This window comes from Sciurus carolinensis, unplaced genomic scaffold (genome assembly GCF_902686445.1).
Source record: "Sciurus carolinensis unplaced genomic scaffold, mSciCar1.2, whole genome shotgun sequence".
Lineage (NCBI taxonomy): Eukaryota > Metazoa > Chordata > Mammalia > Rodentia > Sciuridae > Sciurus > Sciurus carolinensis.
Genome location: NW_025920202.1, coordinates 369,694 through 441,782, shown reverse-complemented (window position 1 = coordinate 441,782; position 72,089 = coordinate 369,694).

Here is a 72,089-nt window from a genome sequence, read left to right as displayed (position 1 = left end):
CACTTGCTTATTTAGGGGTGTTCATCATAGAAAGAAAAATATCATGTACTGGAAATTATGTCTAAGGACAAATTACAAAATGAGGTGTTGATCTTTAATCCTGAATCCCCACTGGCCAGTCAAATAGGGCATATGTCAGCAGTAGACTCCAGAAGTTCTTTCCTGTTTCTGAAGAATATCTTCAAGCACTACCTGAAGTCCTATCTGAGCACATATATGCCAGCATTCCAGCATATTCCCAGATTGTGTGGTGAATTGTGGAGAGGGATGATCATCAGAATCACAACTCCAAGTATTGTTTTGTCATTAGGAGGACTGTGGTCTGTAGTGTTTAAGTGTCTCAGATCTTCTTTCTCCCTGACTTTGTTTTTCATTTTTGGTGGGATGGTGGTACCGTGTGTTAAACCCAGAGATCCTTTACCATTAAGCTATATTTCTGGTACTATATTTTTTATTTGAAACAGTCAGTGAGTCTGGCCTTGAACTTGTACCCAGCCTCATGAGTTGCTAGGAATACTGGTGTGTACCATCCTGGCTGAATCCTCCTGAATGATCTAAATGGAAGCAAAATGTGAAACCCAGAACCCTGTCTCCCAGCCTAAGCCTTTATATATATGTCAGTAAAATCCTAAAAATCCACCTGCCTGTCCATATTCCCAATGACAAATTCTCCTCTGCTCAGTATTATCAATTATTTTTCTCTATTACATTTCAAATGAGCACAGTATTTTATTTTATTTATTTATTTTTTTTACCAAGAACTGGATAGAACTTTATAAATAATTTGTTTTTTGGCTGGGTGTAATAACTCGGGCCTATATTCCCAGAGACTCAGTTGGCTAATGCATGAAGATTACAATTTCAAGGTCAACATCAAGAATTTAACTTGAGCATAGGCAGCTTAGAAAGACCTGTCTCAAAATTTTTAACCACAAAATGGGTATGCAGTTCATGCCCATGTGACAAATCCCCAGTACCATAGAAAAAGTCAAAAGCAAAGACCTTCATTGCTGTTGTTATTTATGAGAATTTCACATGATAGAAATTAGAGAAAATTCACTTGATCTTTGCAAAAATATGTGCTTGTATTCTTTTTTTGTCTCTCCAAGGCCAGACACCTTGTCACATGTTTTATTGTTGAGAAACACCCTGGTGGAATTTATGTCAGAAGGTTCTCCTTCCCCTCTCTGGTATTTTCCTGGTACTGTGTTTCAGCACTGTCTGATATGAGGATCCCACAGCAGGCATACCTAATATGTCTTGAGAGTTTTGTGAATATCAGTACTTGGATCTTATTTTGTAAGAGAGCAGACCAAATTTAGGGACTCTAGCTTTTCAGGGAAGTAGGTAAATGCCCACAAAGCTGGGAGAAATCTTCTGGTTTGCCCTTCATCCTAAGGTCACTTCAGTTGTTCCCTGACCTTGGCTACTGTAAATACTGCTATAATGAAGATGATAATGCAACCATTTATTTAACATACTGATTTCAAATACTTTTGGAATGCACCCATAATTATTATTATTTTGTAAGTTTTTAAAGAACTTTCAACATTCAAGTCTTTTTAAAAAATTTCCCTACTGAAATCATATTCTAGCACAGTTTGCAATGGTTTATTTTATCCATATCCACATAATTGGAGTACAAGTTATTCTTCCATTTTTTGGTAGTAGCCATTCTAACAGCTGCACTCAGGCTGCAGTAGTTCTCCTGAAAGAGGGATGCAGTAAATTTATGCTAAAAGTTAGAATCCATGCTGCCTTATACTCATTTAAAGAATGTGATGTGAATCTATTTTATAAATAAACAGGAGTCTGTACTTTTAACAATTTTCTTCATTCCTGGTGGAGATTGCAGCCCATGAAAATTCTTGCATGCCAATGTGGAGCCATATTTTGGAATACAAAGAGATATGTAAATGTGCATCTGTTAATGCTCCCAAATACTGGAATATTAGGATGTAGTCCATTGATTGAAAAAAGTTGAATTTTGGAAAAATTCCTTAGAGAAAAAATTGGTTAGCTCTGGAGTTATTACTGAGGTGAGCTGAGGAAGAAGGCTCATGTTGTACCTCACTATCACTTTGACTGCCAGTCATAGACTGTATTTCCCTTTTTAACTCTTTGATGTTGCATTGATAGTTCAACTATTAGCAACAACATGTCACAGATTACACTGGCAAATATCTTTTAGGAAAAATTGGGACTTTTGACATTTAACTCCTCTTCTTCTCTGGTCCCATGGAAGGGATCTTTCATTTTCATAGAAAAACACTCTTTTTCTCTGATCTTGGTACTCAGGTATATCTGGTCTCTTTCTCTGTGTGTACCAGTTATGTTAAAATTCAAACTACAAATGATTTATAGTTAAATGTGTTATCTTTATGACCCAAACTGTCTTCCTCTACTCAGGGTGACAGTGGATTTAAGCATCCTGTCCCAGTTATAAGGATTATTGATCAAGGAATGTTAATGTTCTAGTATAACCCAAATTTTCCTACTTATATTATGGTAGGTTTTTGTATGTCTCTAACTAATTTATAAATTTAAGAGGGATTCACAAAAGTATTTATTTGGTATATCCATAAATGAGTCGAGAGTCAGGAGGTTCATATTCTGCTATGTTTTTATAATCATCCCTATTAATATCTGCTTTCTTTTTTAATTTTTTTGTAAACTAATGGGATACATGTTGTTTCTCTATTTGTACATGGAGTCAAGGCATACCATTTGTGTAATCATAAATTTCCATAGGGTAATGTTGTTTGATTCATTCTGTTTTTTTTTCCTTCCTCCCACCACTCCCACCCCTCTTTTCCCTCTATACAGTCCTTCCTTCCTCCATTCTTACCACCCTCCTTATCCCATAGCCAAAATCAAACCCTAACCCTAATGCTAACCCCTCCCAGCCCCATTATATGTCCTCATCCACTTATCAGTGAGATCATTAGTCCTTTAGTTTTTTGAGATTGGCTTATCTCACTTAGCATGATATTCTCCAATTTCATCCATTTGTCTGCAAATGCCATAATTTTATCGTTCTTCATGGCAGAGTAATATTCCATTGTATACATATGCCACAGTTTCTTTATCCATTCATCAACTGAAGGGCATCTAGGTTGGTTCCACAATCTGGCTATGGTGAATTGAGCAGCAATGAACATTGATGTGGCTGTATCTTTGTAGTATGCTGATTTTAAGTCCTTCGGGTATAGGCCAAGGAGTGGGACCGTTGGGTCAAATGGTGGTTCCATTCCAAGCTTTCTGAGGAATCTCCATACTGCTTTCCAGAGTGGCTGTACTAATTTGTAAACCCACTAGCAATGTCTGAGTGTACCTTTTTCTCCACATCCTTGCCAGCATCTATTGTTGCTTGTGTTCTTGATAATTGCCATTCTAATTGGGGTGAGATGGAATCTTAGGGTAGTTTTGATTTCCATTTTTCTTATTACTGGAGATGTTGAACAGTTTTTCATATATCTGTTGATTGCTTGTACATCTTCTGTGAAGTGTCTGTTCATTTTCTTAGCCCATTTGTTGATTGGATTATTTGTATTCTTGGTGTAGAGTTTTTTGAGTTGTTTATAGATTCTGGAAATTAGTGCTCTCTCTGAAGTATGAGTGACAAAGATATTCTCCCACTCTGTATGCTCTCTCTTCACATTACTGATAGTTTCCTTTGCTGAGAGAAAGCTTTTTAGTTTGAATCTATCCTGTTGTTTATTCTTGCTTTTATTTCTTGTGCTATGGGAGTCCTGTTAAGGAAGTCTGATCCTAAGCCAACTAGTTGAAGATTTAGACCTACAATTTCTTCTGTAAGATGCAGGGTCTCTGGTCTGATTCTGAGGTCCTTGATCCATTTTGAGTTGAGTTTTGTGAAGGGTGAGAGATAGGGGTTTAATTTTATTCTATTGCATACGGTTTTCCAGTTTTCCCAGCACCATTTTTTGAAGAGACTATTTTTTCTCCATTGCGTATTTTTGGCCCCTTTGTCTAGTATGAGAAAATTGTATTTATTTGGGTTTATGTCCATGTCCTCTGTTCTGTACCATTGATCTACCTGTCTCTTTTGGTACCAATATCATGCCATTTTTGTTACTATTGCTTTGTAATAGAGTTGAAGATCTGGTATTGCGATACCCCCTGCTTCGCTCTTTCTACTGAGGATTGCTTTAGCTGTTCTGGGTTTTTTATTCTTCCAGATGAATTTCATAATTGCTTGCTCTATTTCTGTAAGGTACATCATTGGGATTTTATTTGGAATTGCATTGAATCTGTATAGCACTTTAGGTAGTATAGCCATTTTGACAATATTAATTCTGCCTATCAAAGAACATGGGAGATCTTTCCATCTTCTAAGGTTGTCTTTAATTTCTTCCTTTAGTTTTCTGTAGTTATCATAGTAGAGGTCTTTCACCTCTTTTGTGAGATTGATTCCCAAGTATTTTATTTTTGTCAATGCTATAGTGAATGGGGTAGTTTTCCTAATTTCTCTTTCTGAAGATTCATCACTTATGTATAAAAATGCATTGGATTTATGAGCATTGATCTTGTAACATGCTACTTTACTGAATTCAATTATGAGTTCTAAAAGTTTTCTGGTGGAATTTCCAGGTTCCTCTAAATATATAATCATGTCATCAGCGAACAGGGATCGTTTGAGTTCTTCTTTTCCAATTCGTATTCCTTTAAATTCTTTGGTTTGTGTAATTGCTCTGTCTAGAGTTTCAAGGATGATGTTGAATAGAAGTGGTGAAAGAGGGCATCCCTGCCTTGTTCCAGCTTTGAGAGGGAATGCTTTCAGTTTTTCACCATTTAGAATGATATTGGCCATGGGCTTAGCAAAGATGGCATTTACAATGTTAAGGAATGTTCCCACTACCCCAATTTTTTCTATTGTTTTGAGCATGAAGGGATACTGTATTTTTTCGGATGTTATTTCTGCATCTATGGAAATAATCATATGATTCTTAACTTTTAGTCTGTTGATATTGTGAATGACTTTTTTTGATTTCTGGATGTTGAACCAACCTTACATCCCTGGGATAAAACCCACTTGATCGTGGTGCACTATCTTTTTAACTTATTTTTGTATGTAATTTGGTAAAATTTTGTTGAGAATTTTTGCGTCGATGTTCATTAAGGATATTGGTCTGAATTTTTCTTTCCTCAACGTATCTCTGTCTGGTTTAGGTATCAGGGTGATATTGGCTACATAGAATGAGTTTGGGAGGGTTCCTTCCTCTTCTATTTCATGGAATACATTAAGGAGTATTGGAATATTGGAATGAACTCTTCTTTAAAGGTTTTGTAGAACTCGGCTGAGAACTCATCTGGTCCCGGACTTTTCTTTGTTGATAGGCTTTTGATGACCTCTTCTATTTCATTGCTTGAAATTGATTTGTTTAAGTTGTGTTTGTCCTTCTCATTCAGTTTAGGTAATTCATATGTCTCTAGAAACTTGTTGATGTCTTCAAAGTTTTCTTTTTTTTTGGAGTGTAGATTTTCAAAATAGCTTCTACTTTATTTTGTATTTCACTCGTGTCTGTTGTGATATTTCCTTGTTCATTCTGAATTTTAGTAATTTGAGTTTTATCCCTCTTTCTCTTTGTTAGTGTGGCTAAGGGTTTATCAATTTTGTTTATTTTTTCAAAGAACCAAGTATTTATTTTTTTAATTTTTTCGATTGTTTCTTTTGTTTCAATTTCGTTGATTTCGGCTCTGATTTTAACTATTTCCTGTCTTCTACTACTTTTGGTGTTGGTCTGCTCTTCTTTTTCTAGCACTTTGAGCTGTAGTGTTAAGTCATTTATTTGTTGATTTCTACTTCTTTTGTTGAATGCGCCCCATGAAATAAATCTTCCTCTAAGTACTGCTTTCATAGTGTCCCAGAGATTTTGATATGATGTGCCTTTGTCCTCGTTTACTTCTAAGAATTTTTTTATTTCCCTCCTGATGTCATCTGTTATCCATTCATCATATAATAATGTATTATTTAATCTCCAGGTATTGGAGAAGTTTCTGTTTTTTATTCTGTCATTTATTTCTAATTTCAATCCATTATGATCTGATAGAGTACAAGGTAGTATCTCTGTCTTCTTGTATTTGCTAACAGTAGCTTTGTGGCATAAAATATAGTCTATTTTAGAGAAGGATATATGTGCTGCTGAAAAGAAATTGTATTCATTCTTTGTTGGATGGTGTATTCTATGTATGTCGGTTAAATCTAAATTGTTGATTGTGTTATTGAAATCTATGGTTTCTTTATTCAATTTGTGTTTGGAAGATCTATCCTGTGGTGAGTGAGGTGTTTAAAATCGCCTAGTATTATTGTGTTGTGGTCTTTTTGATTTCTGGAATTGAGAAGGATTTGTTTGACGTACATTGATGAGCCAATGTTCAGGGCATAGATATTTATGATTGTTATGTCTTGCTGATTTATGCTTCCCTTAAGCAGTATGTAGTGTCCTTCTTTATCCCTTCTGAGTTGTTTTGGCTTGAAGTCCACATTATCTGAAATGATGATGGATACTCCAGCTTTTTTGCTGTGTCCGTGTGCATGGTATGTTTTCCCATCCTTTCACCTTTAGTCTATGGGTATCTCTTTCTATGAGATGAGTCTCTTGCAGGCAGCATATTGTTGGATTTTTCTTTTTAATCCAATCTGCCAGTCTATGTCTTTTGATTGATGAGTTCAGGCCATTAACATTCAGGGTTATTATTGTGACATGATTTGTATTCCCAGTCATTTGACTCAATTTTTTTTTTTTTACACGATTTGGTTTCTTCTTTATTTGACTATTCCTTTAGGCTAGTTCCTCCTGTTGCTGATTTGCATCATTGTTTTTCTTCTCTTCTTCATGGAATATTTTGCTGAGAATGTTCTGTAATGCTGGCTTTCTTTTTGTAAATTCCTTTAGCTTTTGTTTATCATGGAATGATCTTATTTTGTCGTCAAATCTGAAAGTAAGTTTTGCTGGGTATAAGATTCTTGGTTGGCATCCGTTTTCTTTCAGAGCTTGGTGAATGTTGTTGCAGGCCTTTCTAGCTTTTAGGGTCTGAATTGAAAAATCTGCTGATATTCGTATTGGTTTCCCCTGAATGTAATTTGATTATTTTCTCGCGCGGCCTTTAAATGTCTGTCTTTATTTTGTATGTTAGGTATTTTCATAATATTGTGCCTTGATGTGGGTCTGTTGTAATTTTGTATATTTGGAGTCCTATAAGACTCTTGTACTTGGTTTTCCATTTCATTCTTTAGATTTGGGAAATTTTCTTATGTTATTTCATTGAATAGATTGTTCATTCCTTTGGTTTGTTTCTCTAAGCCTTCCTCAATCCCAATAATTCTTAAATTTGGCCTTTTCATGATATCGCATAGCTCTTGTAGATTCTGTTCATGATTTCTTACCATCTTCTCTGTTTGGTCAACTTTGTTTTCAAGATTAAATATTTTGTTTTCAATGTCTGAGGTTCTGTCTTCCAGGTGTTCTATCCTATTGGTTATGCTTTCTATGGAGTTTTTAACTTGGTTTATTTTTTCCTTCATTTCAAGGATTTCTATTTGTTTTTGTTTTCGTATCTCTAACTCTTTATTGAAAAGATCTCTTGCTTCCCGTATTTGCTCTTTTAACTGTTAATTGGTGCAATCATTTAATGCCTGCATTTGCTCTTTCATCTGCTCCTTCAATGCCTGCTTTTGCTCTTTCATCTCTTCATTTGCTTCCCTGATTGTTTTAATTATGTACATTCTGGACTCCCTTTCTGACATTTCTTCTGCTGTGCTGTCATTGGGTTTTATTGATATAGTATCTCGGTTTGTTTGGGACATTTTCTTCCCTTGTTTTCTCATATTGGTCAGATGTCAGTGGGACTCTGAGATATTGCAGATTTCCTCTATTGGCTTATATTGTTTCTGTAGATATCCAATATATCACCTTCCAGGTTCAGTAACCAGAAGTCTTCAAGGAACTTGATAATGCAGTGCTTCCAAAGAAAGTTGCCCCTTGCCCGCTAATGGTTCCAGGGCTTGGAGCTGGCTCTGTGTGGAAAGGCTCTCACTGGGTGGTCTGCTCCAAGAAGCAAGCCTTGAATGTGGCCTCCCCCAGAAGGGAGCCGGGCTGCTTGGGGAAGTCACTGGCTGCCCTGTCCTTGTCCCTGAAGCCACCTGGGGGCCGGAGCTCACCTCTGGCTCCGGGACTTGGAGCTGGTTCTGTGCAGAAAGGCTCTCACTGGGTGTCCTGCTCTGTGAAGTTGGCCGTGTTGGAGGAGCCCACCACCGGATTAAGCCGGGGTACCTGGGGAAGTCTCTAGCTGCCCTGCACTTCTCGGATAAACCACCCCTATCCGGGCCTGCTGTCCAGGCTGAGCTTCACCCGGTAGGGGAAACTCACCCCATGGCTCTATTTTAGTCTGAGTTTCTCAATGCCTCCCCCTCTTGAATCCTGGGTTCTGGAGCGACTGGAGCCTCTAGTCCGCCATCTTGGATGTAATATCTGCTTTCTCTTGGGCAGTGCTGGGGTATAATTGCAGTAGCCAAGACAGAGTATAGGAGGAAAGTGACTGAGATTGGGTATCTTTGATAACCTCATAGCTGTGGCATGCCCAGAGCCCAGGAATGTTTCTGTGCAAGGGAACAGGATGCTTAGCTGCTGTGGCAATGCCTTGCATGAGAAGGCTCTGTGCAAGAGTCCTATTATCTCTGAACTTCATCTCACGTACACAGCTCCAGGAAAGGAAGAAATTCTTATGCTATACCACCACACTGTTTCACCAGCTCTGCTTTCCAGTTTCCTGCCTGCCTTATAGTAACTTTTAATAATGGACTTTTTTGAGAGCTACACGAAGCTCCTATCATTGCATTTTCCAACTATGATTTGCAACTAAAGAAAAACTACACAGGATGTCCTAATTTCTGTAACTTTCCTGAATATAAAGAATTGCATAGTCGTTAACCTGATAATGAGACATATATAAATAAAGATTGCTGGCATAACTCTTTAGAGCTGCATCTCCATCAGAAAGCAGAACTCCACCTGATCTCAGCTTAATCTTCGAGGTCTGTGTCTGTGAATCTTTATTTTCCAATCCCCCTTCTCCTCTCACCAGACCAGAGAGTTTCATTGCACCCACCCAAGTTCCCAGGAGTGCACATGGCTTTGATATACTTTGTTACAATTATAAAAAATCTGATCATCTTCAAAAGGACTGTAAGATTAAAAAAAGGGGGGGCTGCAAAAACAGTCCACTCAGAAATGTCCAATGTGTCATAAAGGACTTCATTTGGCTTATCAGTTCAGATCTATAACAGGCATATCAGGAAACCTAATTATGGGTCACCTCTGACCCAAGGCCAAAGGAGGAGGAACGTTTCTCATCTACAGATGCAGATGTCTCCTTCACAGATGTTTCCAGTTCAAACAGAAGCTCCTTTCACAAATCCTTTCATGCTACTAGTGGGATGATTAGATTAGATTACTACTGGGTTAAATTTGTTTACTACTGAGGATACTCAAATATGTCTCCCTGGGGAAGTTAATAAAATTCTTACCCAAACTCAAGGACCTCTATCTAAAGGTAACATTGGCTTAATTGTGCCCCACTCTCAAGTGCTAAAGAAGGAAAATTTATAATTTCTGAAGTGATTGATTCTAATTACACTGGTGTAATATACATTCAAGTTTGGTCTCATATGACTTTAATTCTTCTCAAGGGATCCTCCATAGCTCAATTAATTGTCATTCCTTATATTACTGCCCAACAACCCCTAAATGAAAGAGGAAATATGGGATTTGGTTATAGTATTATAGAAGCATGTTTACCTATTACTGAAAAGTAGATGAAAAATAACCCTTTTTAAAAATGAGCAGTCAATCACAGAGTTATGGGACACTGTTGCTGATGTAACAGTTATCCCTGTCTCAAGGTGGCCTCATGCATGACTCTTTCAGTGGGCCATCCCAGTTTGGGGAATCAGAGTAAATAATAAACTGGTGTCTAAAAGGTCTTTGTGGTTGCAATGCTTCATCCCTTCCAACCCACAAGTTATTACTCACATTCAACCGTACATTGTGGCTATTCACTTTCCTATAAGGGGCAAAGACATCTTACACACGTTACAAATGCCTATGGAGTCACCTTTATACAGGGGTCTCTGTAGAAATGACCACCTTGCCATTAAAGTGAAAGTTTACCACTCCTGTCTGGGTAGAACAATGGCCATTGTCTAAGGAGAAGGTGGCAGCTGCAGAGGCTCTCCTTCAAGATAAGTAAAATTGGAACATATTGAACCTTCTACAGTCCATGGAATACACCCATTTTTGTCATAAACAAGAAATCAAAGAAATGGAGATTATTATAAGATTTAAGAGAAATTAATAAATATATACAACATATGGGTCCACTTCAATGTGGATTGATTGCCTATTCCTAATTTAATTCCTCAAGATTTTTCTTTATATGTAATAGACTTAGAAGACTTTTTTTATTTTTTACTATTCCTCTCTTTCCTGATGATTGAGAAAAATTCACCTTCTCAGTTCCTGTTTTCAATCATCATAAGCCTGCTGATAAATATTAGTGGTAAGTTCTTTCTCGAGGTATGTTCAGTAGACCCACATTATATCAACATTTTTTGAATACTGCTCTTCAGTGTTTCTGACAATTATTCCCACATATTCTTGTTTATCATTACATGGATGATATTTTGATTGCTGGGCCAATACTTATAGAACACAATTTAACTAAACTACAACACATTCTATTACTATCTGATCTATATGTGGCCAGAGAAAATATTCAATGACAAATCCCTATTAACTAATTAGAATATAAAATACTCCAATTTTATTCCATTCTTCATGTTCCAAAACTCTTTCTTCCAAATTCTTCTTAGTTCATTTACAGCAACTATTAAGACATTTTCATTGGAATCCACCTTGTATTTCTTTAGTTACTGATATGTTGTCACCTTTTTTTTCAGCTGTTGAGAAAACAACATAATCCCAACATTCTTTTCAGTTAACTCTTTTACTCACTGCAGCTATTCAGCATGTTAATGAGAAGTTATTTATAGTTATTATAGATAGATCCCAGCACTCAGTGTTATTTTATCTCTAACAATCTTTACAGGAAAGTCATATGCATTTACTGCATCATCAAATCTTGTATGTAATACAGTGGTTATAGTCTCCTCAATTTTCAGGAAAAAAAAGTTCTCCCTTATGCTGATATATAGGTTCGATTGATCTCAGATAGTTGTCATCATATTTTATCTCTTACAGGAACAGATATTCATGTTCTTTATGTTACTTATAGAAAGAATTAACATTTACAGTATTTAGAATTTTCTTCATATTCTCAAGCTGTCTTAACAAAATTTTTAACTCCTATTTATTTCCATTCATCTGAGGATGAATGCCTTTCCTTGTGTCAAGTCTCTCATGCTCCTTCTATAATCTCCTCCATTCCATTTTACAGTGGTATTACTGTCTACATCGATGCAGGAACACAACAAGATTATTGTCTATATTCACTGATAAAAAATGGACTGATTATAACATATTGCCTCAAGCTTCTCAGTGAGCAAAATTAGCTGCAATTATTTTGGCTCTTCATATGTTTCCCACAACATTAAACATCATTACAGATTCTCAGTATATAAACAAACTGATAACTTTGTATTTATTCTGCAATTTGGTCTACTGATTTGGACTCTAATTTGTTATCCCTGCTTATTACTCTTCAATCTGTTTTACAGAATTATACAGCTCCAGTATTTCTTCCTCATATATGTAGCCACACTAAGATTTATGGACAACTCACTGAAGAAAATGCTTATGCTGATGCTGCTATAAAATCCCTTTATCCTCTCTTTTCAGATGCCATGGTATCACACATTTTTTTCATCAAAATGTTCATTTTTTAATAAAATTATTTTCTATTTCCTCTCAACAGGTCCATATCACTGTTAATAATTGCTCTCATTTTAAACCCTTTTATTTCCCCACTTGGGAAATGGTAAACCCTCGAGTTTTATATTATAATGCTCTTTGGCAGATAGACATAACTCATTTTCCTCTTTTTCACATCTATTTCTTTTTACATGTAACCACAGATACATCCCCAGGTGTTATATGGGCCAATGCACATTGTTCAGATAAGGTCTCAGCCTGTATCTCTCATGTACTCCTTTGCACTGCCCCCATGGACAAACCTCAACATTTAAAACTGAGAATGACCCTATTTATCTTCTAGTTCCTTTGCTAAGTTTTGTAATCAATGGAATAAAATTCTAACCCATGGAATTCCTCACAATCTTTCTGGGCAGGCTTTAGTTGAGCATGCACATCACACACTTAAAATGTACCTTTTAAAAGAAAACAAAAAAAGGGAACATAGTCTTGCTCATGATAATAATGCTCTCAATATTGCCTTGTTCACAAGAAATACTCTTAATATACAGTATGAAGATAATACACATCGTTGGTCCTCTGTCTTTTCCCTAAGGAACCCCTATGAATGATTTAGGTAAAATATCAATTTCCACCATATTCAATATGGCAGGACCCTACACATTTAATTTCATGGTGAAGGGTATATGCTGCTGTTATTAGTCCTACAGGTCCTGTCTGGACTCCTGCCAGATGTGTGAGATCCATCCATCATCATGAGTTGGCATCAAGGACTTCTCAATCTGATTCCCAAATTCTATTTGACCCTTGATGAAGAGGACCCTAATTCAAAGAAGAAACATCCAATAGAAACAGGAAGTCCAAGAAACCCTCAGTCTTCTAATCATCTGGTGACTTGAGGGGATATAAAAATTTTAACAACATGTGCTCAACATTTGCTAGTCAAGATGAATTTAGAATGTACCCTGGGAAATTTGGTTAGAGTTCTGTTTGCCAAACTTACCCAGAATTCCGCAACTATACTGACTATTATTGTGTTATTTCTGTGTTATTGTAACTTTGTTGGTGGTGTCCCAGTATTTAGCAAAAATTGTTAATTCTTTTGAAATTTGTATCATCAATCTATTCTTGATAATACTGTGGCTATTGATTATTTTCTGATGTTACATCATAAGGAATGGCAGAATTTAATAATATGTGTTGTTTCAATTTAACTAATAATAGTAATCTCATTTAAAGGGAATTGAATCATCTTAAGGACATTTAAAGAAGGTGAAACAAGATGATGGAAGAGGAGATTTATTAGATTGGTTAAACTTATGGCTACAAAATTTTACATAGATCAAAGAGCTTTTCATTGGAGAATGTTTATTGATATTTGCCTTATTATACTCTGCTTGTTTTTGCAAATGTTTGCCTTGCTTTCTCCCTCCACTGTCATTGAACTGAAGACTAGTCATGTCTATTCTAAAGGCCATACAAAACAAAAAAGGAGAGTTGTATGAATTTCAGATCAGTCAATGTACAGAGGAGCAAAAGTTCTTTCAGTTGAGCAAATGCCTCAGGACACAATAGGTGCTCTGTTTGAATGACTTAGAAATACTCTGAAACTCCTCATTCCTTGAGGCCTGGAGATATTATCTTATTATAATAACTTTTGGTCCTAGTGGACTCTGAGAAGCAAGCAAGTTATGTGATATGGACATGAACAAAGATAACTGTACTATGTAACCTAGTGTAATGTGATATGACCCTGGAAAAGATAATAAACTGGACTGATTTTCCCATGAGAGCTTCTTGCTCTTCACCATCCTGTGTGCTTGCCTCTTTAGTAACTCTCCCATTAACCTTTATAACTGGACCACAATTAACCTTTACATACCACCCTGCACAAGTCTAAACAGGAAAGGAAAAGTGGGGAAACTGAGGCCTGAAGACAGCAGCCAAGTGGAGCAGATGGATTAGGAACTACATCTGACCCTAGTCTTACCTTTTCCCCCTTCTCTCACTTTGATATAAAGGAGACAAGGGTTAAATGCAGCACAAAGTAGCCCTATTCTTTGAGAACTTATTGAGGGCCCCTAAGGAGCACCAGCTAACAGTGCTCAGTAGTGCCCTTTCCAAGACCCAGTTGTCCTGAAGATATGTGAATTTGACTGCACATAGGGAGAGGCTATTTTCATTTTCTGTTGCCATCCACATGGGTTTATTCAATCTACCAAGATTATATAAAAACCTAGGGGAAAAAATAAGCAATACCTGCTAAGAATTGAGTACTCACTGTGGCCCAATCTTTCACAGTAGCACCACCTTACCCATGATGACAGATGAATGTCATTGATACAGATGGGAACACTGAAGCTTACAGAGCCAAAGTATCTTTCCCAAAGACAGGGGCTCAAACCCTGTATTCTCTGCCACTAACCATCTCTACTTTTCTCAGAGGTGGGGTGTGGAGAGATGTACCAGGGGAGCAGATTGGGGCTTAGAGGAATTAGCTCTGTTCTTTCAAATTGCAAAATTTGTGTAAATTACTGGCAGTTAGCAGAAAGTTTGGGGGCAACTGGTTTGGAATTTGGAAAATCATATAAGTATATGATAAGTTATAAGAGATCAATGACATCACTACCACTAGAGAGAATGTCTGGAGACCCCTCTGGGAAAATTTTATTCCACTATCATCCTGGGGAAGTAAAGCACTCTTATTGTCTCCATTATTCATTCAAAGAAACAAGGCCAGGAAATTTTGAAATATGCAAACCAACTGTGTTGAAACAAGAATGAGAATCCAGATCTCAGTGTTCTGCTCTAAGATGTTTCTTCCACCTGGCTGTGTTGCCTTTTCCAAGACCCATCAGATTACTATCTTGAGGAGTGTTTAGACTACAGCTGTTGTCAAAGAAAAAAAGAAAAGAAAATATTAGAGAAACCCCCTTTTTTATTGTAAACGAATGGGATACATGTTGTTTCTCTGTTTGTACATAGAGTAAAGGCATACCATTTGTGCAATCATAAATTTACATAGGGTAATGTTGGTTGATTAATTCTGTTATTTTTGCCCTTCCATCCTCCCATCCCTCTTTTCCCTCTATACAGTCCTTCCTTCCCCAATTCTTGCCCCCCTCCCTAACCCTATCTCTAACCCTAAAACTAACCCCTCCCATGCCCCATTACGTATCATCATCCACTTATCAGCGAGATCATTCTTCCTTTGTTTTTTTGAGATTGGCTTATCTCACTTAGCATTATATTCTCCAATTTCATCCATTTGCCTGCAAATGCCATAATTTTATCATTCTTCATTGCGGAGTAATATTCCATTGTATATATATGCCACAGTTTCTTTATCCATTCATCAACTGAAGGGCATCTAGGTTGGTTCCACAATCTGGCTATGGTGAATTGAGCAGCAGTGAACATTGATGTGGCTGTATCTCTGTAGTATGCTGATTTTAAGTTCTTTGGGTATAGGCCAAGGAGTGGGACAGCTGGGTCAAATGGTAGTTCCATTCCAAGTTTTCTAAGGAATCTCCATACTGCTTTCCAGAGTGGCTTCACTAATTTGCAACCCCACCAGCAATGTATGAGTGTACCTTTTTCCCCACATCCTCGCCAACACCTGTTGTTGCTTGTATTCTTGATAATCGCCATTCTAATTGGGGTGAGATGGAATCTTAGGGTGGTTTTTATTTGCATTTCTCTTATTACTAGAGATGTTGAACATTTTTCCATATGTTTGTTGATTGCTTGCAGGTCTTCTGTGAAGTGTCTGTTCATTTCCTTAGACCATTTGTTGATTGGGTTATTTGTAGTCTTGGTGTTGAATTTTTTGAGTTCTTTATAGATTCTGGAGATTAGTGCTCTATCTGAAATATGATTGGCAAAGATTTTCTCCCACTCTGTAGGCTCTTTCTTCTCACTGCTGATAGTTTCCTTTGCTGAGAGAAAGCTTTTTAGTTTGAATCTATCCCAGTTATTGATTCTTGCTTTTATTTCTTTTGCTATGGGACTCCTGTTGAGGAACTCTGGTCCTAAGCCAATATGTTGAAGTTCTGGACCTACTTTTTCTTCTATATGATGCAGGGTCTCTAGACTGATTCCGAGATCCTTAATCCATTTTGAGTTTAGTTTCATGCATGGTGAGAGATATGGGTTTAGTTTTATTCTGTTGCATATGGATTTCCAAATTTCACAGCACCATTTGTTGAAGAGGCTATTTTTTCTCCATTGCATATTTTTGCCACCTTTTTCTAGTATGAGAAAATTATATTTATTTGGGTTTTTGTCCATGTCCTCTATTCTGTAACATTGATCTACCTGTCTATTTTGGTACCAATACCATGCTGTTTTTGTTACTATTGCTTTGTAGTATAGTTGAAGTTCTGGTATTGCAATACCCCCTGCTTCATTTTTCCTGTGAAGGATTGCTTTAGCTATTCTGGGTTTCTTATTCTTCCAGATGAATTTCATGATTGCTTGTTCTATTTCTGTAAGGTACGTCGTTGGGATTTTAATTGGAATTGCATTGAATCTGTATAGCACTATTGGTATTATGGCCATTTTGACAATATTAATTCTGCCTATCCAGCAACATGGGAGATCTTTCCACCTTCTAAGGTGTTCTTTAATTTCTTTCTTTAGTGTTCTGTAGGAGAAACCCCTTTATAATGCTGGGAAGAGGAGCTAGTTAGGACTGGACTTTTTCTACCCAAAAGACAAATCCTTTATCTTAATTTTATCCTGCTGAATATTGTTTCAAAAAGTGAACATTTTATGTAAAATGTAATATATATATATATGTATGTAATATATATATATATACATATATATATATATATATTTAAAGATTATAAGAAAAAGTATTCATGGGGTCTTCCTGGCACTTAAGCAAACTGCATTTTAATGATTTTGGTGATATGTAGAGCATTCTCTAGCTTTTAAAAATGTGTACTTATTGTGATTTTACTCATTCTAGATATTCAATTCTGTTTTTTAAAAAGTGAATATTCTGATCTTCGGGACTCCTGACCCAACAGTGACCAGCCCTCAGGACACTGCACCAAATAAAAGAAAAAGTAGACTCAAATATCCATCATGTTGACTTAGGACCAGACTTCCTACAAGACTTCCAGAGATCAAGAAATAAAAGCAAGAATCAATAAATGGGATGGATTCAAACTATTAAGCTCTTTCTCAGGAAAAACAAGAATGTGAAGGACCCTATGGATTGGGAGATAATCTTTTCCACAGGCACTTCAGATAGAACACTAATCTCCAAAATTCATGAAGAACTTAAAAATTTTTACAACAAAAACACAAAGAACTCAATCAATAATTGGTCTAAGTAACTGGACAGACATTTCACAGAAGTGAAGATAAATAGGTGATTAACAAATATATGAAAAAGTGTCCTTCATCTCTAGTAATGAGAGAAATGTGAAGATTTTATCTCACTCCAATTAGTATGGCTATTTTCAAGAACACAAGCAGTGTGTGTTGGCGTGGATATGGGGAAAAAAGGCACACTCATTCATTGCTTGTGGAGTTGCAAATTGGTACAGTCGCTCTGGAAAGCAGTATGAAGATTCCTCAAAAAACTTGGAATGGGTTCACCTTTTGACCCAGCTATCCCACTCCTCAGTTTATGCCCAAAAGAATTAAGATCAGCATACTACAGTGGCACAGTCAGAGCAATGTTTATGGCTTCTCTATTCACAATAGCAAGATTGTGGAACCAACCTAGATGTCCTTCAATAGATTAATGAATAAACAAATTGTGGTGTGTTGGAATATTACTTAGTTACAAGGGAGAATAAACTTATAGCATTGGCAGTTAAAAGGATGGAATTGGAGAATAATATGCTAAGTTAAATAAACCAATCCCCCTCAAATAAAGGATGAATATTTTCTCTGATATGTGGATGATGATACATAACAGGGGGTTTTGGGGGTTAAAAAGGAGAATGGAGAAACTTTAGATTGTGTAGAGGGAAATTAGATGGTTGTGGGTGGGTGAAAGAGAGAGAGTGAACTGAAACAGACATCATTACCCTGTGTACATATATGATTACCTGAATTGTGTGAATCTACATTGTGTACTACCATAGAAATAAAAAGCTGTATCCCACTTGTGTACAATGAATCAAAATTCAGTTTGTAAAAATAAAAAAAAGGAAAGAAGTGAAAACATGACCTCTATATTTCATGATAAATATGTCCTCATAGACCTTAGAAGAGAAGTTTTGGTGGAATCCTCAGCCAGCCCCTGGATGATAGAGGAACAAGAATGTGGTAGAGATGGCAGAGATGTCTTCAGGAAGAGGCAACATGCCATGGTGGTGCAGAAGATGGCAAGAAGGGTACAGGCATGAGGGAAGTCTGTATCCTAAAGAAAGGTGCACCCAGAAGGAGGGAATCATGCTGAATAATTTCAATAAATTTTAAGTTTTTGAAATCCATCCATGCTTTTGCATCTATCAATAATCCACTCCTTCATATTGCTGAAAAATAGTCTACCATATGAACATACTATGACTTCTTACTCAATCTCCAATTATTAGACTTTTGTATTAGTTTGAGTGTTTGGCTGCTGTGCACACTTACAGTTTTGTCATGTATTTTCTCTTTTGGTGTATTTTAATTTATTTTTTCATGCTCTATATCTAGGAGTAAAACTGCTTTTTCACAGAGCCAGTTAATTTTTTTCATACCATGAATTAAACTTAGTTGTGCTTAACAAGTGAGTCAAATCTCCATCTCCTTATTTTTTATTTTGAAAGAGGATCTCACTAAATTGCTTAGGGCTTTGCTAAGTTTCTGAGGCTGGCTTTGAATTATGGATTCTGTCTCTGCCTCTAACCAGTTAATTTTTATAAGAAAGTTAATAATAGTTTTCTACCTATGTTGCAAATTCTTTTTAATGGACAAATACTATGCCATGTGTACATATACAACATTTTCTTTATTCATTCATCAAAATTTCAGGCTTTAAAATATTAGTGGGATGTGGTGTGCACACACATAAGCCTAGTGGCTTAGGTGACAGGCAGGAGGATCACAAGTTCAAAACAATACTCAGCAATTTAGCGAGGCCCTAAGTAACTCAGCAAGAACTAGCTTCAAAATAAAAAATAAAAGAAGATCTGGGTTTAATTGTTCCTGGCTTCACTTCCTGGTTCCAAAAAAAAATAATTTGTGATAAATATAGGTAAATGTACATATAGAAAATGACAAGGAGATGGTAAATATGAAACATAAGTATTACACATTTTAATTCTATACACATGAAAAATAAAAATAATTGATATAATAAATATCCACAAGAGAGTTGCATAAGATCATTAATTTTTAAAATACTTCAAGTTATTGTTCATTCTTTTCTTCATTTATTTCTTCTCAGAAATCATAAAAAGGAACTCAAAACTATTATAAAAAATGAAGAAATAGCTTTTCTCTCTAGCAAGACTAAGCCCCTCCTGTTATAGCATTTACAATTAAGTTGGGGTTTCAGTGGGCATCAGTAGATAGATACACATGCAAAAGTCAGTTGTTAATCCTCTTTGAATTTTTTTTTTCTACTGAGGAAATGAGACTTCATAGAATTAGCCAAGGTAATTGTTAGAAGGTAGTAAGTAGGTTGCTTTCAACTTAGGTATATAGTTGATTTTATTATTTTTAATACTGTCATTACAGCTACTCTGTAGGAAATGCTGCATGTGATCTCAAAACTCAGTATCTTAAAACATGATTACAAATAAATACATCTTTCAAATATAATGACTTGTAAAACCAAGAAAGTATAGAAAACATCATTCTTAGGAATGATAGAAGAAATGAACTGGAAAGTGATATTCTAAAAGAACATCAAAATACCTTTTATATTCTTCACTAAATGTATTATATTGTTCTTTGTCTAATTAGTCTGGCCCAGCTATTTCCCACATTCCCTAATGGCAATATATGATTGAAAGGCAAATTTTTGCTCTATATTTTACTTTTTCATGTCATCTTCAAAGTCCCCTATAAGAACACTCACACCATAGGCATATTTCTTGCTTCTAAAATTTACTGTTTCCAATAACTATGCCAATTTCTGTTAACAAACACTGTTTATATTGCAAACAGAAAAAGCTAGCCCTGAGTTCTAGAAAATCACCCTTATTGAGTGGATTTCTTTTTATAGACACTGTGCAGAATGTTAGCATGTACAAGACTATAAGAGTAAAAACTTTATTAACCCTGTGAAGTAGGGGTCAAGAGCTCTTTGATTATTTTTTTTAACTGGAGTAAAATGAGAAAAGTAACCAGTTTGCATAGATAACTGATTTAAAATTGATCAAAACTGATCCTCAAGATCTACACCTAAATAAATTCTACTGAAAAACTTTTGCTTGGATATTTAAATGTGATGTGTTCTTTGTTGTACACTAAAAAGGAAAAGAAATGGTGATATTATTTTGTCACAAATATTTGGCAAACTTGGAGTCATTTTAGAATTTTAAAATTCATTAACTTAAAACCCATTCTAAATACTTTCATTATATTTTGCAGTTCACTAAGGAAATACATTTATTTCACAGTTTTGCACTCTTCAATGTAGCTGATGTTTTAGAAGTATGATATTATTGACCTGTTCATACTTGTTTGTGTTTTACTTGACCCAATGTTTCTTTTCTTTGGTTCTTATGCATTTGCACACGTCCTCATCATTTTTCTTCTCACTTTTTCTCTTTCTTTTTTCCTTTTTCTTTTTAATTAGGGTTTAAATGGCTCTCAAGTGATTTAGAATTAGAATTCAAGAATTAGCTCACACTTTTACTTTGTTACACAAAAAATGATAATTTTATTCCTCAATTATGCCTTAGTTCCTTGCTTGTAGTTGTATAGACTAATTGCTTCATTAGTTTATTAAATGCAGATATTCTCTTTAATTTCCCCAGTAAGAGATTTTAGATAATTTAGAATAATTATTGTCTTGAATTAAACAAGTATTTTCCAATATAATATGCCTGTACTTCTTAATCCCACTGCCTTCTTAGAAATCAATCCATCTCCCCATGACCAAAAAAAATAAGCAAATGAAATGAATACAGTTCTAATTTTTTCATATATGTTGAATTAATCTTATGTAATTCAGTAATTGAGAAATTCAAGCATGTAGGGGGAATATTACATTTTTGTCTAGTTTATCAACATACAGTTTCTGGTCTTCTATTTCAAAAATTAATTTTAAGACATCTCTGATTGTTTTGATGATATTTTTAGAATTTTATATTAGAATGTGTTCACATGAATTGAGTACCTTTCAATAGTGATACACGCATGATTTTTACCATATTATTTTCTGGCACATTACCAAGCACTGCAATGATTTAACAAGTATTCTCTTGTAGATTTAGTGTCTTGCAAATAAAATAGATTTCTTCAGAAAACTAACCTATATCAGCATTCTTTAATTCAAAATCAGGATTTTTTCTACTGCATTTTCCATGTTAGGTTCTGTTGACACTTATTATCCACATGACATGATGGTTGGTGCTCGTTTGATGCAGTTCTGTGCTCTCTTAATTGTCCAGTTACATTTCTGATCAATGTAGTTTTGAATTTGCACATCTCCCTGCATTTATTCTGCTTACTATTCATTTCTGTTGATATGGTTAATTGTTAAATAATATTTTTCCCATCTTTTCTCTGATGACTAACATACTGATATACACCATAAGTTTCTTCACTTTCAAATTGTTTGAACTCCTTTCCTTGTATATGTACATTATCAAAAATAAATATACATAAGGTGCAAGTAAAATGCTTAACTAAAGCAAAAAAATGTATGGGTTAGATGAAATACAATGGAAAAATTAGAACACATATAGCCATTTGTTAGCTCTGTGAACCTGAGCAATTAAAATTTTCAGCCTCATTTTCCTCTTATAAAATGTAAAGAAAGGAGTAGCTATGTAAAATCTGGGAGAAGAATGAACACAGCTATTTTATGTAAAATGCTTAGTTTATCTCAAACAAAGGAGTATCATGTCTTTATATAAACATTGCTTTACTTATAATACTGACAATATTTGTAAAACCATTGAGATGTTTTCATGTGGGAAGAACATTCAGCATGTGCAGAAATGTAATGGAAGAGACTACTCACAGGAGGTTAAATTACATGAAAGTAATTTCAATATTATTTAAAAGTGAAACACATTTTTCTTGGAAAAGTAAACATCAGTAGCACAGACCTGGGAGCAGTGTATGACAACATGGTCCATATGAATAGAACTAATAGAGAGAGAATATATATGTTTCTCTGACAAAGGGACAATCAGTTTGCATTTGATGGAGAAAAGAAGTGTTGCAAATAAGGAGAATCAAAGGGTCTTCATTTGATTTTGAGATGAAAGGTGGATTTTGGAGATTAAATTTTTACAGAATAAAGAAAGAGGACTGATGTTTTTAAGTGTTGGTTTGTGTTCTGGATTATTGGAATGACAACATAATGGGCATTGTATAAAAAAGTTCATGCCACATTTGCACGATTGGGAGGAATAGAATTTGTAGATACAAAGGCATTGGTTTTATGTTGAAAGCAGTGGAGAAGTACAAGAAAGTAATGCACTTTTCTTTCCCTGTTCCTCTAAAGCCAGTCTGAAATAGGAAATTGTCTTTGCAAGGATGCACTCAGGAAATACACATAAAATGAGGAGATGGGGATAAAAAATAGAAGTGATTTCAAATGTGGGAAAGGTTTGAAAAACACAGAAATAATATTAGAAAGACATTTGGTAAATACTTATTGTTTCTTGGGCTAATATTTAATACATAATAGTGAAATGAAAATCATATAGATTATAAAAACTTAAAAATGAGTGATTGACTCATACATGTTATGCCGTATTCTTAAACAACAAATACATAGACATATTTTGTGGAATTTAACCAATTGAGTGAATTCAACATCCCACATTATTAAATACTATGAAAAAAAACAATAAAAAACAGTAATAAAATAGAAAAAAATAAAAGTATCTAGGTGACTTATCAATTTAAGAAAAGCACCAAAATTATACCCATGGAATGTTACTATTTAGTTTTGATAATATGAAAGAGCAGTTAATGAAAGAAGCCTTTTGTATGATCTGACATTTGTCTGCCAGGTAAGTATTTGCTTACCTGTTAAACTCCATGATTTTTCTTTCATAAACAGAACATTCCAGTTGAACATTGAACTTACAAAGTGGAAATTTTTAGTTTCAACCTTGTTCTGTTTCCTAAACACTTCATAATATTATCTCAAATATTTTCCTCAAAAACGTAATAAATTTGAAGTTATTAAATAATTTTGGTACCATTTACTATTGTGTTTAAAACCATTATACTAATACAAAAAATGTCTGCTGTATGAGAATAAAATCATAGGGGTTGAGTGGAATTTCATAGAAAATAGGGAGGGTTTTCCTTAGAGCTGCTTTAAAGGATACTAGCTATATGTATCTTGGAACAGGCTTTCATAACAAGTGTAGCAAAAAATTGATAAAATTTTGGTTGTTAGAGTCTTCATGTCATGAATTAATCTATTCAATTTATTTACACATAATACTAAAATATTTGTATAGATATTTATAGTGCATTCACACTCTTGAAGATAAAATATATCAAAGAAGTTCTGCTAAAATGTTTCCCTTCTATGCTCCTCTCTCTCCTCTATAGGATAATAGAGATGCAATATGCTATTATTATTTTAACATTCTTAGAACATCTGACTCTGATTATTTAAGCTAATGCCCTGTTAATAAGATATCTCATAATATCTTTCCTTTAGTTCTTTTTGTATTATTTCTCATTCAATTCATTTTTACCAAACAACATGTGATGTAATATGAGAAAAGGGAATTAGATGAGCACTAAAGAGCATAATACACAACATCCATTGATGCATGCAAGGTAACATTACATATATGGAGCAAGAACATCAAGGAGCACTCATTTGATAATGGGCAAAGGAAAATACTTATCAAATAAAGCATGTGAGGACTAGAGAAATACTTTCATGAGAAATTACATGAAGACCATTGTCTTATCCCAAACCTGTTAATGATTGTTAAACTGTGATTAAAAGCTTTGGAATTAATTTCAAATAATCCAACACCTCTGAGAATTAGTATGTGTTCAGTATGATTCATTAATCAGGATAGACTTCTTCACAGTTCAAAAGAAATAATGGCAGCATAATGTGAGCTTTTGCACACTGGACTCATGTTCACTGACTGGAGAAAATGCAGAGACAAAATACAGGAAAAATTTATCATTCTCAGGAAATCCAAACTTTCTCTCCCATTGCTACCATACATACCCCAGTCACCACCACCTCTCATCTAAACTCCTGCCCTGGCAGTTGTCTTCCCTTTTTCCATTACTGCCTATGCCCAGTCTGTTCCATTCACTATGCTGCAATCAGTGCTCTCTTTAATAATAAATCATATTATGCCATGCACCTCATCCCAGAATCACTCCATTGCTTTCTGTCACATTTTAATATATACTTCAAAATCCTGTTGAAGAGATAAAGGCAAGACATAGACACACCCTGACTTCATAACTGCTCTTTGCTTCTAGTTATCCTGAGATTCTCCCAAACTAAGGAGTGTGTGTGGTTTTAATTTATATATTTATTTTTCTGGTAATGGGAATTAAATCCAAGGAAGCATATTCATAAGCACTTAGATATATTCCAGTTATCCCACCTTTTTAAAATTTTGAGACAAGGTCTCTCTAATTGGCTTAGGGCCTTCAATCTATAATGCTTCTGGCTCAGTCTCCCAAACTTCTGGTATTGCATTTATTTGCCACCACACACAGCTAAGGAATTTTTTTTATCAGCACATTTGTATTATTCCATCCATATGGAATGTTCTCAAAGCATTGACAGCATTGGTACTGGTATTGATAGTACCCCCTGCTTACATTTGGACCTCTATACAAGATAGTTTTTCATATTATACAGCCAGGCCTAATACACCTTTCTAGGACACTTTTATCACCTTATTTAATCTAGTTTTTTCAGTACACATCTTACTGTAAAACATTTTGTGTGTGTTTGCTAATTTCTTTCTCATACAGCAAACATAAGATGCATGCAGAAATGGGCTTGTTTTTGAATTTCATGGTCAAGAAAGTATTAGGACTTTAAAAACCATTTCTGCTGTGGAATGAATGAAAACAATGGATGATAATGCTACTCCAAAAGTTTTCCTATCATCACAGCACCTTTCCCATGACCTACAATTTAAACCAGCTGATCCTGGGATAAGCAACACTAATCCCAGGTCTCTGAATGAACAGTGCACTGCAATCTCAGAAATTTAATCCCCAAAAGGTCTACAAATACTCAGGGGTGAAGAACCTATATGAGCAAAACCTGAATATCAAAACAGAAGTGTTTCCAAAATAACCAACATTTTAATAGAATTACTGAGAAGGAAAAGCATACCTCAAGCATTTGCAAATTGTCAAATCTGTCTTTTCTCTTGACGTCTTTCTATCTACCTCCAATATGCCATATGCCTAATGTCTCTGATTTCCTACTTCTGGTGTGAGTTTTTGCAAAGACGGGTTCTTCTGTCATTCCTTACTTCCCAAAGCACAATGCATTCATTCCCAGATCCCTGGTAAACAGAAAAGCAATTCAAAACCCGAGTTGTTGTTATGCTTCACCCATTCCAAATTGCATTTCTTGATGAGTTCCATCAACATTAACAAGAATCTAAAAATGAGCTCCATTTCTCTTGACACTGGAGCTCCAATGATATTGGGAGAGCTGGTTGCAAATCCCCCGTGATTCTCCTGAATGCTATCAATAGAGGCTAACATTGATTCAGTCCCAAATCCTACCATTATTCATCAAGATATTACATGCAAGTCACTGCAAAGCAAAACTGTCACAGAAAGTCTAAGGGATAAGAGTGGCTGTTTTTTGTGTTCAACTCTTGGTTTTCCAGTTGACATTGTGGTTCACAGGGAAAGTGCTCAGTTGTGGAAGTCCCCTTCATTGGCAGAGAGAATGGGAGTGGGTCCAAGAAGCTTGGAGAATGCCAGGTACAAGTGTGGTTGTCATTCAGAATTTCCTGCCACCAAAATCTGGTGAAGAATGCACAGTGGAAGAAGGTGGTGAAGAATTATTGGCATAAGCATACACATGAGAGAACTGTGATCTCTGTTCTTAAGAGAGTAAAGTGAGGTTGAGGAAGTAGTACTGTAAAGAAATGCTGGTGAATGTGTAGCACTGCTCACTTGGAGCACATTTGCAAACTGAAAGGTGTCCGTGGAAATGTGATGCATGTGAAACTGGTGCTGTTTTCCAGTGTTGATTCATTTTGTGATGATAGGAGAAAACAAAAGAAAGAGGTGAGAGGATGGAAGGTTGGGAGCTTCCAAACCGGTCTTGATGGTTTGTTTGTCATTTCCACAATTGATCAGTGCTGCGGACTCAAAACTGGACCTCGAGCATGCAAGGGAGGCACTCTACTTGATGGACTATATCACCAGCACAGGAAGGGCTCCTATGAGTAACAACACTTGATCACTTACAGTCCTACTTTGTGAAAATGTATGCAGACAAGCAATCATGGACAAACCAAACAATGGCTAAGGAATTCTTTTTATTATTATTATTATTATTATTGTATACAAATGGGATACATGTTGTTTCTCTATTTGTGCATGGAGTCAAGGCATACCATTTGTGTAATCATATGTTTACATAGGGCAATGATGTTTGATTCATTATTTTTCCCTTTTCCCCCCCACCCCTCGCACCCCTCTTTTCCCTCTATACAGTCCTTCTTTCCTTCATTCTTACCACATTCCTTATCCCTAACCCTAAACCTAACCCTAACCCTAATGCTAACTCCTCCCACCCCCCATTATATGTCCTCATCCGCTTATCAGCGAGATCATTTGTCTTTTAGTTTTTTGAGATTGGCTTATCTCACTTAGCATGATATTCTACAGTTTCATCCATTTGCCTGCAAATGCCATAATTTTTTCATTCTTTATTGTGGAGTAATATTCCATTGTATATATATATATGCCAGTTTCTTTATCCATTCATCAACTGAAGGGCATCTAGGTTCGTTCCACAATCTGGCTATTGTGAATTGAGCAGCAATGAACATTGATGTGGCTGTATCTCTGTAGTATGCTGATTTTAAGTCCTTTGGGTATAGGCCAAGGAGTGCGATAGCTGGGTCAAATGGTGGTTCCATTCCAAGCTTTCTGAGGAATCTCCATACTGCTTTCCAGAGTGGCTGCACTAATTTGCAACCCCACCAGCAATGTATGAGTGTTCCTAAGGAATTCTTAATTCTCTTGTTCACAACAAGCAAGAAACTCTTTTGCAACTCAATACCCAAGACCAGCGGTGTGACCTGAGGGAAAGATTTTCACCCTCTTCACTTAAAGAGAAAAAAGGATGTAACTGAACTCTGAGCATGAAATTTAATCAGGGACCCAAGGATGCCTGGAGCAAGGGCAGAGGAAGGATTTTGTGAGATGGAGAATATGCTCAATTTGGGATTATGAATGGAGATTTTGGGGATCATTCACACATGCAACCCTAGCCATTATATTCACAGCCTACTGACACTTTCCTCGAATGTAATTGTTTCTTATTTTTTCTTTGGGCATTTTCTTTTGAAAAATTGTAAACAGCAGAGAACTGGTCATAATGAAGAAGCCAATTCAGGTGATGGAAATTCCCCATATTTTCAGGAAAGTGTGAGGAGGAGGAAGTTGTTCCTCCTCTGCTATGCCTGTTTCCCTCAGTGTGGGAGTGCTTCAGCAATTTAGGCAGATGCTGTTGTAAACATAAAAAGACAGAGGGAAGTGGTGATGGCTCCTGGGTTCTGGGGTTCCAGAAGTGAAATGTGGTGGCAAAAAGAAAACATTCCTCATACAATTTCAATTTTATGCACATTATGATTTCAGTTATTACTCTCAAGATTCATTACAGAGAGATTGTGGCTGAAAGTCATATCCTTGATCCTACATTCATTCAGGTGTATTCACTTCCAGTCAGAAAAATGCATCAATTACTTACCAGTTCTCATGTGATATGAGAAACATTCATGGAAGTGTTGATGGCACATGTGTTCTGGGGTTCCAGAAGCGAAATGTGGTGGCAAAAGTTAAACATTCAGTTTCAATTTTTTGCTCGGTATGTTTTCAGATATTACTCTCAAGATTCATTACAGAGAGATCGTGGCTGAAAGTCATATCTTTGATCCTACATTCATTCAGGTGCATTCACTTCCACTCAGCATCAATTGCTTACCAGTTCTCCTGTGATATGAGAAACATTCATGGGAGTACTCCTCTAATCAAAGGGGAGGGAGCAGGCTCTGGGCAGTTAGGTTGTGAAGGGTGCAGGACTTCTAGGCTGCAGTAGGAGAAGTCACTTGTTTGCAATCCCCAGAGAGTTTGTGAAGCCTTGGACAACATGAACTTTGAAGACTGGCTCACGTGACATGATGACTGCACCCAAGATTCCACCTGATGTCACAGAGGGGTGGCCCCAGAACACAGTGGCATCACGGATCCCATGACAATCAGAGACCATTTTGCTCCTGGCCGCTTCAAACCCACATTCAAGACAAGCACCTGCTCAGCTGCGAGGATAAGAGGATAGAGGAATGCAGCAGGAGCCAGGGTCTTGTGTTTCTAAAGAAATGATTCTATCCTTGTTGCCTGGTCAACTAGAAACAAGGCTGCAAGTGGTATGCAGCCCCACGGGTGAAAAATCCCTGCATCTCCAGGCAGGACCAGGGTTCCTACTGAAACCTGACAGCTCGCACTTCCACCAGGCCCACGAGGTGCACTGTGTTCCGTCAACCACCATTCATACTGACAGCCCTCTCACCTGGTTCTACTGCAGTCTATTAGCCCCCACAATGTCCAGTGGAACAGGCTGGGACCAAGGGGTGCCTGAGAAGACATGGCTCAACAAGATTACAACTGGCACCAGTGATTTGCAGTCCTACCCCACTCCTCCAGGACTGGGAATGCCCGGGATTTTTTCAGAGTCAGGAAACTAGCCAGAAGCCTATCAGCCACACAGAGAGATGTGTGGTGAGCACTCAGCTCAGTAGAGCATGCAGTGCAGCGCCAGAGCTTAAGACATCATTGAATTGGGACACATCATATTCCATCTGTTGGGTTTCTCCTACTAATTTACAAAGTCTGCAAAGGAGACAACTGGAACTTGGGATGTGCGTGTTCCACGTGAAGGTGTTTGACTGCTCTGGAGGCTCATGAAGAAAGGAGGGAGTCATTCACTCAGCATGTTGGATGGAGTAAAGGAGGGACCTGACAAGAAAGGAGTGTAGTTCTGTGCTCACTCCAACTGCCAGGTCCCACCTGCTTGGCTGATGCATTATAACTCCGCTGCACCCAGAAACTTAATTCTTGGGATTTTTCCAGGGGCATGTCAAACCACCTCAAGATGCAGAAATATCTTGCCAATCTGCATTCACACAATGTTCTTCTTCTTGACCAGACAAATGCTACTCGTTCCCAAGTGTCTGTGTGATATTGCCAGGAGTCATCTGAGCAGCCCCGGGAGGGATCTGACTACAAGCCTGGGAAAGAAATAAAAGCCTGGTGATGGCATGATGAGCACAGTTTCTCAGGGCATAACACTAGCTTTGAATATCGACACTGCTGAAAATGGAATGGTGCAGAGCTTCCAAACTAAATTTTCAAAAGGGAAGAGTAAGGACATTTCGGGGGCAAGAAAAGCTGGAGAGGGTCATCCTGGAAAACAACTTCAGAGAAGAGACACTATGAAACTCGTCATTGTTCATGTTCAACCAAAAAATTCCTCGACATCTATAAAGCCTCATCATACACTACTAATACACGAAGTAGTTATTGTCTGTTCATTCTGTATGCAACCATGAACACCGACCCTAATGTCATTGCAAGTACATCAATGCCCTTGGAAAGTCCTGTCTCTTCCTGTTGCTCCCAAGGGACAGCCGAGAATATGTATACTGATTCCTATATTTTTCTGGCACAAGAACCATGAGCAAAGGCTTTCCTAACATTACAGCACCTACCGCACGACCTGCAATTTAAACCAGCTGATCCTGGACTATGCAACCTAATCCCTGGCTCTAGGAATGAAGAGTTCACCACAATCTCAGAAAAGTTATCCCCCAAAGTTCTGTGAATATTCAAGTGTGAAGACCCTACATTGGCAAAACCTGAACATCAAACCAGAAGTGTTTCCATAATAACCAACATTGTAATAGAATTACTGAGAAGAAAAAGCAGACCTCAAGCATTTGCAAAGTGTCAAATCCACTTTCTTTCTTGACATGTTTCTACCCCCAGCCCACATGCCATATGCCTAATATCTCTGGATTCCTCTTGCCTGTGTGAGATCTTGGAAAGAGGTGTTTTGTGTCATTCCTTACCCTCCAAAGAAATGCATTCATTCCCAAGTCCCCGATAAACATGAGCAATTCACACCCTGAGTTGTTGTTATGCTTCGCCCAATTCTGGGCTGCATCTCTTGAGGAGGTGAATCAAAATTAACACGAGTGCATAAAAGGGCTACATTCCTCTTGACACTGGAGCTCCAATAATATTGGGAGAGTAGGTTGTAAATCCCCCATGATACTCCTGAATGCTACCAATAGAGGATCACATCAATTCATCCCCAAATCCTACCATTATTCATCAAGAAGTCACAAGCAAGCCACTGCAAAGCCAAACTGTCAGAGAAAGTTCAGGGACAAGAGTGGCTGTCTTTTGTGTTCACCTCTTGGTATTCCAGTTGACATTGAGGTTCACGTGGAAAGTGCCCAAGTGTGGAAATCCACTTCATTGGAAGAGGGTATGGGAGTATGTCCAAAAAGCCTGGAGTGAGCCAGGTATAAGTGCGGTTGTCATTTTGCATTTCCTGCCACTGAAACCTGGTGAACAATGAGCAGGGGAGGAAGGTGGTGAAGAATTTTTCACATAAGTATATTCATGAGAGACCCGTGATCTCTGTCCTAAGGAGAGTAGAGTGAGGTCGTGGAAGTAGTACTCTGAAGAAATGCAGGTGAGTGTGCAGCACTGCTTTCTTCGAGCATATTTGCAAACTGCAAGGTGTCCTTGGAAATGGGTTGCACGTGAAACTGGTTCTGTTTTCCAGTGTTGATTCATTTTGTGAGGAGAGGAGAAGAGAAATGTAAGAGGTGAGAGGATGGAGGGCTGGGAGTATTCAATTCGGTCTCATTTTTTTTTTTAATTTGTTTGTATTCTAACAGTGCTGGTGTCTCCAACCCTTGTCTCCAGCATGGGAGGCAGGCTCACTACGTGATGTGCTATATCGCCAGCACTGGAATGCCTGCTCTGAGTTACAACACTTGATCACTTACAGTCCTAATTGGAGAAAAAGTATGTAGATGAGCAATCATGACCAAGCCAAACAATGCCTAAGGAATTCTTAATCTTCTATTTCAGGATGATGCAGCAAGGAACTCTTTTGCATGTCAATACCCAAGACCAGCAGTGTGTCCTGAGGGACTGATTTTTCCCCTCTTCACTTAAGGAAGAATATGGATGCAACTCATCTCTCAGCACAAATTTGTTTCATGATTCCAAGGATGCCAGGAGCAGGGGCAGAGGCAGGACTCTGTGGGATTGAGATTATGCTCAATTGGTGACTTTGAATGGAGACTTTGGGGATCATTCACATGCAACCCTAGCCAATATATTCACAGTCTACTGATGAATTCCTCGATCCTATTTTTTTTTTTTATTTTTCCGTTTGTCCTTTTCTTTTGAAAAATTCTAAGCAGCAGAGACCTTTGCATACTGGATAAGCCAGTTTTGGCGATGGATCTTGCCAATCATCAGAGGAAAAGCTGAGGCAGAGTATGTTGTTCCTCCTGTGCTAGGCCTGTTTCCCTCAGTGAGGTTGCTTCAGCAATTTAGCCGGATGATGTTGTGAGATATAACAAGGGAAAGCCAAGTGTTGATGGCACATGGGTTCTGGGATTCCAGAAGCGCAACATGGTAGCAAAAATAAACATTTAGTTTCAAATTTCTGCTTGGTATGTTTTCAGTTATTTCTCTCAAGATTCATTACAGAGAGATCGTGGCTGAAAGTCATATCCTTGATCCTACATTCATTCAGGTGCATTCATTTCCACTCCAAAAAACGTATCAATTGCTTACCAGTTCTCCTGTGATATGAGAAACTTTCATGTGAGAAATCCTCTAATCAAAGGGTAGGGAGCAGGCTCTGGGAAGCTAGGTCGTGAAGGGTGCAGGGCTTCTAGGATGCAGTAGGAGAAGGCACTTGGTTGCACTCCCAAGAGGGTTTTTGAAGCCTTGGGCAACATGAACATTGAAGACTGGTTCATGTGACATGGCACCTGCACCCAAGATTCCACCTGGGGTCACAGAAGGTCGGTCCAAGAACATGGTGGCATCATGGATCCCATGGCAATCAGAGACCATTCCGCTCCTGGCAACTTCAAGACCACATTCAAAACAAGCACCAGCTCAGCTGTGAGGATAAGAGGATAGAGGAATGGAGCGGTTTCCAGGGTCTTGTGTTTTTAAAGAAATGATTCTATCTTTGTTGCCTGGTCAACTAGAAACCAGGCTGTAAGTGGTATGCAGCCCTGTGGGCGCTAAATCTCTCCATATCCAGGCAGGACCAGAGTTCCCACTGAAGCCTGAGAGCTCGCACTTCCACCAGGCCCACGAGGTGGTGCTGTGCTCCGTTGGCCCCACCATTCATATTGACAACCTGCTTTCCTGGCTCTACTGCAGTCTATTAGCCCCCACAATGTCCAGAGGAACAGGCTGGGACTGAGGGGTTCCTGAGAAGACATGGTTCAATAAGATTACAACCAGCACCAGTGGATTTGCAGTATGACCCCACTCCTCCAGGACTGGGAATGCCTGGGTTTTCTTCAGAGTCAGGAAACTAGCCTAGAGGCCTAGCAGGCACACAGAGAGATGAGTGGTGAGCACTCAGCTCAGTAGATCTTGCAGTGAAGCACCAGAGCTTAAGTGATCATTGAATTGGGACACATCACATTCCATCTGTTGGGTTTCTCCTACTAACCTACAAAGTTTGCAAAGGAGACAGCTGAAACATGGGATGTGCATATTCCACCTGAAGGTGTTTGGCTGTCAAATTCTAGTTCTTGGGTCACCTATGTCTGTGGATTTGAACATGAAAGGACAGCTAATTCAGTTTCGTCTGTTTGTTTCAAACATTAAGTACTTCTCAATATACAATTGAAACTCTCACCCATAAATAGATGAAATACAGTTAGTAAGGTACATGTTTAACTACTGATTCATTTATGCATTCAAACACATTTACAAAGCACTAGTTGTGAGTGTAGTTGTTACAACTTGCTCAACATTCCTGTGTGCTGAATACTTCTACAGGGTTTAGATGGATCATCCAGTTTATTGTTCTCAGAAAACCTGTAATGTAGGTAAGGCTTATTCTCCCCATTTTACAGATGTCAAAATTGAGACTCAGGGAGGTTAGGGAGCTTGACTGAGGTTTCCTAGCTGGTAGGTTTGGTTCTGAGATTGGAACCCTGGCATAACTCATGCTGAACAGTTAATTCTCAAAAGTTAGTCCAGATGGTCCTGGCATACTTGCAAAACTGCCTTGCCTGAAACAAATGAGGAGCTTATTCAAAACATGTGTTTACCCTAGTATCCTCATAGGTCATTGAATATGTAGGAAATTCCAGAGTTAAACAATTTGGTATAACCTTGTTTACCTTTCAGCATTTCATGTTTCAAAGAGATTTAGATGTTTGTTTCTGTTCCACTGAACAGAGCAGATCCTTCATTTCAGGTTTAAGCCCAACTGCTCTTGATGATTAATGAAACTCCTGAGACCAATTCTAGGGAAAAATAACATGTTGGTGGCCAGAATGATGCAGTCTGAAATGCTGGCACCTTTTCTGTGGTTCTTACACAAAGCACTGTATTGATACCACAATTCACAGAGGGACTCCTTGTCACCAAATCTGCAAACCCACCCTGACTTGGGAGTTTGCCTCTGCTGAAAAGAAAAGCCCTGAGGATTTAACAAACAGAGAAGCCTCTTTCTTGTCTTGTGGGCCAGGAATCTTGCTGCTGGCATGAAAGCAAATGCCAGTGTGGCACTCTCCTGAGAGACTCAGGAGGGTTGTCTCTACATCCATCCTGACAAGAATCACCACATATAGCCTTCTCCATTGCCAGGGTTCTGAATTCTCATCAATCCCACGTCAAGAGTAAAATCTGGAAAACCAGTTCAGAGCTTTATAAGAAGCTGTGAAAGGGTATTTTAACTGCAGATTATAAACTATTACAGGGCTGGTCAATAATGGAAGGTGTGAAGAAATAATTTTAAAATGTGTTCATGTGCTTTATGTGTTTATAACCTAAGTAGAGTGTCCACTGTAGAAAACAATTCCAAGAAGAAAGAAAGAAAGAAAGAAAGAAAGAAAGAAAGAAAGAAAGAAAGAAAGAAAGAAAGAAAGAAAGAAAATCCCTTGCTGGGATCCCATTTTGTCAGTACACTAGACTTTCTTTAATTTAGAAGGGGGAGCAAGTTGAAGATGTCTTTTGGACAGAATTGCTACAAATGAGTTTTCCACCAGAATACCAATACATTTTTCCTTTATAAATTGATAAGTATCAGCATTGAAGAGAATTAAGCTGTTTAAACTTGGCATAAAAAAGCTCTGCCGTTTTCCTAAGGTGGTGGGTTTTGCTTCTTGGCCCACAGGAGTGAACATAAACACTGTGCTGCTCTGTTGATCACACTAAAGTCCGATGAACTTCTATCAAGAACTATCTAGGTCCTTTATTTCCCAAGCACTAAATGGATTGCTTCTGACTTCTAGTCCACTGCTCTCCAGCTTACATTTTGGGAGCAGTCTTAGTCATGTAGCTTCACTGAGTTCTGCATACTGAAAGGCCAAATATTCTGTTCCAGGTGAGCGTTTGGAAATTAACTTGTAAACATGGAACTTCTAAGGGACACCCTTTCTCTCAATTCTGCAGAGACATAAGATGGTGACTTCCACCTTATATTTGGTAAATATATTGAGTTTACAAAGGGTGTTCATAGGGACAAGGCTGCACACCCTTTTAGAGGAAATATCTTTTTGAGGCAGAAATTGTGTGTACTTATGTCAAATGTCCATAAGTGCAACAATTAGTTCTTGAAGTATTTTGTATATTTTAATTTGACTATGAAAACTAAAAAATTTTAGGCAAGTATAAAACTTAAGAAAATCATGATAATCCAGTTACACAATGTACTGAGTTACTTAAAATAAATTAAAAAGTAAAAATAGCAACAGATTTTCCCTACTAGGATACAAAAGTCACCTACCTACTTCTAAATGATAATCAAGTTCTTCTTGTTCTGTGATTAAAAAAAAAAAAGGAGAAAATAAGAACATTCAGGGCAGTGGGTTAAAAAACAATGAAAACTTAGTTACTTTATCTTGCAGAACCTTCTAAATTAGGAAAACATTATTATTCACTTACATGCTAGAATCTTGCAGTAGAATCACTTTCTATCATGTGGATATTGATTAGTTTTTCTTTCATACCAAAACACTGTTCCTCACCCACCCACATTGTTATTGTTTAGGTATCTGAGTTTAGTCAGGACAAATCCTAGGGACAGGTATGAAGCAGGGGTAGACACAGTGCAAACTCCCCTTGCCTGATTCTAGCCTTGTCTCATCCACCCTGCATCCCGTATCCCCAGTGTGGTTCATTTCAAGCTAGTTGTAGTTCTTTGGCTCCCATGCCATTTAGCGCTTAGCATTTTGTCTGTTGATCTGGCAAACTCAAGACTGCAAATTTATTCTGTTCCCCATGGTGTCTCCCATCATCTAGCATGTTGACTGGAGAACAAATGATACCATCAATTATCAATGACTCTCTAAATGATAAGATGCCTAAGAATTCATAAAGAGATGTCAAAAAATGTAAGTGTTAAAAAAAGATCAAGTCTGTTCACCTTTTGAGTTGGTCATTTTGCTTGTCAAAATTATATATGCCAAGTACCATCTCTGTGCCAGAAGACTGATGCACATGATGAGATTTAGGGTCTCAATGGAAGAATGGCAAGCTAACTTGATGCTAATTGCTATCTTGCTTCTCTGGCTTACTACTGGAGTTAGGGTATCATGATGTGACTATGTCTTGGGAGTAATTGGGTTTTTCTCTTTCCCCTGGCTCTTATTCCTATCACAGGACATCAAGCTTTAGTCACACACAGCAATGTCGGGGTTTCTGAGACCCCCAGCCTTAGGCATGGTCAAGATGGCGCCTGACGCTGAGCCAAAAGCGGCCAGCTATACAGTAAACAACCAGCGAATTCCAATGATTGGCTAGTTAACGATGTGACTAGAGCATGCCCCCCTCGTGTACCCATCCTATGCTTGCAGCTGTCCGCGTTTATCTCGTGTACTCTCCCCTGATTGGTTGAAGTGTATATAAGCCTGGTGGGTGGGAGAGTAGCAAGCAGAAGCTGAGGAAGAGGCAGAAGCGGCGGGGGCTGAAGAAGAGGGAGAAGTGGAAGAAGAGACGAAGGCGGAGGCTGAAGCCAAGCTGGAAGCTGGGAGTACGTGGAAGCTGGAAGAAGCTGGGAGAAGGGAAGCTGGGAGTGCGTGGAAGTTAGGGGTAAGAGAAGCGTAGGAGAGGGACTGTGCACAATAAACTTCCAAAGCTTCAGACATTTGTCGTGTCTCTCTCTGCGGCCAGAGGGAACGCGATACAGCAACACATTGATTTTTAACCTTTTTAACTTAGGCAGTGGAGCAAAAACTAGTAATTTTAAGTAAAATGTGCAATAAGCAAATCTAGTAAATTAAAAAAGTTTTAGCCTGGGTATCCTAATCTTTGGTAAGGAGATAAAAGCCCTCATTGTCAGAAAGGCTCAAGGTTTGAACTGCAGAACTATGGAAATGAGTAGAGCAGAAAGGACTTATGTGGCTACAGTGAGCTCCTGGGGGCAGGACTCAGAGCTTCTGTGGAATTCAGCAAGTATTTGTAAATAATGAATGGCTCTCTTTTCCCTCATTACTGGGAATTTTGCCATATGATTGAAATATGTTTTGGTGACATCCTGGGAAAGTCTTGAGGAATGACTGAAACTATGGTAATTTTCTCATCTAGTATTACCAGTAATAAGTATTGTTCATGTTCACAGTTGTTTTATACATTATCTGGATTTCTGGGAGTTGGGGTGTTTAGACCCAGTAGTTCTGAAAATTATCATACAGTCACCTGGATGGTGTGTTAAAGATTTCTGAGTTCTTAGGTCTTAGGGTCTGACAGAAACATTTTGTTCAAGTGCCTAATAATACCTTTGCTCCAGGGGTGATATTTTGAAGATGACTGAAGGCCAGTGGTTCCTACTTTACATTTAGAAATCTGAAGAATAAGTTGCATTGTGTGTGGTGAGGAGAGGTGCTGGTGTTTGGCCCAGGGCAATCCACCATTGAGTTGCATCTTCAGCCCTTTATATTTTAAGACAGGATCTTGTTAAGTTGCTGGGGTTGACCTTGAACTTGTGATCATCTTGTCCCAGTCCTGAGTTACTAGGATTATGTCCAGTTCCACTTTACCTGGCTTTATTACTGCATTTAAAACTACTTTCTTGAGAGTTTCAATTTTAATTTCACCAAATAGACCTGTTTTATCTCTTGGTGCCATTCAAAAGGCAGGCCCCCCAAAAAATAATAGAGTTCAGTCTGGATGGCTCACTTGTAATATGATCTTGGACTCTCTTTTTTATGATTGGATCATAAAACTAAAAAAAAAAATTATGCATCTTTTAAAATATTAATACCCTTCCAATAAAAAGGGTAGTTGAACATAGCAATTTTTAAAATGATAAACAGGAAAACATGGTAAGAGAGATTTTTCTGAAACTAGACATTGCAATTAAATTTTCAGCTTTCAGATTATGATTATGTCTCTTCCAAACTTATAAAAGTAATCTATCAAAATAACAAACCTCTTTCACATATGCTATTAATGTACTGGCAAAGGAAAAAAAAACACACTTGGCCTACAGGCCTACAACAAACTTTAAGTGATGCTGACAGGTTTTCTGTTGTGATCTTTACAAAGGTAGGCTGGAATCCTGTGGCTGACAGTTGAGAGAACTGAGAAGATTCTGCACATGATCATTCATATACATTCATTGTTCATTCATGTACAATTATTATAGCAGGTTATAGCCTATATTAAAGAAATTCAAAATAGGAGAAAAGGCACTAGCTGTTCCGGAAGAGGTATGCTTTCACACTGAGACGTATTTTAGTAAAGAGATAGATGCCAAAAACACTGTGCTAAGTGTTGAATGTCAAGGGCCCAGCATTACAAATAAAGTGAAATGTGTTCTTCAGTTGAACAATTTGGCTTTTGAGCTTACATGTCTGTATCATTCCAACTTTTAAACAAATTTTTATCAAACTTGAAATGCACCCAGTAGGTACAGATCCATACTGAAACCCGGTGGAGCTAGTCAAATTTGCATTTGAGACTGTGTGCTGAAATTTTTAGTTTGACAAATCTGAGCCAGTAAATATTTTCAATGCTCTGAAGCAGGGATTGTAAGACATATATAACATGGGAATAACAGGAGAGTAAGCAAAGTGAGCAGGAACTGAGGGACTGAGTGGTTCTTTGCATCCAGGGTCTGGATAGATTCTGAGGAAGAAGTGTTGCCTGAGCTGAACTGGGAGAAGGGACAGGATTTTAATAGAGAGCACAGTGTATTTTAGTATTAATAGATCTGCCTGGTTAGAATACAGAAAATATATTCATGAAGAGACCTGGTGATAGATGAACTCTGAAAAGAAGGCATGGGCCATGAATAGTTCCATCTTAATCTGCTGTTATACCTTCGGATAACCATGTGAAGGAATAAGGCAATAGAAAGTGGAAGGAACAGGAAGATAGAAGAAAATTGTTACACTACTTCAAATACTGAAAGGACAGTGTACATACAAATCAATTTTGAAGACATTTTATAGGCAAGATTGAGAAGAACTTCAGTTTGGTTTGAAGAGAAAAAAGGTAGTAAAAATGAGGAAGAGGCAAACAAAATGACTATGAGACTGACAATGTTTTAGGAAAGATAGCTAATATGCATTCAGGTCTTCCTGTGGGCCAGACAGTCTGGGCCACCTATCAAGTTTTCTTACTTAACGTTATTTCTGTTGTAAAGATAAAGAAACAAAGGCACAGAGACATTGCCCAGTTTACCCAAGATCACAATCTAATAAGTGGCAGAACCAGATTCAAATTTAGTTTGTATTCTTAACCACTACTCTCACTGACTTAGAGCACCAGGGAAGAACAGCTTTCTTGGAAAAGAAGCATTGGCTAGGGATGACTAAAGTGGAAACCATTGGCAAGTCCAGGTATGGTTATGGAGAAAAGTAGGCTGAGGACAGAAGTCTGGCCTATACTGCAATGTAAAAATTACTGTGGTCCCCTCCACTGCCTTGCATCACCCACTCTCTCACATAACACACTGCCCTCAGTCAGGAACTGATGTGCCTTTATTTCAAACATATTTTCCTTTTGGTTTCTAAAAGCTGCCCCAGGTTATCTCAGATCAGTCATCCCAAACATCCTTCTGATGCTACGTGGTTGGTCTGTCCATTGCGCCTCTATAGATCAGATGCTGAAAAACTTAAAATGGAAGAAAATAAAAATCCATTGACAAATGGGGTCCAACCTGGAGCATTGGGCTCCAGCTTTGTTTGCAGCTTCTGCCAGATATGTGTTCCCAACATTAACTACTTTCTGTACCACTTGTAGGATCTCTTATGTTCAATATAATTTGTACTTTTATCACTCACATTTCTATTAAATACTCATTCTGTGAAGGAAAAACTGCAGGCTGTAGTAAAGAGCAAATAAAAAGGACTAAGAAACATGCCAAAAAGACAGGCTAATCAAGAACTGTGACAATTAAGTGTACATAAATAAGAAGTTAGGGGCAAAAATCAGTGATGTCTTATAAAACATCAGACAAGAAAATAAAACCAGAAGAGATTATTTTGAAAATATCAACAAGATAGAGAAAGATCCAAACAGGAAATTAAAAGAAACCTCTAACAATAAAAATTCAAGACCTGCTCTCCTCCAGTGTTCACTCCAAGTCAATGAGTATAGTGCTTAGGAGTACAAATAAAAGCATATATATTATATGAGAAATTTGAAAACACAGTTGAAGTGGATAACATTTTTTTAAATTAAAATTTTACAGCACCAGGAAAGAAACAGAACCTTGAATACACCAATAACCATTGAATACATTGAAACAGTAATTAAGACACACTTTAGCCCCTGCCAAAGTAAAAACTTGGGTAATTTAGTACAGATGAATTTCAATAGGAGCTTAAAATTAGCTGTTGCTGCTTATTAGCTATGACCTTTATGTAATCAGAACTTTAACTGTCTTCTCATTTGTAGCCCCTAGATATCAAATGAAATGACAGCCCTTTAAGCAAGGAAGCACAGATGTAAACAAGTTACTGAAATAGTTTGAAAAGTGCAAAAATATATTTACTTCTTCTACAAATATTTATTGTACATCTGACAGGTGCCAGGCTCTGCAGTTTGATATTTAGTGCTGAAGTTTAATATTTAAACTTACTCTGGTCTAAATAGGAATTATGCTACAAGAAAATATAGAGAATCATTTTGACACATATCAACATAGGAAATAAAATATCTATGTGCAGACTGTCAGGTATTAATAGGAGGCCTTTACTTCATCTTGTTCAGATGTGAGCAGAAATGATAGATTAGCTTCAGACTTGACACTTGTCAGAAAAACATACACCTTTTTACCTGCTATTTATCATCTTAGTTGGTAGTGATATAGAAATTAACTTTACACTGTTTTTTTTTTCTTATGAGTCATCTTTCTAATAAGTTCGATATTATTTATCAACAAATTTTTTTCAGAGATTGGGATTATAGCTCATTTATAGAGGGCTTGTCTAGCACGTGTGGGCACTGGATTTGAATCTCAGCACTGCATATGAACAAATAAAGGTCCATTAATGACTGAAACAAAAAAAAAATCTGGGCACAATAAAACTAAATGCATTCTGCTGACATGTATAACTAAATAGAACAAATAAAAATATTTAAAAACACTTTTTCAACTATAAAAGAGATACTTCTTCTAAATACTTCAAGATAAACAATCATTGTTTTTAGTTTACTGAGAAAAATCTTTGTAGAGCTCTGGAAAACTGATGATATATTGTAAAATATAGTATTAGAAATTACCAATATATAATGAGTCTGATTTTTTAAAAAATTTGCTCAATATTTGAAGAAGATCAGTATTCCTAGATAACTTAGAACCTTTTAAAAACAGTATTAGAATATGTTTTAGTAACATCTAAATTATGTACTTTTTTCTAGTAGCCTATCATATAGAAAAATTAAGGACATTTTATGGGCTTTATTCTTCTTTGCTCTAGGTAATCTTGCAATTGTCATCTGCAAAATAATCTGTAAAACAAATTGGCAAGTGACCCTCACAGGGATGCCAATCCATTTTATAGAGAACCAAATTGCTGTGGTCAGTTTCGGAATGTAAGAATCCCCATTTTTCCCCAGGGGATGTGTAATAATTACTTTGTTTGTCCCCTTCAGCTCCTCATACTGCTTTTACATGCCAGTTCCAATCCCCAGTCTGGACAGAGCTGCTTGTACAATATTGCTTTCTTAAAACTCTCAGAAATCCTGATGACATCTGACTGCAACTAAGAGCTCTTTAGCTGATCTAATTTGTCCCCCTGGGCTAGTTTACCTGTGTCATGTCATGTGAAGAACATTGTGAAACCCTCTGTCCATTTGGTTTTCACTTTTCATAACATGCATAGTCTATATTTATGTTAGCATTTTAAAAACTTTTTTATATATTCAAGTATATATAAAAATTTGTGTTGCATTAAGTGTATTTTAATGTCTTTGTTTTTATATGCTCTTAGCTCTTAAGCACTGCACTTAGCTCTTCACTGTTGACAGTGAAGAAATTTCTTAATATTTTTATTGTAACTAATAAGTATGTGAACATTTTTTCTCTTTAATTTTGCAAATGCAGAACTGTGCTTGTGTACACAGTATAATCAGCTGTACCTTCCTTACCTTTAGTTTTATGTAAATGATTTATATATTTTTATTATTAAGGGAAAATGTTTGAAAGACAAAAATTAGTATCAAAAAACTCTCTAGTAAAATTTTATTTTTCACAAGTAGGAAAATATGAAAACGTATTTATATCATGTTTTTCTTTTAGCTTTCAATTGTATAAGAATGCCTTAGAATCTCTTGTCAATTGAAATGAAGGAAATGTGATGTCCAAGTAACTTTTTTTAATTTTTATTTATTTTTATTGTAAACAAATGGGATACATGTTGTTTCTGTTTGTACATGGAGTAACAGCATACCATTTGTGTAATCATACATTTACATAGGGTAATGATGTTTGATTCATTCTGTTATTTTTTCTTTCCCCACACCCCTCCCACTCCTCTTTTTCCTCTATACAGTCCCTCCTTCCTCCATTCTTGCCCCCTTCCCAACCCCCATTATGTGTCCTCATCTGCTTACCAGTGAGATCATTTGCCTTTTGGTTTTAAGATTGGCTTATCTCACTTAGTATGATATTCTCCGGTTTCATTCATTTGCCTGCAAATGCCATAATTTTATTATTCTTTATAGCTGAGTAATATTCCATTGTGATATATATATATATATATATATATATATATATATATATATATATATATATATCACAGTTTCTTTATACATTCATCAACCGAAGGACATCTAGGTTGGTTCCACATTCTGGCTATTGTGAATTGAGCAACTATGAACCTTGATGTGACTGTATCTCTGTAGTATGCTGATTTTAAGTCCTTTGGGTATAGGTGGAGTAGTGGGATACCTGGGTCAAATGGTGGGTCCATTTCAAGTTTTCTAAGGAATCTCTACATTGCTTTCCAGAGTAGCTGAACTAATTTGCAGCCCCACCAGCAATGTATGAGTGTACCTTTTTCCCCACATCCTCTCCAACACCTATTGTTGCTTGTATTCTTGATAATCGCCATTCTAATGGGGGTGAGATGGAATCTTAGGGTTGTTTTGATTTGCATTTCTCTTATTACTAAAGATGGTAAACATTTTTTCACATGTTTGTTGATTGCTTGTAGATTTTCTTCTGTGAAGCATCTGTTCATATCCTTAGCTCTTTTGTTGATTGGACTATTTGTATTCTTCATGCAGAGTTTTTTGAGTATATATTCTGGAAATTAGTGCTCTATCTGAAGTATGAGTGACAAAGATTTTCTCCCACTCTGTAGTCTCTCTCTTCACATTGCTGAGAGTTTCCTTTGCTGAGAGAGAGCTATTTAGTTTGAATCTGTCCCAGTTATTGATTCTTGCTTTTATTTATTGTGCTATGGGAGTCCTGTTAAGGAAGACTGATCCTAAGACAACAATGTGAAGATTTGGGCCTACTTTTTCTTCTACAAGATGCAAGGTCTCTGGTCTGATTTCGAGTTGATCCATTGTGAGTTGATTTTTGTGCAGGGTGAGATATAGGGATTTAGTTTCATTCTGTTGCATATGGATTTCCAGCTTTCCCAGCACCATTTGTTGAAGAGGCTATCTTTTCTCCATTGTATATTTTTGGTCCCTTTGACTAGTATGAGAAAACAGTATTTATTGGGGTTTGTATACGTGTCCTCTCTTCTTACCATTGATCTACTTGTCTATTTTGGTGCCAATACCATGCCGTTTTTGTTACTATTGCTTGGTAGTATAATTGAAGTTCTGGTATTACAATACCCTCTGCTTCATTCTTCCTGCTAAGGATTGCTTTAGCTATTCTGGGTTTCTTATTCTTCCAGATGAATTTCATGATTGCTTGCTCTATTTCTGTAAGGTACATCATTGGGATTTTAATTAGAATTCCATTGAATCTGTATAGCACTTTTGGTAGTATGGCCATTTTGACAATATTAACTCTGCCTATCCAAGAACATGGGAGATCTTTCCATCTTCTAAGGTCTTCCTCAATTTCTTTCTTCAATGTTTTGTAGCTTTCATTGTAGCGGTATTTTACCTCTTTGGTTAGATTGATTCCCAAGTATTTTTTTTTTTGAGGCTATTGCAAATGGAGTTGTTTTCCTCATTTCTTTTTCAGATGTTTCATTGCTTGCATATAAAAATGCTTTAGATTTATGCGTGTTGATTTTATAGCATGCTGTTTTGCTGAATTCATTGATGAGGTCTAGAAGTTTTTTGGAGGAGTTTTTGGATTCTCTAAATATAGAATTATGTCATCAGAAAATAGTTACAGCTTAAGTTCCTCTTTTCCTATTTGTATCCCTTTAATTTCTTTAGTCTGCCTAATTGCTCTGGCTAGAGTTTCGAGGTCAATGTTGAATAGAAGTGGTGAAAGAAGACATCCCTGTCTTGTTCCCATTTTTAAAGGGAATGGTTTCAGTTTTCTTCATTAAGAATGATGTTGACCATGGTTTAGCATAAATAGTCTTTACAGTGCTCAGGTATGTTCCTACTATCCCTATTTTTTCTAGTGTTTAGAGCATGAAGGGGTGTTTTACTTTGCCAAATGCTTTTTCTGCATCAATTGAAATAACCATATGATTCTTATCCTTATCAATAAGTCTATTGACATGATGGTTTACATTTATTGATTTATGGATGTTAAGCCATCCTTGCATTCCAGGGATGAACCCTACTTGATTGCGGTGCATGATTTTCTTAATATGTTTTTGGATACGGTTTGCCATTATTTTGTTAAGGATTTTGCATCTATATTCATCAAGAATATTGGTCTAAAATTTTCTTTGCTTGATGTGTCTTTACCTGCTTTGGGTATGAGGGTGATATTAGCTTCATAGAATGAGTTTGGTAGGGTACCCTCCTTTTCTATTTCCTGGAATACTTTGAGAAGTATTGGAATGAGATCTTCTTTGAAGGTCTTGTAGAACTCGGCTGAGAATCCGTCTGGTCCTGGGCTTCTCTTGGATGGTAGGTTTTTAATGGCTTCTTGTATTTCATTGCTTGATATTGATCTGTTTAAATTGTGTATGTCCTCCTGGTTCAGTTTGGGAGAAGCATATGTCTGTAGAAATTTGTCAATGTCTTCGGGAGTTTCTATTTTGTTGTAATACAGATTTTCAAAGTAGCTTCTGATTATGTTATGTATCTCAGTGGTGTCTGTCGTGATATTTCCTTTTTCATTATGAATTTTAGTAATTTGAGTTTTCTCTCTCCTCTTTGTTAGTGTGGTTAAGGGTTTGTCTATTTTGTTTACTTTCTCAAAGAACCAACTTTTTGTTTTGTCAATTTTTTGAATTGTTTCTTTTGTTTAAATTTCATTGATTTCAGCTCTGATTTTAATGATTTCCTGTCTTCTACTACTTTTGCTGTTATTCTGTTCTTTTTCTAGGGCCTTGAGCTGTAATATTAGGTCATTTAGTTGTTGACTTTTCATTCTTTTCTGGAATGCACTCCATGCAATGAATTTTCCTCTTAGTACCAATTTCATAGTGTCCCAGAGATTTTGATATGTTGTATCATCATTCTCATTGACCTCTAAGAATTTTTATCTCCTCCCTCATGTTTTCTGTTATTCATGTTTCATTAAATAGCATATTATTTAGTCTCAACATGTTGTAGTAATTTCTGTTTTTTATTTTGTCAGTGATTTCTACTCTCAGTCCATTATGATCTGATAGAACACAAGGCAGTATCTCTATTTTTTTGCATTTCCTAAGGGCTGCTTTGTGGCATAACATATGGTCTATTTTCCAGAAGGTTCCATGTGCTGCTGAGAAGAAAGTGAATCCGCTCATTGATGGATGGAATATTCTACATATGTCTATTAAGTCTAGGTTATTGATTGTGTTATTGAGTTCTATGGTTTCTTTGTTCAGTTTTTGTTTGGAAGATCTATCTATTGGTGACAGTGGTGCATTAAAGTCACCCAGAATTATTGTGTTCTTGTCTAAGTGATTCCTGAAATTGAGAAGGACTTTTGTTTGATGTACAGGGATTCAACATTGCTTGGGGAATAAATATTAAGTATCATTATGTCTTCCTGATTTATGGTTCCCTTACGCAGTATGAAATGTCCTTCTTTGTCCCTTCTGACTAGTTTTGGCTTGAAGTCCACTTTATCTGATATAAGGATGGAAACCCCTGTTTTTTTTACTGAGTCCATATGCATGGTAGGTTTTTTCCCATCCTTTCACTTTTAGTCTGTGGATATCCTTTTCTATGAGATGAGTCTCTTGCAGGCAGCATATTATTGGATCTTTCTTTTTAATCCATTCTTCCAGTCTATGTCTTTTGATTGATGAGTTTAGGCCATTAATGTTCAGGGTTATTACTGAGATATGATTTGTATTCCCAGTCATTTGGCTTATTTTTGATTTTTAAGTTGGCTTGGTTTCTCCTTTGAGTGGTTTTTCTGTAAGGTAGCTCCTCCCTTTGCTGACCTACATTGTTGTTTTTTATTTCCTCCTCATGGAATATTTTTGTTGAGAACATTCTGTAGCACAGGCTTTCTATTTGTAAATTCTTTTAACTTTTGTTTATCATGGAAGGATTTTATTTCATCTTCAAATCTTAAGTTTAGTTTTGCTGGGTATAGGATTCTTGGTTGGCAACCATGTTCTTTCAGAGCTTGAAATATGTTGTTCCAGGCCCTTCTAGCTTTTAGAGTCTGGTTTGAGAAGTCGGTTGCTATCCGTATTGGACTCCCCCTATATGTAATCTGATGTTTTTCTGTAAAGGCCTTCAAAATCCTATCTTTATTTTGAATGTTAGGCATTTTCATTATAATGTGCTTGGTGTGGATCTGTTGTGATTTTGTGCATTTGGTGTTCTGAAGCCTCTTGTATTTGATTTTCCATTTCATTCTTCAGGTATGGGAAATTTTCTGATATTATTTCATTGAATAGGTTGTTCATTTCTTTGTTTTGTATCTCTGTGCCTTCCTCAATCCCAATAATTCTTAAATTTGGTCTTTTCATGATGTTCCATAGTTCTTGGAGATTCTGTTAATGATTTCTTACCATCTTTGTTTGGGCAACTATTTTCAAGATTAAATATTTTGTATTTATTGTCTGAGGTTCTGTCTTCCCAGTGGTCTAGTCTTTTGGTGATACTTTCCATTAGTTATTTTGATTCATTAGTTATTATGTTTCAGAGGTAGCATTGATGATATTATGTGTCAGAGGCCAATTAAGGATATAATGTCTGTGTCAGAGGTCAAATTGGGTGCATAATGTGTGTGTCTGAGATCACAGTGAGGTTATTATTTGAGTATCAGTGGTGAAAGTGAGAATATTATATTAATGTCAGAAGTCAAGTGAGGATATTTTGTGAATGTCATAATCCAAAGTTAGGGTACTGCATAAGTAAGAGGTCCCAGTGAGGTTATACTGTGCTTATAAGAGGTCACATTGAGGACATTATGTGAGTGTCAGAGGTCATGTGAGGATATTATTTGACTATCAGACTCACAATGAGGATATCATGTGAGTGTCACATAACAAGTGAGGAAATTAGGTGAGTATCAGAGGTACCAGTGATGATAAATGAAAGTGTCCAAAGTCATTTAAGAAAATAATGTGAGTGTCAAGGATCAGAGTGAGGACATAATATGAGAATGAGTGGCCACAGATGTCCTGCTGAACTATGTAGTGGTACCCAGGTTCCAGGCCATCTCCCAGACTTCTGGCTAGGAACTTGTGGCCTCCTGGCATACCTGGAGCACACAGCCTCTTCCTCTATGGTCACCATTCTGACCCACACCATGCCCAATTTTGCTGGACTCTACAGTAAGACCCCAAAGAGTCACATAGGGAGCCTGCACATTTGCTGTTTGCTGACAGGAATATGACTATGGAAGCAGGCATCTGAATCTTCCCTACCAGCAATGTTCTCTGAATTTTCTGCTGCTGTTTCTTGCATGGAATTCCCTAGCCTTCTGAAACCCAACATGGCATAATAAATATTTGAGCAGGCCACCCATGAAGCCAGGTGTGTTATTTGAAATGAACAGCCATCAGACATTTCCAGACATTACTGGTTCAGTTGCTGTGGACCATAGCTACTGTCCATCAACAACTCCCTGTGCTATGGAACATTCCCAACTCCCAGGCACTGGACAACTAGAGGGAGAATGAGGCAGGTGGCTAGGCTGCCAGCAGTCCTGGGAAGGACAAAGAAAATAATGGAATTGTCTTCAAGATGCAATAGAAGCCCTCACATCCCAGTCCTGCTCCTGCTCTGGGAGAGTGGGTCAGCCACAGAGAGGTCTTTACACAGTCCATGCACAGCCCCTTACTTGATATTTCTTACCCTGAATGGAAGATGGAAATAGAGGAGCAGAGACTCTTAGCTGAAGTGATTTTTCATGACCACAGCTGAGGTGGATACTGAGGAAAATTATGGATATGTGGACATCCTGGAAAGTGACTTAAAGATAATTGGGCAGTTTTCCCAGGAAAGAAAAGCCTCATTTTCACTCAATTGGTCAAGATCTTGGATAAAAAAGAGTAACAGTACCTCCTAATGTTCAGCAAGTTCCAGCAGTCCTTCTGCTCTTCAACCATTCCCTGAAGTGTGATCAGACCCATCTGCAAATGCTATGGCAGTCCAAGGACATGAACATGCCTGTACAAAATAAGAACAGGAGTATAACACTCATGGAGAGAAATGGTAAACCTGGAAGAAATGGAAGTCAACCTAAAGGTCAGCTCAGAAACCTAGAGATGATGACAGAAGAGAGCTGTTCTTGGCACTATGTTTTCTCACTGTGCTTTACTTTGCTTTGGGAATATATTATTTTCCTTAAAGGAATTGAGTGAGTCTGTGCTGAATAAAAATCTTAGTTTCTTCTGATGTCACTCAGGAGTCACGATGGATATTTAAAGTCTGCTTTCCTGTTTCATTGTAGGTCTAGTCACAACTCTAATGAAACATTTTTATAGTGTTTTTGCTAATTTTTAGTACATTTTTTATTATTTAAAATTAATTGTACATGACAGTAGAATGCATTTTGATGGATATTCTGAAGCCATGCTGCAGAATTGGGTTTAGGGGACAGTGTTCCCATCTTTCCCATAGTTTTGTGTAAATTTTGGATTGGTTTTTCAAGAGTATGAATCACTCAAGAACATCTACTTGGAAAGTTCACATTTAAAGAAGGAAATCAGGGATATTAGGCATGCAGCATTTTTGCGGTGCATATAACCATTGAAAAGAAAAAAATATTTTGTATTTTATGATTGTTTTAGAATCTGTTGATCTGTTGTTCCTGGACAATAACTCTCATAGCAACTTTAGTTTTTCTTTAAAATTTTCTGTTTTTTTTTAAATTCAGGTTTCAGCCATATCAGGTCTATATTTTTCCATTTTAGTAGAGATTTATTATGTTTTAAATTTTGATGAGGAGAACTATTTACTTTGATAGCTATCACTTAGATCTGGCTTTCCAATTCTATACTTGTGTAAATTTTGGTGTTTTGGTGCTACTGGTATGGTAGAAGAAAAGTCTTTCCTCATTGGTCATGTGTTGGACAAGCAAAATCAGCATAATTTTAATCTGCTGTCCAACGCCAACAACAGGAGAGAGTCATGAATTTACAAAGGCATTCATGTCCATTGGTTTATTTTTGCAGACCATTATCAATGAAAGAAAAATTTTAGTATGTGTTCACTGAATTTATCTTTTGAATTCCAAGAACTTTCTGCAGTTCTTGCCCTACAGAAAAGTCCATAGCACTTCCATTTTTCAATACTCAGCTTTTAAACTTTGTACAGTTCTGATCTTGCAGCATGAGGCATGGGTCAAAATGATATTACGCACTGCAAAACTGTGCTTCTCACATCATTCTCAAGCACTTGTTTCATCCATCACATTCATTTTCTTAGAGTCTGCTCTAAAGATCCTGGACATCATGACAGAGGACTTGTGCCTGAGAGATACGAGTCAGTTCAGGAGGATGAACCCTTAAGCCAAGGGAGATTTTTCAGATATATGTGCATTTAAAGGTAAGTTGAAAGGATCATTGGAAACTCAGGCCAAGAAAATTTCTGGGGGTGAACTAATTGCAGGGCAGTAGCAAATGTATTGGGGCCTAGCATATGGAGTGTGCACAGAACAGCTCTACTTTTTGGCTAGTGCCCCCTGGCCTCCATCACACATTCTAATGGCTCAATTACTTCTGTCCTCTCTAGGTAGGGCAGAAGGCACCCACTTCCACCTAGAATAGAAGTTCAACATCACAGGTTTGAGCTGTCACCTCTTCAGTCATTGTAGAAAAGAAGGAACATCCTGCAAGAGTTTGGTGATGTTTTTCAATTCAATCATCACCTAACCCACTGAGTTGCAGGGTAGGCACCCCAGCCTTACGTCCAAAACTGTCACCAGCCATCACTCAAAATGGCTGTGAGAACCCTAGGTTATTTCCCTGATTAAGCAGTACAGTGGGTGAGTTGAGGATTGGAGGAGCTGTGTGCAAGGTCAGTGTCACTAGGTCCAGTTCCTTGCTGGGTTATTCTCGAGTGAGCAATTGAACATGCTTCTTTGACTTCCCCTGGCCACTAGACCTGGTGGAGACCAACAACCTGTAGAAGAATAGGTGTCACCAAATGGCCAGCATGCCTGGGGCAGGTTGAATGAGGACACTGCTCCCTAGCAAGCCTCAAGTGAAGTGCAGGCTGTCAGTTTTCAGAGGGGTTCCTTGTCCAGGAAGGAGCTGGAACACTTGGGTCAGATATGCTGCACCCCCAACACACCCTCTCCCCTTCCAGTGGGTGAAGAAGTCAGGATTGGATTTGTTGAGAACAACAGGCCCACAGGTCTGCCTACCTTGGTCTTCCCTCCTAATATCACAACTGAGCCAGGGACCAAAAGCGTTTCTGGTGTCCATGGGTACCATGTCACCATGCTGCAGTCAGACTGCCTTTCTTTGACATCACCAGGGATCTGCAGAGTGGACAGGATTTTGCAGCATGCACTCATATGTACCCAAGGCTCCCAAGGCCTAGAAGCAGCCCCTGGGGAGAAAAACCAAGTGCCCTCTCCTGAAAGAGCCTGGAATCTCCATGCCCTTCAATCTCAACTGGCTGGAAGCCAAACTATTCCACTTGTCTTGTGATTTGCTGTCATTTCATAGGAACATTGTTAACAAACTTAGGCATTTCTTTGAGAAGGAGCTAAACCAGTGTAGCAAGGTTTTGGATAGAAGTGAATAATAGAATGCTCAATGGAAGTGACTCTCTGAAAGCTAATCTTAGTTCAACGATTGCTGAAAGGAGTGCATTCAAGAGGACCTCAGGAAGTTTCTAAATTGGTTGAGGCTTCTTTTTTATCTGCTAGCACATGTTTGGCCTAGGGTCACATATCCCCTTGAGACATCACCTCTTCCCTTTGTGTATTTATTCTTACAAGTAGAGTCTCACTAATTTGCCTATTCCCTCCCAAATTTAGGGAGGCTGGCTTTGTACTGGAGAACTTCTTGCCTCAGCCTTCCCCATTCCTGATATAGCAGGTGAGATCCAACACTTCCTCTGGCCCTTTCCATTTGGCCAGCTATCTGCTGGTTAGTATTTTTGAAAGAGTAGATCCAGGAGGAGGAGGTGCAGTGGTAACAAATTGAATTGATTGTGGTTAGAAAGGCTTGGGCTTCAGATTGGGATTAACCCAACAGTATTCTTATATAATAACATCAAAACAATTCCCAAATCAGTACAAAGAAATAATAAAAATCAAAGCAGAAATAAACAAAACAAAGACTAAATGTATAAGAAAAGAATTAATGAAACAGTTGGTTCTTTGAGAAAATACACAATATTAACAAACCTCTATCCAAATTAAGCAAAATAAAGAGAACATCAAAAATAAATAAAATTAAAGTTGAAAAGAGATAAGTTACAATACATAGCCATAAAATCCAGAGGATCAGGAGGGAATATTTGGAAAACTTCTAACCAATAAACTGTAAAATCTACAAGAAATGGATATATTTCTAGATACAAATAACCTACCAAAATTGAACCAAGAGGATATAAAATGTCTAAGTATATCAATAATACTGAAATTAAAGCATTAATAAAGTCTCCTAACAAAGAAAAACCCAGGAATAGAAGAATTCACAGTTGAATTTACAACATTGGTTAAATACCACCAATACTCCTTTAATTATTGTAAAAAGCTGAAAGAGAAACAATTCTTCGAAGCTCATTCTACAAAGACAGTATCATCCTACTACCAAAATCAGTTAAGAATACACACAAACACACACACACACACACACACACACACACACACAAAATATAGCCAGGTGTGTTGGTCCATGACTATAATCTCAACAACTCGGGAGACTGAGGCAGAAAGAACACCAGTTCGAGACCAGCATCAGCAAATTAGCAAGGCTATGTCTTAGAATAAAAAATAAAAAGTACTGTGGATGTGGTAAAGCATGCCTAACTTCAATACTTAGTACCAATAAACAAATAAAATTTTAAAGTCATATGATCAATTCAACAGAATCAGAAAGTCTTCCATAAAATTCAACATCACTTCATGATAAAAAAATTATGACCATACCTTAACATAATAAAGGCTATATATCACAAACCCATTGCCATCATCATTTTGAATGGGGAGAAATTTAAAACATTTTCTCTAAATTAGTAATGAGTTGGGATGGGGAGATAGCTTAGCTGGTAGAGTGCTTTCCTCGCAAGCACAAGGCCCTGAGTTCAATCCCCAGTACCACAAAAAAAAAAAAAAAAAATGGACAAGGGTGTCCACTGTACCACTTTTATTCAATAAACAATTGGAAAGTTTATTTTTATGTTTTGCAGTACTGGAGACAGAACTCAAAGGTAATTTACCACTAAGCTAAATCTCTAGTGATATAAAAAATGTTTTATATATATATATATATATTTATATATATACATGTTATATATCATATAATGTGTACATATAAAATGCAGTGTTATTTGATATATAATTATATTATGCATAATTACATATATACATATATATTATATTATATATTTTAAAGGGATACCAGGAATTGAACCCAGGGTTGCTTTACTACTGTGTCACATCTCCAGGCCTTTTTATATTTTTTTGAGCCAGGGTCTCACTAAGTTGCTGCATCTGACTTCAAACTTGTTATTCTCCTGCTTTAGTTTCCTGAGTTGCTGGAATTAAAGGCCTGTGCCACCATACCTCACTGAGAACTAAAAACTTTAGCCAAAGAAGTACATCAAGAGAAATGGAAAGAAATTCAAATTATCCCTGTTTACATATGATTCTATTTCCAACTTAGAAAATTCACATCAGTTCAACAAAAGTCTTATAGAACTGATAAATTAATGAATGTAGTAGAATAAAAAACCTTGGAAGTGAAAGATCCTCTACAATAAAAATTATACAACACTTAAAAAAATGAAGACACTAGAAGATAGAAAGACCTTCCATTTTCATGGTTTGGGAGAAATGGCCATAATACCAAAAGTGACTAGAGATTCAATGCAATGCAATCACCATAAAAATAGATATGCCATTCTTCACAAAACTTTAAAAAAAAAGGACGGATTGGAGGATAAACAATCTTGAATTGCCAAAGTCATTCTGAGCAAAAGAGAATAATGTTGGAGGTATCATAATATGCAATTTTGAAATGTACTATTGTGCCTTAGTAACAGCTATGGTGCTGGCATAACAACAGACGTGTAGAACAAGTGAATACAATAGAGAACACAGCACCAAACCCATGCAGCTACTGTCAACTGATTATCAGCAGCACAGCCAAAAACATGTTGAAAAAGACAGCATCTTTAGCAATGATACTGGAAGAACTGCATTTACACCCAAAGAAGACTAAAAGTGCATGTCTCTCTCTCTCTCATCCTATACAAAAATCAATTTGAAATTTATCAAAGACCTTAATGCATGACCCAAACTTTAAACCTAGAGGAAAACATGGAAACCTTTTAAGACAGGTACACACACAATGATTTCACGAACAGGACTCCAGTAACTCAGGAAATAATAGCAAAAATTGGCAACTGATGTTACATCATCTTGAAAAGTTTGGACCCAGCAAAGAAATCATCAAAAGAGTGAAGAAATAAACCATTATGGAAAATATTATGGAGGTTCCATAAAAAGCTAAATATAGAACTATCATATAATCCAGCTTTATCAGGATACACCAAGGTCAGCAAAGTATAATAAAACCTATATACCTATTTATTATGGCACTACTAACAATAGCCATGTTATGGAATTGGTCCAGGAGACCATCAGCAGATGGATGAAGAAAATGTAAACACACATGATAGAGTAATATTCATCCATAAAGAAAGATGAAATAATGTCACTTGTAGGAAAATGGATGATAAGGTTATTACAATTTTAGATGTATGTAAAAACAAGTATTTTATATTGGCATCAAATCTTATATTTAATGACAGTCCTTTACTGATTAAAAATTTTTTTCCATAATAGTGTAATAATAATCTCATTTGATCCAGCCAACAACTTTGTAAGGTAAAAAGAGTAGGTGTCTTCAACCCTGTTCTACAGACCAGGAAGATAAAGATTACAGAATTGATGTAAATTTTTTTCCAATTAACATAATCAGGAGGTAAACTGAAAATTCAGAATGCAGAAATATTCAGAATCTAGCCTTCTTTCCAGTTAATGTGATACTTCCTGGGATCTAGATTATTTGTTTTAATATACTGTTGACCAACATCTAAATCCAGTGAATGAAAAGAAAACTTCAGTGACAAAAAAAAAGTTAGATTTTTTTAAATGAATGAATCATTTGCTAACAGTCATTTTCATCCCTACAGAAATTTAATTGGTTATGTTTTAGTTATCTTTCCATCACTCTGACAAAATTGGGAGGAGTAAAGATTTATCTTGGCTCATGGTTTTATACCCTGGTTACTTGGTCCCATTGCTATGGATCAATGGCAAGGCAGATTATCATGGTGGAGAGCACATGACAGAGCAGACCTGCTCATTTCATGGCAGCTGGGAAGCAGAGAGAGCAAAAGAAAAGATATAGGGACAAAACAAGTCCTACAAGGATATACTTTCAGTGACCCACCTTGTCCAACTAGACCCTGCCTCCTAAAGTTTCCATACTTGAGAACCAAAACCTCCAACACTTAAAGCCTTTAAGGGTTATCCCACATCCAAACTTTAAAAAGCTACATTTTTCATTGATTTTTGTTAGTTGGTTGAACAGTGGAAGTTTTATGGGAAAATTTTTCAAAATAAAATATAATTTTTGATTTTTAAAAAAAGCTAGAGTATTAACTTATATCTGGAGTTCTTTTTCATACTGAAGGAATGTTTCAGAAGAGTATTATGCAAAATCAACTGACTTCAGTTTAAAGAAAAGATTCACTGACCCAATTTGCTGATATAGTGCACCAAAGCAAACAATAATTTCCATTTCACAAAAATTAAAAAGCTTAGGGAAAAAAGAAATAAACAATCTGACAAACTTTTAAGGATATAATTATTTCGGATGCAACACTCCAAAAGTATCACAATGACACTTATGAAGATATTATTTAAAATCTTTGAACAAATCATTAGGCTAATTTTTAATTCAAATTACCACAACTATGTTAGTTGCAGAGTATAAGAATTTACAACCTATTCAATTCCATAGTATAAGTATTTTTTGAGGTATATTTATTTGATCAATTTCCTACAGTATAATAATTACTATCCAACAACTCAGAACAGTTTATGCCCCAAAGTAGCTATTAGTTTTCTTTATCCAACATAGTCTTGTTAACTCTTAACATCTTCAATGGTAGACTTACTGTTATACTTAAAAAATAAAAACAAAACATTTAAATTTTAAAGACAACTTATACATTTACCCCCAAATTATGATTACTATTATTAGTTCATTATCAGAGGTAATAAAAAAGAAACCTTAGTATCACAAGCTATCTAGCACTAAACACAAGTCTAAACTATATTTTTTTAAATTCAACAAAAAAATTTTTAAAAATTAAAAAATTAAATTTATTAAAAATTGCAAATAAACAAACTATTTTACTGACTAACCTGGGGATGTCAGATATCTTCTCTTATATTTAGCCTGATTGAAATTTAAAAATCATACTAAAAGGAAAAAAAAAAGGACAAACTTAATTTACTAATAATCAATTTCATGTCTTAAAATATTTCAAACAGCCTAGAGCAGTGGCACCCACCAGTTACTCAGGAGATACAGGAGGCTCACAATTTTAAGGCCAGCCATAGCAATTTCACAAGGCCATAAGTAACCTGTATCAAAATAAGAAATAAAAAGAGCTAGGATGTGGTTCAGTGGTAATGCAACCCCAGGTTCAATTCTTAGTTCAAAAGAAAAAAATATTTCACAATGAATTATATGTTAATTATAAAAGTAAGTATTGTCTTGAGGTTCTGTTATCCCAGTGGCTGGGGAGTCTGAGGCAGGAGGATTCTAAGTTCAAAGCCAGCCTCAGTAAAAGCAGGAACTAAGCACATTGGTGAGACCCTGTCTCTAAATAAAATACAATAGGACTGGGGATGTGGCTCAGTGGTTAAGTACCCCTGAGTTCAATTCCTGGTACAGCCCCCCACATGTGTGTATGTTTGTGTGTGTGTGTACATATATCTACATAAAAATTATAAGACTTAAAGTGGAGAAATCTAATAGACACCACATTAACTAAATGATGCAAGTTTACATCACCAGGCCAGCGCAGCGTACTCCCAGCGTACTCTGGCACACAAGCAGCTTAAGGGACCAGGATAGGGTAGCCAGAGACTTCCCCAAGTAGCCTGGACCCCTGCGGTGGGAGGTGCCTTTCAAGGCTAGCTTCTCAGAGCACACCACCCAGTGAGAGGCTTTCTACATAGAACCAGCCACAAGTACCCGAACCAATGGAGAGCTTTGATCTGCAAGCAGCCTCTGGGATCAGGGCAGGGCAGACAGAGACCTCTTCAGGTGGCTCTACCCATTCCGGCCACAGGTTCTTTCCATGGGGTGATCCAAGATGGCGGCCTAGAGGGTGACTGCATCCCCAGTCGCTCCAGAACCCAGGAGTTAAGAAGGGGAGGCATTGAGAGACTCAGACTGAAATAGAGCCACGGGTGAGTCTGCACACTGGGTAAAGCTCGGCCCGGGTGGCAGGCACAGATAGAGGTGGCTTATCAGAGCAGGGCAGGGCAGCTAGAGTCTTCCCTAGGTAGCCTTCTACACTCCAGCGGTGGGCTCCTCCCACATGGCCAGCTGCACGGTGCAGGCCCCCAGTGAGAGCATTTCCGCACAGAGCCAGCTCCAAACCCTGGAACCAGTATGGGGCTAGGGGCAGCTTTCTTTGGAAGCACTGCATTATCAAGTTCCTCCAAGACTTCAGGCTACTGAAGGCTGGGAGGTGATACACTGGAAATCTACTGGGACACTATAAGCCAATAAAGGAAATCTGCAATATCTCAGAGTCCCACTGACATCTGACCAATATGAGAAAACAAGGCAAGAAAATGTCCCAAACAAACCTAGATACTATATCAATAAAACCCAATGACAGCACAGCAGAAGAAATGTCAGAAAGGGAGTTCAGAATGTACACAATTAAAACAATCAGGGAAGCAAATGAGGAGATTAAAGAGCAAATGCAGGCATTGAAGGAGGAGATGAAAGAGCAAATGCAGGCATTAAATGATCGCACCAATCAACAGTTAAAAGACCAAATACGGGAAGCAAGAGATCATTTCAATAAAGAGTTAGAGATACTGAAAAAAAAAAAACTGAAATACTTGAAATGAAGGAAACAATAAACCAAATTAAAAACTCCATAGAAAGCATAACCAATAGGATAGAACACCTGGAAGACAGAACCTCAGACATTGAAGACAAATTATTTAATCTTGAAAACAAAGTTGGCCAAACAGAGAAGATGGTAAGAAATCATGAACAGAATCTACAAGAATTATGGGATATCATGAAAAGGCCAAATTTAAGAATTATTGGGATTGAGGAAGGCTTAGAGAAACAAACCAAAGGAATGAACAATCTATTCAATGAAATAATATCAGAAAATTTCCCAAATCTGAAGAATGAAATGGAAAACCAAGTACAAGAGGCTTATAGAACTCCAAACATACAAAATTACAACAGACCCACACCAAGGCACATTATTATGAAAATACCTAACATGCAAAATAAAGACAGAATTTTAAAGGCTGCGAGAGAAAAGAATCAAATTACATTCAGAGGGAAACCAATAAGAATATCAGCAGATTTTTCAATCCAGACCCTAAAAGCTAGAAGGGCCTGGAACAACATATACCAAGCCCTGAAAGAACACAGATGCCAACCAAGAATCTTACACCCAGCAAAACTTACCTTCAAATTTGATGATGAAATAAGATCATTCCATGATAAACAAAAGCTAAGGGAATTTACAAAAAAAAAAGCCAGCATTAAAGAACATTCTCAGCAAAATATTCCATGAGGAAGAGATAAAAAACGATGCAAATCAAGAACAGGAGGTGCTAGCCTAAAGGAATAGCCAAATAAAGGAGAAACCAAATCATGTCAAAAACAAATATGAGTCAATTGACTGGGAATACAAATCATATCACAATAATAACCCTGATTGTTAATGGCCTGAACTCATCAATCAAAAGACATAGACTGGCAGATTGGATTAAAAAGAAAAATCCAACAATATGCTGCCTGGAAGAAACTCATCTCATAGAAAGAGACACCCATAGACTAAACGTGAAAGGATGGGGAAAAATATACCATGCACACGGACACAACAAAAGAGCTGGAGTATCCATCCTCATTTCAGATAATGTGGACTTCAAACCAAAACTAGTCAGAAGGGATAAAGAAGGACATTACGTGCTGATTAAGGGAAGCATAAATCAGCAAGACATAACAATCATAAATATCTATGCCCCGAACATTGGCTCATCCACGTACGTCAAACAAATCCTTCTCAATTCCAGAAATCAAATAGACCACAACACAATAATACTAGGCGATTTTAACACACACCTCTCTCATCACTGGATAGATCGTCCAAACAAAAATTGAATAAAGAAACTATAGATCTCAACAGCACAATCAACAATTTAGACTTAACGAACATATACAGAATATACCATCCAACAAAGAACGAATACACTTTCTTCTCAGCAGCACATGGATCCTTCTCTAAAATAGACCATATTTTATGCCACAAAGCTACTGTTAGCAAATACAAGAAGATAGAGATACTACCTTGTACTCTATCAGATCATAATGGATTGAAATTAGAAATAAATGACAGAATAAAAAACAGAAACTTCTCCAATACCTGGAGATTAAATAATACACTATTATATGATGAATGGATAACAGAAGACATCAGGAGGGAAATAAAAAAATTCTTAGAAGTAAACGAGAACAAAGACACATCATATCAAAATCTCTGGGACACAATGAAAGCAGTACTTAGAGGAAGATTTATTTCATGGGGCGCATTCAAAAAAAGAAGTAGAAATCAACAAATAAAGGACTTAACACTACAGCTCAAAGTGCTAGAAAAAGAAGAGCAGACCAACACCAAAAGTAGTAGAAGACAAGAAATAGTTAAAATCAGAGCCGAAATCAACAAAATCAAAACAAAAGAAACAGTTGGAAGAATTAACAAAATAAATAGTTGATTCTTTGAAAAAATAAATAAAATTGATAAACCCTTAGCCACACTAACAAAGAGAAAGAGGGAGAAAACTCAAATTACTAAAATTCGGAATGAACAAGGAAACATCACAGCAGACACGAGTGAAATACAAAACATAATTAGAAGCTGTTTTGAAAATCTATACTCCAACAAAACAGAAAACCTTGAAGACATCAACAAATTTCTAGAGACATATGAATTACCTAAACTGAACGAGGAGGACATACACAACTTAAATAAACCAATCTCAAGCAATGAAATAGAAGAGGTCATCAAAAGCTTACCAACAAAGAAAAGTCCGGGACCAGATGGGTTCTCAGCCGAGTTCTACAAAACCTTTAAAGAAGAGTTCATTCCAATACTCCTCAAACTATTCCATGAAATAGAAGAGGAGGGAACCCTCCCAAACTCATTCTATGAAGCCAATATCACCCTGATACCTAAACCAGACAGAGACACATCGAGGAAAGAAAATTTCAGACCAATATCCTTAATGAACATCGACGCAGAAATTCTCAACAAAATTTTAGCAAATCGCATACAAATACATATTAAAAAGATAGTGCACCACGATCAAGTGGGTTTTATCCCAGGGATGCAAGGTTGGTTCAACATTCGGAAATCAATAAATGTCATTCACCATGTCAACAGACTTGAAGTTAAGATTCACATGATTATTTCAATAGATGCAGAAAAAGAATTCAATAAAACACAGCATCCCTTCATGCTCAAAACACTAGAAAAAAATGGGGTAGTGGGAACATTCCTTAACCTTATAAAGGCCATCTACGCTAAGCCCATGGCCAATATCATTCTAAATGGTGAAAAACTGAAAGCGTTCCCCCTAAAAACTGGAACAAGGCAGGGATGCCCTCTTTCACCACTTCTATTCAACATTGTCTTTGAGACTCTAGCCAGAGCAATTAGACAAACCAAAGAAATTAAATGGATACGAATAGGAAAAGAAGAACTCAAACTATCCCTGTTCGCTGATGACATGATTATATATTTAGAGGAACCTGGAAATTCCACCAGAAAACTTTTAGAACTCATAAGTGAATTCAGTAAAGTAGCAGGTTACAAGATCAATGCTCATAAATCCAATGCATTTTTATACATAAGTGATGAATCTTCAGATAGAGAAATTAGGAAAACTACCCCATTCACAATAGCATCAAAAAAAAATAAAATACTTGGGAATCAATCTCACAAAAGAGGTGAAAGACCTCTACAATGAGAACTACAGAACACTAAAGAAAAAAATTAAAGAAAACCTTAGAAGATGGAAAGATCTCCCATGTTCCTGGATAGGCAGAATTAATATTGTCAAAATGGCTATACTCCCTAAAGTGCTATACAGATTCAATGCAATTCCAATTAAAATTCCAATGGTGTACCTTGCAGAAATAGAGCAAGCAATTATGAAATTCATCTGGAAGAATAAAAAACCTAGAATAGCTAAAGCAATCCTCAGTAGCAAGAGCAAAGCAGGGAGTATTGCAATATCAGATCTTCAACTCTACTACAAAGCAATAGTAACAAAAACGGCATGGTATTGGTACCAAAATAGACAGGTAGATCCATGATACAGAATAGAGGACATGGACACAAACCCAAATAAATACAATTTTCTCATACTAGACAAAGGTTCCAAAAATATGCAATGGAGAAAAGATAGCCTCTTCAACAAATGGTGCTGGGAAAACTGGAAAACCATATGCAATAGAATGAAATTAAACCCCTATCTCTCCCTACACAAAACTCAACTCAAAATGGATCAAGGACCTCGGAATCAGACCAGAGACCCTGCATCTTATAGAAGAAAATGTAGGTCCAAATCTTCAACTTGTTGGCTTAGGATTAGACTTCCTTAACAGGACTCCCATAGCACAAGAAATAAAAGCAAGAATCAACAACTGGGATAGATTCAAACTAAAAAGCTTTCTCTGAGCAAAGGAAACTATTAGCAATGTGAAGAGAGAGCCTACAGAGTGGGAGAATATCTTTGCCAACCATACTTCAGATAGAGCGCTAAATTCCAGAATCTATAAAGAACTCAAAAAACTCTACATGAAGAATACAAATAATCCAATCAACAAATGGGCTAAGGAAATGAACAGACACTTCACAGAAGAATATGTACAAGTCATCAACAGATATATGAAAAAAATGTTCAACATCCCTAGTAATAAGGGAAATGCAAATCAAAACTACCCTAAGATTTCATCTCACCCCAATTAGAATGGCGATTATCAAGAACACAAGCAACAACAGGTGTTGGCGAGGATGTGGTGAAAAAGGAACACTCATACATTGCTGGTGGGGTTGCAAATTAGTGCAGCCACTCTGGAAAGCAGTGTGGAGATTCCTCAGAAAGCTTGGAATGGAAACACCATTTGACCCAGCTATCCCACTCCTTGACCTATACCCAAAGGACTTAAAATCAGCATACTACAGAGATACAGCCACATCAATGTTCATTGCTGCTCAATTCACCATAGCCAGATTGTGGAACCAACCTAGATGCCCTTCAGTTGATGAATGGATAAAGAAACTGTGGCATATATATACAATGGAATATTGCTCCGCAATGAAGAATGATAAAATTATGGCATTTGCAGGCAAATGGATGAAATTGGAGAATATCATGCTAAGTGAGATAAGCCAATCTCAAAAAACTAAAGGACGAATGATCTCACTGATAAGCAGATGAGGACATATAATGGGGTGTGGGAGGGGTTAGCATTAGGTTTAGGGTTAGGTTTAGGGTTAGGGATAAGGAGAGTGGTAAGAATGAAGAAAAGAAGGACTGTATAGAGGGAAAAGAGGGGTGGGAGAGGTGGGGGAAGGGAAAAAAATAAACATCATTGCCCTATGTAAACGTATGATTACACAAATGGTATGCCTTGACTCTATGTACAAATAGAGAAACAACATGTATCCCATTTGTATACAATAATAAAAAAATTAAAAAAATAAAAAAATAAAACCTATGGATGCTTGGCATAAAAAAAAAAAAGTTAACATCACCAAGGAATAAACCAACAAAATTTACCTCTTGATACATCTGAGCAGCCCACACATTAGTCATATCCTATTCTTCCTGAAAATGTTTAATGGGAAGCTAATCAGGAGGTATACAGTAGACATATCCAAAACTGAGGGACATTCTAATAAACAATGATCTTAAACTTTTCAAAAGCATCAATGTTACATAAAGAAAAAACCGGGAACCTGTTCCCTGTGAAGGGAAACAACCACCACCAAGTGTCATATTCATTCTTAGAATGATTCTGTACCAAAAAAAAAAAAAAAAAAATCTGCAAAGGACAGAATTGGATACTAAAATTTAAATATGAACTACAGATTATACAGTATTATTGTAGTAATGCTAATTTTTCTGAAAATACTACTATGGGTTATAAAAAAAGAATGTCTTTGGGACTGGGGTTGTAGCCCAGTGACAAAGCACTTGCCTAGCATGTGTGAGGTAGTGGGTTTGATCCCACAGTAAAAAAAAAAAAAAAAAAAAAAAAAATTAAAAGAAAAAAAGAATGCCTTCATGCACAGGGAAATCCAAACTGTAGTTAGAGGAAAAGGAAGATGATACCAGCAAATTACCCTCAAAGAGCTCCTGGGGAAAATGTGTATGTGAGAAGGCACAGAGGAGAAGAGAGGACAGAGAGAATGGTAAAGCAAACGTGGCAAAATGTTAACGGGTTAATTTAAATGAAGATCACGAGAATTCTTCGCACCACTCTTGGAAATTTTTTTTTTTTTATAAATTTAAAAATACTTCAAAATAAGAAGTCTTTAAAAATATTGTTTGCCCCTGTTTCTCTCACATCCCTGCAAACAAAAGTTCAACAATGCTTTCAATGTGCTTTGAAGAACATAAACCTTGCAAAAGCTACAGTGACTATTTTTTTTTAAGGGAAAGCTTCTCTCTCCTGTGTGTGACTGGCCCCAGCCTGTCTGACTGACTTTGATCAAGTCCACGCTCCTCTGAGCATGAGGAGACCTGGCGCAGATCACCTTGGTACCTCCAGGGCCTTCTCTCACAGAGGTCCAAGCCCTAGCGAATCACAGGCTGTTCTGGGCTTTGGCTTCACAGCAGTGGAATGATGTTCACAGCCCACCTGAGGACAGAGGGAAAGTGCCCTCACCTGACTGAAGCAGCAGCCTCCGAATCCCTGTGGGCTTTTGAGATGCTCTACTATAAAATCCTGCCCGGGTGGCTTCACAACCCACGCCTCCATGGCGTGCAGTGGCCTCAGCGGTCTCCCCGGAAAATGTGCTCAAACCTGTAGCAGGGCAAGGAGGCAGGGCTCATGCACTGCAGGTGTTTCCTGGCACAACAGCCCCACCCCCGGGGCATGCTAGGAGGCCAGGTGGGGAGTTTATACAGGACTGGAGGGTGAATGCTGTGTTGCACTGCTGTCTTAAAGCATCTTGGCCCTGCAAGAGGCTGACCCTGCCAAATTGTCCTCATGCTACAAATGTGTAATTTTCTGAGTTTAACTTTATGAGTAATAAGTAGTGTTGTATCTGCCCTTTTGAGTCATCCTGGGTAAGAGGAAAAATTGCTCCCCTTGCCCCAAGGGGCCCTCTGGGCACCATACCATGGCCCTGGTGCTGGAAAATTGAAATCAAAACTGCAGAGGCCTCTGGTCCCTAAGCACACTTGGCATGCATTTGCACTTACAAATACACTTGCTTCTTCATCAAAAGTGACATTTGCTGTCATACAGAAGAAAATCAAGAATACAGCGGATAGGTAGGCATAGAAACCTCTTTGCTTTTCCTGTCTGTGTTCCGCATGTGGAAAAACAGTATGTCAAAAAGTTTTGGAATGTACACTCCAGGAAATCATGTATTACTAAAACCACAAAACCAAACCAGCTTTTCCTAGTACCAATAGCAATGTGTAGCATTTCACAGGTACTTAATGATATGTCAACCTAAAATCTTTATTAAACAGAGACTGAATGAGGGGAATAGTTGTTTGAACACTTCTTTCATAATCCCTTTTCTAAAATGATTGTCAACTACATATCTGGACTAAAAATTAAATACTCTGGATTAAAGTTCTTAATTGCCAAAATTTTATATCAGAAATACTTTAGCAAAGTAGTTCCTATCTAAATAAACTAAACCAATACTCAATTTTGTATAAAGTATGGCTTAAAATGCATAAACACTGGAAATACTTTTTTCTATCTTTAAGCAGATTTTAGTAAGACAATATAAAATCCAGGAAATTTGAAAAAAATAGATTGGGTTTAATACATTATTAGCATTTAAATAACAGAAACCACAAAGTTCTTTCCTGAAATGTAACACAAAGACAATTCTTATAAAAGCCTCAAGCTACTTTTAAGTGTCTTTGAAATAGCAATACTGGAAAAATGGGCTTACATATCATTTAGTCAAGTTTCTTGGTTAAAATCTTTGAAGCTTTTTATTTTAATACTTTATGACTACATGAAAATGTATTTAAAAATTCTTTAAAAAGCACTTGCATTTACTTAGAATTTATTCTAAAATCACAACAGCATTAACTGTCTCAGCTAAAAATTACAACACACTATTTAAATCAATTTAAATAGATTTCCAAAGGAGCAAATTCTAAATATTAAATGTACATATATGTGGTCTACTGTTTCCTTGAAGGTTCAAGTAATTCAACTGAAAAATTTGGAGTAGGTTTATTTTAGTTATCTGACTTTGTGACCAAGTAGATTTAGTCATGGATATGATGGTGTTCCATCACTCCTTACACAAACCGCACATCACATCACTGTAATCATCTCTAACAGACAGTTTCACAGGTATTCACTATAGGATACCTTATTTCTAAATTGCCATACAACAGGGAATAAACCTGTCTTTCCTCACTAAAAAAAAAAAAAAAGAGGTATGTTCACTGAAAAGAACACAAAAGAAGGGAGTCAATATCCATGATTGCAATATATAAAATTTTGTGCTCTATTGAAATTCTTTGTAGTTCTACAATGAGTAAGCCAAGAAAAACACCTTTCTGTAGTAGTTTGGCTACACTTCCTTTGACACAAACCATTTCTATTGCATATCAAAATTGCAAAAATTATGTGGCAGTTTATAGTATAGACCTTTCTTTACTTGTCCTCCTTATGTCTAGTACTGAAATGAACAGACATTTAGATACACAAGTAATGAATGTTTAAAATGTCCTGGCTATTATTAATTGTCACTTTATTTCTCCTATAAAATTCATCAGAAAAAGGTACTACAACAATCTAGTATAAAGCAGATCTTTAACCAAATAACATGGTATAGGCCTTTTGAAAATATTCATACTTTATCACAACAGCAACAAGGAAAAATTCAATTTATCATCAGGACCAAGCAGAAGTTTTTGAGGTAGTAGAGACACATGACAGAAAAGTTAAAAGAAAAATCTAAGGAAATATAATCAATCTGTTTCAAATGTACATATCAATACCTTTTGAAAGGGCTCAGAAAGCTACATATTTTAAGAAAAAAAGGTGCTTTAAAATTTAATTTGTGACCATACAGGATGTTTAAAGATTATAGAAAAACACTTTGGTTAATTATCTTCTGTTGCTCTATGCATTCATAAATGAGTCTCTACACATAAAGGAGCTCACTGATAGTTAAGATTACCAAACATATTTCAGATCTAAAATAAAATTATCCAAGTTGTGGTCCCTTTATTCAAATGGTAATTACATCCATGCAACAAGTTAAAATATCCTTAAAGGAACTAAAATTAAATTTCATATATACTATTTCTTCAATAGTCTGTAAAGGTTTATTTCTTATAACAAAATAAGTTATCCCATTTTAATACAGATATATCAGGAGTAGATAAACGCAAGTGTACCTGAAATACACCAGTGCTTAAACTTTTATTTCACACCATACAAGGTCAATTATAACACATTAAAAAGTGATAAGTGCTATAAGCTGCAATTTTACATTTATACATTGGAAATGTTCATTTGCAAAATCTGAACATAATTACCATATTATCTGCAACAGCTACACTTCAAATCAACTGCTTATACAGATAAAATTTACTATGAAAACAATGATTTTGTATCTGGCCACATTCTATGATACTAATTCTTCAACTAACAGATCCTTTGGGAGAACCAAATGATTTAATCTTTTTCACAGTATCCATGCTGTCCCTAACAAACCCAAATACTACATGCTAAATTCCAAATGTTCTGCTTTGTTCAATGTCATAAAAATTGAGAATTATTAGTATTTGGCCTCAATTGGCTGTAGAGAGTTAGCCAGAAACAGTATGTTTCACATCAAAGTTCTCACCTTCAAATTTATCTCAGTAAATAGACTATCCTCCTGTTCCATCACATTTTGTGATATCTCCCACCTGAATGAAAAATTTCAATTAACAGGAATCCTGAGTAAAACATAAAATATACATAGAAGTTGCCACTATAGGGTAAATCATGACCACCCAGTTTCCTTAAGAATGCAATTTAAAAATTAAATACTTATTTTTGAATGAAGATAAAAATTAAAAAGTCCTTTTCTCCACCTTCAAGTTCCAGCATGTTTCAGGTGTTAGAAATTTGGACCCTTTTAAGTTTGAAACTTCTGGGCAGAATTAGAGAACCAGTGGTGTTGACACTCTTATTTGGGAAAGCTAAAGAAATCTTAAGAAAACTACATGATGAGGTCAAGAAGAACTTCACAAATTCCCCAACTTACTGTGCTGTACATTATTTTTGACTTCAATTACTACAGGTAGTTAGTACTTACTTCACAAACAAAATCTGGAATTACTCTGTGAAAATAGAGTTCTTAAAACCAAAGCCCTTCTCTCCAGTGCACAGTGCTCTGAAGTTCTCACCAGATCAAAGAACAACATTTGAAAAAAATTCAAATGTTCACCATCCACACAAACATCAAAAAATACCACAGGATTTGTCTCCTTTGATAACTCTGCTACCATAGATAGCTCTCCTTTATGGAGTTTCAATAAATTTTGTTGACATTCTTCTATTTTTTTCTTAAAATACTCAATCATTTCTTTTGTTTTAAATCTCACTGCAAGTTGTTCCACTTTTGCTTTTCCATCTATTGGAAAAACAAGTGACCAGAATATTAACATAACTTATAAATTGTTTTATGTTCCTTATGGTTTTTAGAAAAGTCCAAAAAAGAAAGGAAATTAGCATCCAAATTTAGAAACTCATTAGCATAATCTCAAGCAGTCATAACTAAATCACTATTTAAAATATTTAGGGGTTTTAATCTCATTGTTTTGGTGATAACATGGTTTGCACACACTTTAAACACCTGATCTCTTCTCATTAGGATCTGATAGTAATTCTTCATTGTATGCCAAAGATTCTTTATATCTCCAACACCTTGCTCCTTCCACTGACTGACGTCTCTATCCCACCTATAAAGTTTGGCTCTCTCTTTAAACAAAATTTCTTCATCTTTTTCTCCAGATTTTACTTCTACCTATAAAAAAAGATGAACTCATCTGTAAGCTGATGCTTATAATTCCATAACAAATTTCAAAAATCCAAATTTTTACACAGATTTTCCTTGTAAGGACATTAATAGATTTTACTTTATAGGTTAAGAGGCTTCAAAAAGTGCTGGTTCTTGAAAAGAAATATTAAATACTGACTGAGGTTGAAAAATGACAAAATAATTTTCCTAAAATAACATTCTTGTACAAAAACTGTAAAAGGTTACTTTTTAGTGAAATGATTGTGGCAATTATGGAAATTATTTATCCCCAGATATGCAGCATGAAAACAAACATGGTATTATACAATATATGAAAAAAGTTATTTCTTCCCAACAATTGCATATACTAATTATAAAACAAAATCTATACAAACTTTAAAAGGTGGACTCAGGTATAGATCTGTGATACAGCACTTGCATAGCATGTCTGAGGTCCTTGGGTTTAATCCCCAGCACTGCTAAAACAAAACAAAACAAAACAAAGCAAAACAATCAAAAACAAGGAAAAACAACCAGAAATATGCTTAAAAGCTGAATGCCTAAGCCAGGCACAGTGGTACATGCTTGTAATACCAGCGACTCTGGAAGCAGAGGCTGGAGGATTTCAAGTTCAAGGCCAGCCTCAGCAATTTAGTGAGAACCTAAGCAACTTAGCAAGACCCTGTCTCAAAATAAAAAATAAAGAACCAAGGATGTAGCTTAGTGGCAAAGTACTCCTGGGTTAAACTCCCAGTACCAAAATCAAAAAACAAAAGTGAAAAAAAAAAAAAAAGACTGATGTTTAACAAATAGAGCTACTGCTTCAGATTATAAGTATAATCTTATAAGAAAACAACCATATTCCTAACAAATCAATCCAGGGTAAGTTTTAAGCTTAAAATGAAAATTAAGTAATTAGTAAAATTTTTATTCCCTGACATTTAATTCTGATAATGACACTATTGGTTCAAAATGAAAATCTTCACTATGAACTACTTCTTCATCACTACCATCTTCATCTTCACCAGCTTTACTGACTGTCTGTGTTCCAAACACTGTTGCTCCAGTATTTGCCCACTGGAAATTTTTATCTGAGGAGAAAACAAGGATATGTAAACCACATAATCTACTTTTTAAAGGTTTTTAAAATCCTGCTCTTAGATTATTAGTGCAAAATTATCATTTTCAACAACTGATACAACTATTAAAAATGTTTAAAATAAGCCAGGTAGAGTGGTTGGGGAGGCAGAGGTTAGAGGACTAAAATTTCAAAGGCAGTATCAGCAATTTGGTGAAGCTTTAAGTAACTTAGTAAGGTTCTGTCTTTAAATTAAAAAGGTTGGGACTGAAGCTCAGTAAATCTTCCCTAGGTTCAACCCCAAAACCAACCCCACACCAAAAAAGTTTAAAATATTCTGGCAGGGTCAACTCACACACAAAACTGCAAGGAATTTATAATTTCAGTTACTATAACAAGCATGTCATAAATTAAAGCAAGAATTCAATACTCAAGAAAACAAATGTAATCTGATAATCTGCAATTAAACAAAACAAAACAAAAAAAGAACTGAGAAAGCCAAAAGTTATTTCTGTGAAAAGACAAGAACACTGATTCCTGATTCCTGTCAGACCTTAAGAACAAAATAAATTAAGTGAAACAAAGTAAGAAAGTAAGAAAAGAGGATGGTGAATGGAATGATCTCACAAAAATGGAGAAATGATGGTGAGGACAGAATGTAGTGAGTAAGACTTATTTAAGTAAGTCTTCCTCCTTATGTTTTTCCTATTTTATATGTTAGTATGCAATCATGATAGAGTACTTGGTTATACTGAGCAGTAAGCAACAAACACACCAAACTTCATTTGGTATTTTTTTGCAGAAAACTGTACCCACTATATTGCTATATGTTCTGACTTATTAGCTCTTTTACTTTGTAGGCTATTAGAAAAACAAAAATAAAGAAACCTTTAAAGGGGAGGTCATGAATTCTAATGTAACATCATATCCCAAAGTAGTTTACTGTTTCTACAAGTAGCGGAAGCTGTGAAAAAAAAAGTGTAACTAAGTGGGGATAATAGTTATTTGAATTGCATTAATCATTTAAGCATATACCTTCAATAAAATTTATCCCATAAATCAAACATCTTATATTAAAACAAATTAAATGGTTCAAACATGAAATTTACATGATTTCACAGATAAAAAGACATAAGAATGAGAAAAAATGAACAGCCTTATGCTAATAATCTTGAAACAATTAAATGATGAAATCATTTTTACAAATGTACAGTTTTATAGAAATGCTACCAAATAGATTAAAATAGAAACATCACTGATAGAGAATGAGAAAGCACATCATTTATAAATTTATTTCAGCACCATAAATTAACATGATCATAATACTAAAATCCAAATCATCTCCTTAAAAAATGCAGATTCAGGGATGGAGATAAAATTTAGTGGTAGAGGGTTTGCCTAACATGTGTGAGGCCCTGGGGTCAATCCCTAGTACCTTAAAAAGGGGGAAAAAAGTAGATTCCTAATTCTTGAAATATCAACAAATCAAATATAAAAGTACATATGGTTAAAAGAATAACATTACCAAAGTCAGAATTTTTTCAAAACTGAAAAATAGTTCTGCATTTAAGGACAGGGAAGACCATTAGAATAATTTATACAAAGTTTAAAAAATTCTTATGGTTATATTATTAATAATAAAATTAATCAGGGAGTTGTCCTGCAGATCTGTAATTTCAGTGATTGTGAATGCTGAGGCAGGAGAATCACAGGTTTAAGAACAGCCTTAGCAACTTAATGAAACCCTCCCTCAAAATAAAATTTTTAAAAAGGCTGGGCGATGTACACTCAGTGATAGAGGACCCCTGGGTTCAATCCCCAGTACAATCAATCAGAGAAGTCCTTCATTATGAGAACACTTAGTAACTGGGAAAGTGCTACCTTAGTGACAACACTGTAACAAAGACTGGTTCTTTAAGGTGCATTTTGTTCTGTTAACATGATTAAAGTAACTCCTCAATCTTAACTTTAGGACCAAAGGCAAAATCCCCAGAATTACTGGAAGACAAATCTGCAAATGACAGTCCTCCACCACTTCCAAATGAAACTGCTTTATTTTCCACTGACAAAAGAAAAAGAACAATTTATTATTTTATTTAATATATTCTGAACATCAAAGATTTCCCCAGGACTGCAAAAAGGACAAGACTTTCTATACTACAGGCTAGGGGAGTTTAGTTTCTATATTTTGCTAAGTCTATATTTTGGTAAATATTACATCCAATTTTGAGCTTCTTCAGTAATATCAAATTTACAGGTACTATTCACAATGAATACAATACTACACAAAATGCATGACAAAAAATTAATGAGGTGGTGAACTATTAAGCTAGATTACACAATCATACAGTTTCTGCTTCATAAAGTCTTTTACAAAAAGTTGATATATAACGAAATGGAAGGAAGAATTTTAGAAAACATCTGTATAAAAATATTTTGTGTTCTGTATTATAAAAAAGCTCACAAAAACTAAATGTCCCATTTATATTTGATCATCAGAAATTAAGGGTTATCTGAATTCTATATGATCTCTGAAATCCCTATGCTTTATTAATTTGTCTGAAAGTGTAGAGGTTTTTGGTGTGCAATTACCTTCCGCTTCCACTATAGTAAAACTCTAAAGTGTCTATAAATGTAATATTTGTGACTTATTTAGGACTCCTTTTGGGGAAAAATTATCTACCATACATTATAAAGTAATACAATTTACAGAGACACTT